General features: G+C 32.7%; 2 protein-coding genes and 1 long non-coding RNA gene across 5 annotated transcripts in view; 1 reads left to right on the top strand and 2 right to left on the bottom strand.

The window, feature by feature from the left end:
• The window catches only part of LOC149494170 (uncharacterized), a 6,946-nt gene extending 2,176 nt beyond the window's left edge, over positions 1 to 4,770 (bottom strand). The window contains exons 1-3 of the long non-coding RNA XR_016322254.1: positions 4,557 to 4,770; positions 4,341 to 4,422; positions 1,683 to 1,820 (exon numbers count right to left, since the gene is read on the bottom strand). This is a non-coding gene — a long non-coding RNA (uncharacterized LOC149494170). The remainder of the gene's footprint in view (positions 1 to 1,682; positions 1,821 to 4,340; positions 4,423 to 4,556) is intronic.
• A 14,905-nt stretch (positions 4,771 to 19,675) lies between these two features.
• On the bottom strand, positions 19,676 to 33,928 carry LOC105645303 (Outer arm dynein light chain 1 protein). 3 transcript variants are annotated; one of them, XM_012230869.4, is made up of 11 exons: positions 33,232 to 33,927; positions 32,455 to 32,712; positions 28,599 to 28,841; positions 28,286 to 28,435; positions 26,817 to 28,117; positions 25,972 to 26,045; positions 25,767 to 25,848; positions 25,562 to 25,687; positions 23,353 to 23,456; positions 20,810 to 20,967; positions 19,676 to 20,161 (listed from the first exon to the last, which is right to left on the bottom strand). In XM_012230869.4, the coding sequence occupies exons 1-11, from the start codon at positions 33,673 to 33,675 to the stop codon at positions 19,925 to 19,927; spliced, it is 3,177 nt and encodes a 1,058-aa protein (XP_012086259.1). In that variant the 5' UTR covers positions 33,676 to 33,927; the 3' UTR covers positions 19,676 to 19,924. The 3 variants fall into 3 exon arrangements, 2 of the variants coding, with proteins under 2 accessions (XP_012086259.1, XP_037494925.1); XR_002285667.3 differs by lacking the exon at positions 19,676 to 20,161 and having other exon boundaries at positions 20,903 to 20,967; positions 23,353 to 23,484; positions 33,232 to 33,928; XM_037638997.2 differs by lacking the exon at positions 19,676 to 20,161 and having other exon boundaries at positions 20,903 to 20,967; positions 23,353 to 23,446; positions 33,232 to 33,928.
• Positions 33,929 to 67,519: 33,591 nt separating this feature from the next.
• AHG2 (Polynucleotidyl transferase, ribonuclease H-like superfamily protein) lies at positions 67,520 to 71,290 on the top strand. The gene is made up of 7 exons (XM_012230871.4): positions 67,520 to 67,950; positions 68,024 to 68,154; positions 68,243 to 68,565; positions 68,719 to 68,832; positions 68,936 to 69,062; positions 69,142 to 69,415; positions 70,203 to 71,290. Exons 1-7 carry the CDS (start codon positions 67,610 to 67,612, stop codon positions 71,011 to 71,013), a joined length of 2,121 nt encoding a protein of 706 aa, XP_012086261.1. The 5' UTR covers positions 67,520 to 67,609; the 3' UTR covers positions 71,014 to 71,290.
• Positions 71,291 to 72,089: the final 799 nt, after the last annotated feature.

Here is a 72,089-nt window from a genome sequence, read left to right as displayed (position 1 = left end):
AAAAACTAGTCCTTAATCTCATCCAATAACACTTTTTCCAAAATTCGGCTTACTTTAACCATGAGAAGAACATGAACAACAAAGATACAAGGTAGAGATTTCTGCCACATACTAAATACTCATTAACATCACCCAAGAGCATGTTATTGCAACCAAAGTTCAACAAATCCATCATTTCATACAAAATCCCAAAATACATGTATGATAGCATAAATGCACAAAATCAAAAATTCAAGTAAGGTAAGTGTGTTTATGAACACTAACCTTAAAAATAAGCTTTAGCAAGCTTTAATTAAAGCTTTCTAAGCTCTAACTTTGCCTTTACTCCATGGTAGAGGTTTCCCCAACCTTTGTCTTAAGTAGAGAATCTCCAAATTTCTTGAAAATAATCACCACAAATCACTTCTCAAGCTTAATTCTCTAAGATTAATTAATTACTTAAATCAAGTTGGGTGGGTTTAATTTGGTGGATTTAACAAGTAAGAAGTGAAGAAAAACAAAGAAGAGAAGAAGAAGAGGAAGTGGCGTTAAAAAGAAAAGAAGAGGAGAAAAAGTGGTTGCTCAATAATTGAAGTTGACCTTATAAAGTGATCAAAGGGTATTTTGGTCTTTTCCTTCCCCAAATTGGATGGCTAAGATTAAGCTCATCTAATGGCTAAAAATATTCTCCAATTCAATTCCTTCACAATATTATTTATCTCCACAATTTCTCAAATTACTCCATAAAAATAATTGCTCAAATTTCCTTAATTAATAAAGCATCATAATTCACTATTCACTAATTATCTAAATTCTCCAAAAATATTCATTACTTACTTTCTACCCATAAAAATCATGCATACATACTCCAAAAATATTAAAGAAAATATAAAACATATATAGTAATTTTTCCGGACCAAAATAATACCGACTCCCGGACCGGTAGTACTATTCACAGACCGGTGGTACTATTCATAGACTGGTAAATCACTACCCATTCATAGTTAATCATACTTAATATCTTCCTCGGATCTAAATAAAATATTATCCCCCTTTCTGTAGCACCATTCATGACCCGATAAAATAATAGTATTTTAAGATTCGAAAATTTTAGGGCGTTACATTGATCTTCCTCAAGGTTACTCACTTGAGTTCTTGGGGAAGAAACCCTAGCCGTGAATCAAAAACCTAAACTTAAAACGTTGAAGTTTTTAGAGAAAATCAGAGAAAAGTGAAAAGTCTCGTTTTTAGCACAAAGTGTTGTATTTATATGGGTAGGGCAACAGAACATAGCTGCGTCACGCAGGTAGAAGCTGCGTGACGGAACCGCAAGCTGCGTGACGTAACTTACTTTTCGTACAGTTGCCGCATATCCATACAAACAGTGCAGGCCGTTGCACGGGCGTGCGCCAGAGGTGTCAGCCTAGTTAGAGTTGCATGACGCAACTAAGAGTGCCGTCACGCAGGTGATAACTGCGTGACGCAACCCTAACATGGGTTAGACTCCTTTGGGGCGGTTTGATTCATTTTTTTGGTTCAAACACTTCTGGTTGATCGTGATACCTTATCCCTCATCCTCATATCATCACTGGGTTAGGTGGGGGCATAAAATCACGCGTCAACAGTGGAACAAATCAAAAATCCTTCAAAAGTTCAAAGAAATAAAAACAAATGTAATGAAATAGATCAATTCCAAGCCCCACATAGTAAACCAATGCTCTCATTGTTTCAAATCTATCACGTGCCATGAGTCTGCAGTATGGACTCATACTCTAGATTGGAGGTAGAAGATCTTCTCTATGGAGATAGGTACTCAAGATCCACAACAAACAAACTTCAACCTACACAAATTAAAAACATCGCCCTGAGTATAAAGTTTAGTGGTACTCAATAATGTATATGCATTCACATGGCATACAAATATAGTCCATTAAAACCATACACAACATCAAAATATCATTTTCCACAACAATTCACATACTATATCTCTATGCAAATACTTATAGTCAAGCCACATTCAAGTTTTGCATCCCAAGAAACCACTTCAATCAATATATAAATAATAACTTGTCTCGAAGCAAACTCATATATAGGTCCATCCACACAGCTTGCAATTTAAGTAATCACATAACAGTGTTAATTCACGCATGTGATAGCATCATTACTCATACTATCATATACACAAAGGTACCTTGCTACTCGAGTAATCTCATAATATCTTTAATATAAAGGTTTGCACAATAGAAGAACACATCTTATTATATGAGAATCTTATCCACATCATAAGCATACATATTATATGTATATTGCAATACCTTGCATTACAGTTAATCATATAAATAATCTTGTAAGTAACTTGCATAATAAGTAATTATATATCAACAGGTTGTAGGTAAATTGTATTGCAAGTAATCATTCATTACAGTTGTGCTAACAATATCATATTCATTAGTCCAGATAATTGGTTCTTAATAGTGACTCAGAAGAAACAGAAGCAGAACAGGTAATAGAACGGTGTCTGATAATAGTCAGACTAATACTGGCTAATTAGCCTTTTAACAGTAGACTTAAAAAGTCTTTTAGATACAGAGTCAATAGAGTGCGTCCACTCATCCTGAAGACACCTACGTGTCTGGCATATGATCATAGCATAATCCAAATCAGATCTCATAGCATGATTTCCAGAAACAGATAATCATATTCTAGCAACTACTCAACTAAGACCATAGTAAGAGCCCATTAGTTCTTTACAGTTTGATTCATTTTAATTCAATTTCTAGGTAATAACCACACAATCCAAATATCATGCAATACACATAATTAACAAGCGTACTTGATTGCAACCTGCTCATTATTCATAGAAGCTAACAAGCTTCATATAAATCTAAACATTTCATTCTCATGCATATTATAAGTATTTATCTCACATGCATAAGATAAATAACTCAAGCAATTCAATTGAGATCGCATCAATCCATATATATCTTAGTCCAATATTACTCAAGATGTTAAGTGAGTAAGCGTACCTAGTGCATAGCATTAAACATTCCAAAGCAATAATACCAAATTGGTATTACCAAGTCATAAGCACACACTTAATTCATAGTAGTTCATAGGTCAAGCAAGTCAACGTCCCAATAATAAAGTCCTAGTATGCCATCTAACAACACATTATATTATGCAAGCAAGCATAACATCATACATCAAGTGCAACTCATGCAATCTATAAAATCAAGTCAAACATGGACAGCGACATGGTTCGACGATCCTAAAGTACTAGGGTTCATGCTCCCTTTTCTAGGTTTAATCACACAATTATCTCAAACTAGCATATAATCACACATTGGTTCATTCAATTGCACATTCAAACATAATTTAGGCATAAATCCCCAATTAAGCTTCATTACTCAATTATAAACCTTAATCATTCCAATTCCATTCAATACATGTATATTTATCTAATTAGTCATAATATAATAAAATATTTTAGCTCATAACATATGAAAAACCAAACAAATCTTACCTTAAGATCAAACAAATATCTTAGCATAAGCTTGGCCCATCATACAAAGTAGACTAGCTAAGTTCATTTCATCACATAGTCATGCAACGCATAACATTAGACTTCAATAGGCATTAGAACAATCAACTTCATCAAATCCTAGCCAATTAGCCAAATTCCCCAATTTGATTTCATAATCCAATACTAAACCCGGGTTAACTCAATTGCCACATTCAAACTTACATTAAAACCTTTGATCATATTAATAAGTATAATTAAGTGATAATTCCCAATTAACATCAAGTAATCATGATTCATATCTTATTTATTTTCCTTTGATATTCATATGAGATTTTAGTCTCATCTAAAGAAGATTTTAAAGAAAACCACATCAAAGATACATTAGGCATGCATTTAGAGTGCTTAGGCATCATTAGAAGGTCAAAAGTACAAAGTAGCATAGTGAGAGTCAGGGGAGTCCACGGCTAGGCCGTGTTCTCTGACAAGGCCGTGTCAGCAGGCCACGTCTCACAAGTCAAGAGACTACACAGCCTGGGCGTGTCAGGCAACGCGGCGTGTAATCTAGGTTTTTTCAGTTATGAGATTTCACTCTTTTTAAGCCTCTAAACATGCCAAACCAATTCTTCCTCTCAAGAACCAAAGATTAACACAAAAAACTACATTCAAGCATGCCAAATAAAGGTAAAAGCACTCAAAGAAACACCAATATGTTATTCATAACACCAACTTCAATTATTACAATCAAATTCATAAAATCTCCCAAAACATACTCATGATCACAAAAACACAAACATCACTCAAAGAAATCAAAGTAAGCATATACTTGTAGAGCACTAACCTCAAAATCACATAATAGCAAACCAAACTTCAGAATTATGCTTTCCCTTTGCCCTTCTCAACCTTAGAAGGTTCACCCTTCTCTATGAGCGTAAAAACCAAAAAAACAAAACATAACAATTCAACCATTAGAGATTCGAAATCTCTTAAGAATACTGACTCCAAAAATATAATCAAATTAGAAAAACAACATACAGATTGCAAAATGGAAACTTACCTTGATTAGGAATGCCTTCTGTGATCACAGTCTAATTGCACCTGAATCTTCTAACTTCAATCACTATTCTAATCTTATTAACTCTCAATTTGTCATTTGATTGCAGATTTCAATGGTGGAAATCACAGGAATGGAAGTTTTCTTTTTCTCTCTCTTGTGCGTGTGCGTGTAAAGAGGGCCGGCACTCTCTTTTCTAGAGGGTGTCGACCACTCTTTTAGTTTTAGGTTAAAATATTATTATTTTTTCTTTTTTTTATACACAAAATGGCCCATTATTAAAATAAGCCCACTTATTTAACAAAAATCCATTTAATAAAACATCCATAATCAATTAATATAATTAAAACTATATTTTAACAAATATCTCCTTTTAATGATAATAAATAATAATAATTATCAATAAATCATATTTAAAAATTAAATCCCAATAATAAATACCAAATTAATTATTTTAATGCCCAATAAATAGGGAAAAATCATATCAATTTAGGAAAAATATTCTAAAATCAATTTAACGCAATTTTCAATGTGCAATTAGAACTATATCACATTAAATTTCATAACTAGGCTTCCTAATGGACAACTTCACAATTCGCAATCCAGAAATCATTTAATGCATGAACGATCAAACAAATAACATGTAATGCATGAATCATAATCTAGACTCAATAATCATGAAAACAACTTATCCGAATTGAAATTCATACCAAAACCCCAATTTGGTATCAATTAGCAATTCAGTAAGCTATTATTTATAATTCCAGAAATCAGGGCGTTACAGTTTTCCAATTTGACAATCTTCACAAATGTTGGTATTCTCAATTATAAGTGCCAAGCCAACAACTAAATTTTTATTTTGAATTAGTTTTAACGATTTGAGATTAGCATGATCAAATCTCTTATGCCACACGCACGTTTGTTCTTTAGCACTAGACAAGTTTCAATCTTATTGTTTTCCAGTCTACTGGAAAACTTTTCCTTTTCATCTTTACTGAGAATAATTTTACTCTAGCAGGATCAATAACATCGCATCTTTTATCTTTAAACACCAAAGTATAATCTTTTTCTAGCAATTGACCAACTGAGAGCAAATTTTGATCTATTTTAGGAACATAAAGAACATCTGAAATAACTATTGTACCTGAAGAAGTTTGCATAACAACAACTCCTTTGCCTTTGACATCGAGAAGTCTCTTGTATCCGAGTTTCACCTTTGAAGAATAACTCATGTCCAAGTCTTCAAAAATCTTCAAATCTGCTGTCATGTGGTGTGTGCAGCCACTATTAATTAGCCACACCTTTTCTGCTTCAATTGATATAATTGTTCAATTTCGGTGACAGCAGAGAGATTTTCTTCATGATTCATGTCTTCGATGGCTTGTGCAGGCTGAGCTTGAGCTTGCTGGGTCTGATTTGCTTTGCAAACTTTCTTAGTATGACCAAATTGTTTACAGGTCTTACACTGAGCTCCAGGTCTATACCAACAATAGTTTTCACTATGGTTTGTTCTTTTGCCTCTCCTTCTGTAATTTCTTCTATTTTTTTGCTCCTTCGGTTGGTCTTTTGATCCTCCTTGGGCTCTAGTCTTTTGTGCAGCTACAAGAGCCCTTTCACCAGTACTTCCTTATTCTCTAAAGGCTTTCCTTTGTTCAACTTCATGTAGAGCATTTGATAGCTCAATTAATATGAGTTGAGACATGTAAAGGCTTTCCTTTGTTCAACTTCATGTAGAGCATTTGATAGCTCAATTAATATGAGTTGAGACATGTCCCAAGTGTGCTCAAGAGAGGAGATTTTTCCTTCAAATTTTTCAGGGAGAGTCACAATTACTTTCTCAACTATTCTCTTCTCTTCCAATTCTTCTCCCAATAACCTAATTTGATTTACTATCTTCATAATTCTTTCTATATAATTCTTTACCTTCTCTGTATCTTTCATCTTCAACATTTCAAATTCTTTCCTTAAATTAAAAATTTGCATCTGCCTTGTTTTATTAGACCTTTGATACTCTGTTTTTTAACTTCTCCCAAGCATCATGAGAAGTTTCACATGTCATGATCCTAGTGAAGATCAGATCTGACACAGTAACATAGATGTAAGGGAGAGCTTTTGGAGCTTTGGCAACTTCTTCTTCGCGTTGTCTAATTTGGGGAAGTGTTGGGTTTGGATAAAGAGGAGGCGATGCTTTGTTTTCTTCAACATACTGCCACAAGCTAAGACCCTTTAGATAACCTCTCATTTTTACAGCCCAAACATGGTAATTCTCACCATTAAAATCTGGAGGTGAGAGGGAAGTACTATTGGAAGCCATTGAAAGAGAAGCAAACACTGAAAAAAATGAGTAGATCTAGTTTGTTTTGTGGGTTTCTCTCTCTCTAATTTTCTCTCAAGGATTCTCATAGTCCCTCAAGAACAAGATTGCTCTGATACCACTATTGATGTAAAAAGGAAGGAAGAGGACTAATATTTATACAAAGTTTCTAAATAAGTTTGTTGACCAAACTTCCAGAAATTAAGTTTGTCTATCAAACTTTTGCATAAATTAAGCTTCTCCATACCTTTACAACAATTCTAAACTAATCAAGGATATGTAAGATTAGAAAAGTACAAAATATCTAAAGAACCAAAATGACAACACATGCATCATTTTTATTTTAGTGAACAATAACAGTAGTGGCTGTCCTTAACAAGATGCAGTAGTATGAAAAATTTCTAAAGCACAATTGTAGACGCTACTATAGAAGCCAAGTACATCAAATGTTGCAAAAGAAGCTATTTGGATTCGATAGTTCGCCTCTCAACTAAGAGTGGTTCCTTCCACTGCATCAACTATTCCTCTACATTATAACAATAATAGAGCCATTGCTCAAGCAAAGAAACCTAGATCTTACCAGAAATCCAAACACCTTGAACAATATTATCATTTGATAAGAGAAACAATACCTAAAGGAGATGTAATTTTGCAAAAGATACCCTTAATTGACAATGATACTAATCCCATGACTAAAACTATGTCATAGCATCCATTGGACCTGCATATAAAGAAGATGGGTCATAGATATTTTAAAGAATGACTTGGGGTATTGCCTAGAGCCATATATCAAAGTGTGTCTATAAATATTTCTTTTTTATGGCAACAAAATTATATATTTTTAATAACTGTGTTTTATTATATTGAACATATAAGTTCTCAAGTAGATTGCTGGAAATATATTTACAAGGTAGTATGACTATATATGACAGATTCTCTAGTACAATTATTTTTAACAGTTCATGGTCATAGGACATTTTGTTAGCGATGACCTGTTCGAAAGACTATTCTCTTTGTACGTAGCATGATCTGTATGAAATACTGATGACTATAAAATAATAGTTTCATATTATTTGATTAACGAATAAGAACGTACATGTAGATACTCATGTGACGATAGATAATGATAATATTAAGGTTTACCACTTGTTAGTAATCCATCATCTTGCTCATAATTACAATAATCTTTTGATTTGTGGTGATGCAATTATCTTACGTATGCTTAAAATTTTATCTTTGTTATGAAATAAGTGGATATCTATATGGGTTAAAAGTCTATATTCTTAATTATTATGAACTCTATCTTTTTAATTTGTGTAAGACTTTATTAGGGTTCCATTTAAGTAACTATATATATATATATATAGCTTCTCATCAATAATAAATACACACACTCCCGTATTCTCTCTCTATTCTCTTTTTACTTCTTTCCTATTTTTCTATTATTTTATAACACGTTATCTGCATGATTTGTTCTACCACTTGATCAAATTTCTCAACCAAATTTAAAGTTCGTGCGATTGCATTTGTTTACACAAGAAAAATTAGTTTATACTATTTTTTCCAGAACGGTAACATTCGGTATTAATCATATTACAAGGTATGTTTATTACACAATGATGTTTATTATACGCTAGCATATAAGAGTTGATATTTAATTGTTTCTTTATTCTACATTTTATATATATATATAATTGTGGTTATAATAACAATGCTGTATTACGATCTTGATTTTGAAATCCAACATTTATCACCATATAAAATCAAATTATTGATTAAGTATAATATGCTTCTGATGCGTTTTTGTTCTATTATAAATATATAATGCTGGATACTTTGATTTTATAACAAATATATAACATTTTAGTATATTTTCTTTTATTGCATTTATTTGAGATCTAAATTTGATATCTATCGAGTTACAATAACAATAACAAATTAATTATATGATATTCTGCTTTGATGAATTATTCTATAATTTTATTCAATTAATTTTTTTTAAGTAGTACTCTTCATTATGTCAAATCTTATCAAATTTGAATTTTGTGGCCCTTAATATTATGGACAATAATTATTCATCATTGACACTAGATTTTGAAATATGTTTGGATACTATGAATTTGGGAGATCAAGATTCTAATCAAAATAGCATAAAGGTAATAATTTTCCTCTATATTCCTCTATTGAATATTTGATAATTAATTATTCATTTGTTCTTTGGAGTGGTTTGAAAGGAAGGTACAACAATCAAAAGTGATCATCATCAATTGATGCATTTATCGTTGCAAAGATTGCAAAACTATAAGTTCTTTTATTTTGATAATGTTAAGATTATTGTTTTATTATTATAATTATTGCTATATATAGAGTATATTATCCATATACTACAAATTTTGAGAATTGATTTATTTTAAATATATTTAAGATATTATTGATATTATATTTGGAGCTATATTATTTCTTGATCTAGAATTGCCAATCATATTTATATCTCAAATATACTCCTGAAGTAGTAATATCAAGAGAAAAATTTAAGATAAATTTTGCATTTATTTCATATTCTTTTTATCATTGGGTAAAAATAAAGAGATCTTAATAAAGATCATTAAGCCAACATAACTGGATTTTGCTCCATTCTCTAAAGTGAAAGAAATAACATATATATATATATATATATATATGGATGTAGCGATGTGTTACGCAGAAGGTTCTGGAAGCCATTAGAATTCGTGGGAAAGGTCTAGCAAGGCCAAGAAAGAGCTACTAAGTTCAAGAAGCTTTTGGATCCATGAAGAAAACTCTAGCTCACAAGGTATTTAGGGTATAATCTATAATATTATAGATTATTCTATACGTGTAAGGTGGATGGTAAAATATCTCTAAATCTAGAATGATCTACTAAACCTCCACCACACATTTCTTGTAAAGAATCGTTACCACATGTTAAGGAGATGGAAATTCCTATAAATACCTCACCTCCCCTCATTTGTAAATCATCCAAGCATTTGAATAATAAGAGATCTACAACAGCTCTTACAAGCTCTCTTGTGTTCTCCTCTCAACTTAGCTTACATTTTCGCTCCAACACGACTCCAAGGCTTACTTAGCGCATCCTAAAGTCTCAAGGGTGACTAAGTACCCCGTAGATAGGCAAAGGAAAAACCTATCTCCGTGACAGGTGGTATCAGAGCAGGTTTCATCCTAGGTACCAAACCTTTTATCTCAACCTATGGCAAGTGAGGAAGCTCAAGTGGTTGTTACTGAAGAACAACAACCTGAGCAAGTTGAAGCCATTCGAGGCTGTGAGCAAGTGCATGCTCGGCCTAAGTGGGGGAAGTAAAAGGCACGAACCCCTCCCATGGATCTTGTGGAGTGGAAAATTATAGCTCTTGAGCGATCTTCGTCCACTCAAGAAGCTATTATGGGAGAACTCTCCGAACAAATTGACAATATTATTCAGGAGAATGAAGAGATCACTCGGGCCGCCAAAGGCATGATTACTGAGCTTGGCAGAGCCCTACGAGAGGAGCTTCAAGCCCTTGTTGGTAGGATGACCGAGGTACGAACATTCACCGAATCTGAAATTAGTGCCCTACGTAGTGAAGTAGATGTTATCCATTCCGAATGTTGGGTGCACCATCGTATGAGTAGTCTTGCCTCAACCAGTGTTACCACCAGTGCTTCGGTACCTAGTTTAAAGGTGCCCAAGCCTGCGACGTACAACGGTACGCGTAACGCCTCAATGGTGGAGAACTTTCTCTTTGGCCTTGACCAGTACTTTGAGGCTATGGGGGTATTGGATGATGGTGCTAAGATTGGCAATGCCCCCACGTTCTTTCGGGACGCTGCTCAACTATGGTGGCGAAGGAAGCATGTGGAGCATGAGAAAGGCATTTGTGCTATCAATTCATGGGAGCAATTCAAGGCAGAATTGCAGAAGCACTTCGTACCTCACAATGCAGAAAGTGAAGCAAAGGGTAGACTACGTCGTCTACGACAAAGCGGTAGCATCTCCGATTACATCAAGGAGTTTACTACCCTTATGTTGGAGATCGACGATCTATCCGACAAAGACGCTCTCTTCTACTTTAAGGATGGGCTAAGAGATTAGGCAAAGGTAGAGTTAGAATAGCGTGACGTGCAAACACTTGATGATGCCATTACCGTGGCTGAAACTATAACCGACTAATCCACCCAAATCAAGAATAAGAAGCCCAATCCTGGTAAGAGTGGGGGAGAGAAGCATAGTCAGAAAAAGCATCAGAGTCACAAGGAGGGCGGTTAATCCAAATCTTCTGGTGAAAAATATGACAAGTCGTCCAAGAGGTATGATTCCAAACCTCCGAAACCTTGCTTCATCTACAATGGGCCGCATTGGACAAAAGATTGCCCCAATAAGAAGGCAATAAATGCGATGCGTGCCGAATATAAAAAGCAAGAGGCAAAAGAAACCTAAGCCAACTTGGGATTCCTGCAATACTTGAGCTCCATAATAAGAACCCTTCCTCCTAGCATCCCCAAGATGAAGGGACTGCTATATGCCGATATAGCCATTGATGAAAAATCAGCTAGCGTCATGCTAGACACAGGGCCTATGCACAACTTTATTGATATCGAGGAGGCCAAGCAACTAGGCCTGGATATCATTGGAGGCAGTGGCAGAATCAAGACTGTAAATTCCAAAGTGAAGCCAATTGCCGGATTTGCAAAGGCTATAACAGTTAAAATTGGCTCATGGTGCTGTAAGCTAGACTTCATCGTCGTGCCCATGGACGATTTTGACATAGTATTGGGACTAACATTCTTCCAAAAGGTATGCACACTCCTTTTCCCTTACTCAAGTTCCCTAATTATACTGGAAGGAGAGAAGCCGTGCATTGTCTCATTGAAGTGCATAGAGAAATCACCATCTACGATCTCGACAATGCAATTTAACCGGGGCTTAAGTAAAGTCAAAAACTTTATACCATCAATAAGGGAACTAAATGAGGGTGAAGAAGTAACAAATCCTAAACAGTCTTTGCCTGAATGTGTGTAAACGGTTTTGGATGAGTACAAGGATGTCATGCCTCCCCAGTTGCCGAAAAATCTCTCTCCCAGAAGGGAGATGGATTACCAAATTGAGCTGGATCCTGGTGCCAAGCCACCAGCCATGGCTCCTTATCGCATGTCTCCTCCGGAGTTGGAAGAACTAAGAAAGCAACTCTAAGACCTCATTGATTCAAGGTACATCCAACCGTCTACAGTTCCTTATGGCGCACCAGTCCTCTTCTAAAAGAAGAAGGATGGCTCTTTACGAATGTGCATAGATTATGGGCCTTGAACAAGATCACTATCAAGAACAAATACCCGATACCCTTGATAGCTGATCTCTTTGATCAATTGGGGAACGCAAGATGGTTCTCAAAGTTGGACCTGCGGTCGGGTTACTACCAAGGACGCATAGCGGCAGGAGATGAGCCAAAGACGACTTGCGTAACTCGATATGGTGCATTTGAGTTCATGGTGATGCCTTTCGATCTAACTAATGCCCCAACAACATTCTGCACTCTCATGAACAAGTTGTTCCACCCATTCCTTGATAAGTTCGTGGTAGTATACTTGGACGATATTGTGGTATACAGCACTACCCTTGAAGAGCACGTGCAACATCTCAAACAAGTCTTCCAAGTTCTCCAGGAAAACGAACTTTATGTAAAGGTGGAAAAGTGTTGCTTTGCTCAACAAGAAGTGGAATTTCTTGGGCATCGGATCAAGAAAGACAAGCTAATGATGGATCCAACAAAGGAGAAGGCTATTCAAGAATGGCAACCTCCATCAAACGTCCCTGAGCTAAGATCCTTCTTAGGCCTGGTAAAATACTATCCCCGCTTCATAAAGGGATATTCAGCCATCGCGACACCCTTAACAAATCTACTCAAGAAGAATTGCTCATGACATTGGGCATCACAGTGCCAAGATGCCTTCGAACAATTAAAGCAGATAGTGTCCGAAGAGCCCATCATGGTGCTGCCCAATTATACAAAGCCTTTTGAGGTACACACTAATGCCTCGGATTACGCTATCGGCAGGGTACTAATGCAAGAAGGCCATCCCATTGCCTATGAAAGTGGAAAGTTGAATGATACCAAATGTCAGTATACCATCCAAGAGAAAGAAGTGACAGCCATAGTTCATTGCCTACAAACATGGCAACACTACTTGCTTGGCAATAAGTTTGCGGTCAAGACGGACAATGTAGCTACCAGCTACTTTCAAACTCAAAAGAAGTTGAGTCCCAGGCAAGCTCGATGGCAAGACTTCTTGGCAGAGTTCGATTATTGGCTTGAGTACAAGCTAGGGAAGGCTAACGTTGTTGCTGATGCGCTGAGTCGCAAGGCAAAGTTGGCCAACATTAGTGCTAGCACCCCACAAAGTGACTTCCTGGAGCATATCCAAGAAGACATACAGCACGACACCTTTGCCAAGAACTTGCTCAAACTAGCAAAAGAAGGTAAGACTCAAAGATTTTAGGAACAGGACGGAGTACTTTATTCCCATGGTAATCGAGTCTTTGTGCCGAAATGGGGGAATCTTCGTAAAGAAACTCTTAAGGAATCCCATGATTCAAAATGGGCTGGATATCCAGGTGAGACTCATACTTTAGCCTTAGTAAGAGCTCACTACTATAGGTCGAGGATGCAAGATGACGTCGAGACATATGTAAAGACTTGCCTTGTTTGTCAACAAGACAAGATAGAACAGCAACCTCCCACGGGTCTACTTGAACCACTTCCCATAGCAGAGCGACCTTGGGAGAGTGTCTTGATGGATTTCATCATCGCACTACCAAAGTTTGAGGGATATGGTAGCATCATGGTGGTTGTTGATTGATTTAGCAAGTATGCTACCTTTATTCTCGTATCAGCCGATTGTAAGGTTGATGAAGTAGCCCGTATGTTCTTCAAAAACGTAGTAAAGTTATGGGAACTTCCTCGGAATATCGTAAGTGATCGAGACCCCCGCTTCACTGGCAAGTTCTGGCAAGAGTAGTTCAAGCTGATGGGGACAGACTTGAACTTCTCAACTAGCTTCCATCCCCAAAGTGATGGGCAAATAGAGCGTATTAACACATTGTTGGAGTTATACCTTCGACATTATGTTAGTGCCCATCAGCGAGATTGGGCTAAGTTACTTGACATTGCCCAATTCTCATATAATCTCCAAAGAAGTGAATCCATGGGCAAAAGTCCATTTGACATCATTATGGGACAGTAGCCCCTCACTCCCAATGCAATCGCAGCTTCATATGCCGGCACAAATGCAGCAGCTCACAAGTTTACGAGGGAATGGCATGAAGAAGTTGACGAGACTCGTGCTTGTCTCGATAAGGCTGCTCGATGAATGAAGAAATGGGCCGACACCAAGCGGCGACCAAGAGAGTATGCCGAGGGAGACAAGGTGCTGATCAAACTCCTTCCTAACCAATTTAAATCATTGCGCAAGGTACATAAAGGGTTAGTGAGGAAGTACTAGGGACCATGCCCCATCATAAAACGAGTAGGGAAGGTTGCTTATCAAGTTGAACTGCCTCCCAAGTTGAAGATTCATAATGTCTTCCATGTTAGCATGTTAAAACCTTATCATGCGGATGATGAGGATCCAAGTAGGGGCGAGTCTACTCGAGCACCAACTGCTGTCGTTACCGAATTTGACAAAGAGGTTGATAGCATTCTTAATTCATGAGTAGTACGGCGATGCGGAGTGCCAAACTATCGCGAGTACTTGATCAAGTGGAAGAACTTGCTCGAGTCTGAAGCTAGTTGGGAGCATGAAGATATTCTTTGGCAGTTCAGCGAAAAGATAAAGGAGTATAACGCGACGAGGGTATCGCGAGATTGAGTGGGGGAGAGTATTACGCAGAAGGTTCTAGAAGCCGCTAGAATTCGTGGGAAAGGTTTAGCAAGGCCAAGAAAGAGCTACCAAGTTCAAGAAGCTTCTGGATCCATGAAGAAAACTCTAGCCCACAAGGTATTTTGATGTATAATCTATAATATTCTAGATTATTCTACACATGTGTAAGGTCGATGGTAAAATATCTCTAAATCTAGAATGATCCACTAAACCTCCATCGCACATTTCTTGTAAAGAATTGTAACCACATGTTAAGGAGGTGGAAATTCCTATAAATATCTCACCTCCCCTCATTTGTAAATCATCTAAGCATTTGAATAATAAAAGATCTACAACAAAGCTCTTACAAGCTCTCTTGTGTTCTCCTCTCTACTTAGCTTACATTTTCGCTCCAACACGACTCCAAGGCTTACTTAGTGCATCCTAAAGTCTCAAGGGTGACTAAGTGCCGCACAGATAGGCAAAGGAAAAACCTATCTCCGTGATAGATGTCTACCTAACTAGATCTGATGCATTGCCTAAAGTAAATGCAATAATATATTAGATTGGGCGTGAATAATGAGAAAGATATATCGATGAGATCATAGTTGAAATAATGATCCTAGCAATTATGATGGCCACATAATTAAGAATAAATTTTACCACCAGAAGTGATACAAATAATATGGCATATATGGATATTGGTTATGTACTTGTTGTACACCGAAATATTAAAAGGCAAATTTGGCTTTGGTAGTAGAAGAATATTTCAAGGCTCTGGAAGAGCAAGTATTACTACCTAAAAGGAATAAATTTTATGCGTAATGCAGTATTTCAAAGATATTTATAATTGAATAAATATTGTTATGGACCAAGAGCTTACAAATCCAAGTACTTTATTATTTGGCATAATTGGTTGGACCATGCTGATCAATAATAATGAGGAAAAGTAAAATTTAATCCTTATATGAATATTTCATTGAATAACCAGAAGTTTCTTCAACTGTAATGAATTTTTCATGTTTAATTTGTTCTAAAAGCAAATTAATTATTGAGCAATCATCAAGAGTTCAAATTGAGCTGTTTGTATTTTATGGAATAAATAATGGGAAATTATTGATCAATTTATTTGCATATATTATGGATACATCCAAAAGATAGCTACATGATTATTATTAATTTGCAACCTGAAGTTTGAAAAGATCATTATCAATATGCAACTAGAAGTTTGCATGACTATTTGCACAAATAATTTGATTAAGAATACAGTTTCCACATTATGCTATTAAAACAATTTATTTTGAAAATGATGGTGAATTTACACATCGATTTTTAACGATTATGGCATGTGTTAATTGAATAGGGCAACCTATTATTGGTTTTATTTATGCTCAAAAATGATTTAGTAGAATCATTTATAAATCAATGCAAGACAATTATTATGAGAACAAAGCTCATTATTTTTGTAAAGTAGCATGCTATTATATACAGTAGCATTTACTTGCACCAAGCCAATAAGTTATTATAAGTTCTCCCCTTTACAATCGGTTTTAGATCAGGAACCAAATATTACCCATCCATGAATTTTTGAATGTGCGGCATATGTTCTAATTTCTCTACCACAACGCACTAAGAAGGGTCCTCAAATCGAGGTTGAAAATATATGTCGGTTATGATCTATAATTAAATATTTAGAACTTTCAAATAAGAGAGTTATATATGCCAAATTTGGTAATTGTTATGGATCCCAATATTAGGGAGAGAAAATAAACAGTTAGAAGAATAATTGATTGAAAAAGAATTATCGTTATTATATCTTGATCCTCATACAAGTCAGTGTGAATTTAAAATTTTATAAGATAATTCATTTATAATATATTGCAAATTAGTTGCCAGATATATATACTAATCCAAAATGACATAATTAAATCTCACATACTAGCTGCAAAATGCTTCTATTAGAATTAAAGTCCTTGAAAGACAAACTGCCTATGTTAATGAATCTACGGCATGCCTGAAGCATGATAGATTGGTTCCAAAGATGAAAGAAAATGAGCAAATATTTAAGATGGTTGAGTTCTAGAAAAGTAAAATTTAGAAGAGATCCTAGACATGACTAATAAGTTTCCTGAGAAACTCAGGTACCTGAAATGAATGAAAATTATGAGATCTCTATAAATTATATCATGTCATGACAAGATGGAACCAATATAAAAATGTAGACAATATTTTTATGATATAAAGTTAAATTTTTTGAAAGATTATGAGGATTTTGAGAAAATAGACATAGAATTGATTGGCCAAAATAGAATGACGCATGTGACATTTTTAAATTTACTTGAAAAGTAAAGTTTAAAATTTTAATATGGACATCAAGAGATGTCAAGCCAGTAGAATACATATACATATTTGTGCGAAATTAAAATGGAGTCATGAGTTATAAAGCAAATTTATTGCACAAGTTTTTCGCAAAGAACTGGCATTGATTATAAGGATAAATACTCTCATGTGGTGGGTGCAATTATATTTTCATATTTAATTAGTCTGGCAATTTATGAAAATTCTAAATGCATCTAATGAATTAATGGCTATCTATTTATGTGGCTAACTTGATGTAGATATCTATATGAAAATCCCTGAAAGATTCTAGTTGCTTGAAGCATAAGTTAAATTCTCGAGAAATTTATTCAACTAATGTTATGGAGCTCCATATAGATTATTGGATAATGATAGCCATGAAATACTGAAAAAATGCTTGAAGCAAAATCGAGATCCTGACAAATGCATTCAAGATTTCTATATAATTTAAAGAAATCTCAATACGTATAATAGAATTGCCTTAATGATGTTTATGACTAAGAAAATATTATATTATTTTATGATTATATTCTTTTGTAATATTTTATTATTAAAAGCATACTTTTGATATTTATTTTATATATTATCATGAGTAAGGTGATCTCTTGATTAATGAATTTTTATTGAAAGGATATTTTAATAATATTGTTATATGTTCATGAATTTTTATAGAGATATTTGAATATGAATTTGTCATTATTTGGTTTATAAACATTATTGGAATTTCTGAAGAGTTTCCAAAGATTATAAATTTCTTAAGGGAAGAGTTTGAGATGAAAGACATTGGAAATATTAAGTTTTGTCTCGGCCTGAAGATTGAGCAATTCATAAATGAAATTTACTTATGAATCCACATATATGACTAAGTTATTCAAATGAATTTATGTGAATAATAGTAGGATCACTTGATGAGAAGATGACCATTTTTCATTTTGAGAAAATGATGAGGAACTCTTGGTCCTGAAGTACCATATCTTAGTGCAATAAAGGTGCTAATGTATCTTACTATTCATACTTGACTTGATTTTTATAAATTTTATTAGCAAGATATAGTTCTTCCTAGATATGAAGAAATTAAATGGAGTTAAATATATAATTTGATATCTCCATGGCACGATATATATGAGTTATATTATAACTAACATGTCAAAATCAGTTTTGATCAGTTATGAAAATGCAAGTTACTTATGTAATCAACATTATATTAGATCATAATCAGGTCGTTCATTTATATGTGGAGGTACAATTATTTTATAAAATTCAAGAAACAAAGTGTTGCTAATACTTCTTTTAGCCATGGAAATTTTAGCAATTCATGAAGAAAGACGAAAAGTACATGCATTCTATTCGTCCAGAAAGAAATTCCTACAATATTACATAGAGAATTGTGATATTGAAGTTCAATCATTCAAGTGATAATATTATTAATTTGCTCATCAAACACTTTCTACTACAAGCTTTCTACCATAAATTTTGAAGAATTGCTGCATAAAAATTGTAATGCATAAACTCAAATATTTCAAGATCTAACTTCATGAGGAGAAGTAAATACGCACTGTACTTTTTTCCCTTTAATCAAGATTTATCTTCATGAGGGGAGTAAATACGCACTGTATTTTTTTTTCCCTTTAATCAAGGTTTTTTCCCACTAGGTTTTCCTGGTAAAGATTTTTAATGAGGCAATATTTCAACGCGTATTTAAGAAAAGAATAATGTATTCTTTTTCCTTCACTAAGATTTTGTTTCCACAAGATTTTTTCTCTTAGTAAGATTATAAGGAGGCATATCCTTTGAAGAATGGACATCCAAGGGGGAGCATTATGAAATTAATGGATGTTCTATATGGACTAAAAGTCTGTATTCTTAATTATTACGAACTATATCTTCCTGATTTATGTAGAACTTTATTAGGGTTCCACTTATATAACCATATATATATATGAGGCTTCCCATCAATAATAAATACACATACTCTCGTATTCTCTCTCTATTTTTCTATTATTTTACAACAATCTTTTGATTTGTAGTGATACAATTTTTTTTGATCTGTGGTGATACAATTATCTCACGCATGAGGTGGTTAGGATTTTATATCGCTTTCATACATCTGCTACGCATATGGGCGTGTGTTAATCTTAGTTGATTATAAATAGGACATGTGTGTTTAACCAAGATAGGATTCTTATCTTGAATATACGAGGATGAGATTCTATGCTACTGTCTGATTCTATGCTACTATCTAGTTATGCTTATGAAAAATATCCTAGTCAGGACAGTAAATGCAGTTCTTTAAAAAAGAGATCAAGTCAAAGTATCAAAAGCTGTGACATCATACTGTGTTCCTAGCTAAATCAGGATTTTGCAATGAAGGGATTTATCACATATTGTTGTGATTGGCAGTTTAAAAAAAATATCCCACTACATTTCTGAATGACAATTTTCAATTTGAATTGATCCCTGTCTTTTGTCCAGAAGAATTATTTTTTTGATTTAACTTTGGCATAGAAGGTGACTGCAGTTTTGGTAAAACCAACAAAATTACCAAATCCCATACCCATTGCACTTTCCAGACGATATCTGACAACACAAACCAATCTTAATTTTCTTTTCATATTATATAATGTACAATTTATACAAGAGAAAAAAAACTCAATTACATAAAGAATCACAAGAAAGAGCTATTGAATTGCCACACTAAAGATACATAAAAACAATAACAAATTTAAACCAAAAATAAAAAATAAATAAGAACAAATAATGGAAAGCCTACCCCAAAAGAATGAAGTGAATATCGATATTGAAACAACTAATATACAAATGAGAACACTTAAGACACGTGTGTTACGACCAATGGAGTCATCACGAGCCCTGAATGAATTGCCTTCAACAATGCCACAAAATTTAATAAACTCTCTTCAGAGAACCACTTGAGTTTCCATGTCAAAGAGCCTGAGGCGGCATCATCCTTGCTACTTTTTGTTACTTCCTCGTAAGCCTTGGAAGAGAGGGATAACTTAGTCGAGGCACGCTCAAGGACTAAGGTTACCAAGTGGCTCTCAATCACCTGAAAATGGAATCTAACCTTAGAATGAATAATATAAATCCTCCTAGATTCTAATTAAAGGATTATGGAGGATTATGCTATAGTTGAGTTCAGTGATTAGTGACAAGAAAAAATGATATGTACAATAGACCTATTCATTTCAATTTTGACCAAATAGGTACAATTGCAACTGCTTATTGAAATCATGGCGAATATTCTATTTCTGGCATTTTCAGGTTCTGAGTTTTTTTGTCATTAGGTCTTCAAAAATATAATACTTAAAAAAAAAAAAAAAATTTAATGCAGTTACCAAAACCATGTTAGCCAGAAAACAGTTTCTCAAGTAACCCTGTATGTGTGTTTGTGTTTTTAAGACAATTAGACCAAAAAAAAAAAAAAAAAAAAAAAAAAGAGGGCCATTTCAGAGTATGGACCTGACAACTAAGTTAGCTTGTCACAGGAGAATTAAGGAGGCATTGCCCCCAGATTGAGAGAATGAGCAATTTTAATCTGTCACTATCATTTTTGAGCAAAGCAAGAAAATGGAAAGATAATGAGGATACAGAGAAAGTACATCACTAAGCCCAAGCTAGAGAGGCTGTACTAATTCTAGTAATTTCAATGCATAATTGCATGAATAAAAAGAAAAAAGATTAAATGGGAAGTTACCATCTCATTTATGTCACTGATGGAACAACATGAATCTAGGGAGAAATACGAGGAGGAAGATGCTTCCAATGAAGTTGAGCTGAACTGCTTAAGTTCTTCAATACACAGAAACACATGTGCTCCACTTACAAACAGCGACCTTGGAACCCATGATTCCTCTTTTCAATACAAAAGAAATTCCAGTCATGCCAAATGTAAAAAGCCCAAAGTTGGGTGGGGAAAAATAAAAGAAAGAAAAGAAAAAGAAATAACTACACACATCTAATCAAATATAAACATGAAGGGATGCCTCAACTACTTGACACTAGCAGAACCATTCTTTTATTGTCCAATCTTCAGCTAGTGGCTATGACCAAAAAAAATAAAAAAAGTAAAAAATACAAAACAATTCCACATTTGTATTTAATCCCAAACCTTTCAATTTAGCCTAATGTATCCTAATCTAGCCAATTAATAGTGATTACACCTACTAGTCAAAAGAGCCCAGCACATCCTCTTGTGCCTCGCCCCTAACTTTACTAAAGGCTCTCAGTGTTTTCCCAAAATACTCCCTCTGCAATCCTCCCCCAACTCTCAGCCACCATCTCACTGCACATTCTGTTACCAAGAGAGCTCATGTAGTAGGATAATATAATTCAATTAGCAATTGCTGCTTGCTTCTCCAAAGGAAGGTTTGTAAACATTATCATCCTGCAATTGCCTTAATATACACCAAACATTAACTTTTCTTCTTCAATTTGTACTCTTGCATGTCACTTAGCCTGCCCTTCAACTCTAGCATTATCCAAATGAGTGAGTACCACAATGTTGGTAGATCTTGAATAAATAGAGGCTTCTATGAGTGCATAGTGTGAAATAAACATAATTGTCTGTGTTGGCAGGTTCTATTGCAATACAAGAAAAGGCCAGCATATAGTGATCATTAACAACAAAAGGTCATTACTCGACGCACTTTATTCTTCATCCAAATCATTCCTGAGAATTCCAGTCTCCAAATACTGATTCAGTTTCTAATATTTTCTTGGGAAGAAAGAAAGATGAAAGATTATGGGTTTTGTGAGAGGTTAAGGGAGGAGGTAGATGGGTGTTTTCGAACATTTTTGCTTTCCCATTCACTAGTGGCTACAATTGTAACTAATTAGCCAAAATAGTGTATAGTAATCTAGTTTAGAAGCTATGGGACCTCGCATATTAATTTTGGGTTCTCTTTCTTTTGCTTTTTTTCTCCTGGGTACTAGGCCATAATAAATATTACTCTCAGTGTTTCACATTTTTTTGTTTCTATATCCAGTGTTTTTCCATCATTGACAGGGTTAGATTCACCAGCCTATTTCTTACTTTCAGGGATTTCTTTTAAAATTAGATACTAAGCTCAGTCTGATTTATTCAAAATGCAAATTTGCTCTAAATTTGCATTTTGATAAATTTCAGACCATATATGATTAATTTTATATGATTATTTTCAAATTGTGCATGGGCGCATCGCTATATCCAATATTTCTCTACATCCGACATTTTGATGAACTTGGGATATTTACCTTATGAATACTCTAGGGTGGACTAACTCTTTGTTTTGGAGGATTGAAGATACATTGATAGAAAATAAAGGAAAATGTATCAAGTTCAAGTCAATGTTTAAGACAAAATACATATGATTTACTTGACGTATCTAGTCAATTATTAGTACATTTTTCTCTCATTTTCCATCCTCCCATTTTTCACTCTTCCAAACAACGTCTAAAAGTACTCAGCCTTCCCCTTGTGAAAGGAGGACACTATTTCAATAATTTGAACCTGTGGCCAAGTTATAATGAAAAAACCTGTAGAATAGCATATGCTACAAATAGTCTAAAAGTCTTGAAACATATTTTGAACATCTAATAGAAGTATAGAAAATAGTTTATCCTTTTACTTTGAAAATCCTTAAATCTTAAGCCATTTTATCTGTAGCACAAAACATTCATACTATGCTTGAAACAAACTAGAACCAATGTACACATTTAACCACTCGTTCAGAAATTGTAATTGTGAAAATATAAATGAGAAAAAAAAAAAAAAAAGGAAAACGACAGTGCACATATGAAGTTATCATATTTACAACCAAATACTTGGAACTCATATGATGCATGTTTCACTGAGGCAACCATTGGACTACTACACGCTGAGCATGCCTAATACCAAAATAATAATTCCCTGGTCATTAAGTTCTAGAGTTTCCTCCTAATTTTTTTCCCTATGAAAAATTGTTAAATTTGTGGATTTGACAGCTAGCAGATGTCACTACTAGGATATTCAACATGTTGGTATGAATCAAAAGAGCATCAATTAGCTGTGAAATCATGAATTTCTGAAAGTAATGATAAGGTCGAGAAATCTATCTTTACTCTTCAATTCCCAAATATTGATCTGCTTCGAGGTATTTTAACTACTGAATTACATAAATTTTACATTATTTGCTATAGATAAGCACAAGTCCATGACAAAGTACGCCATTTACTTAATTTACAGATAATTGAATCAGCACAAAAAATTGAGAATTATACCTTTATTTTTGTACCAAAAGAGCACCATAGCATATTGGAATATGCTCATGTTTGAACCTCCACATATTTGTTTCTCAAATAACTCAACCTGAACCTGCTCCAAACTGCCATATAAATTCCCAAAACCCCAGTCTATCATATAAGATTAACAGAGAAAAATAAGTACAGATAGATTAAATTCAAAGCAAAATAAACTAGAGTTGGATATTGATATGTGTAGCGACCTTAAAGTTGATATCTATATTTGAAGCGCATAAGATAAAAGGGTTAGTTTATATAAATAGTGTCTACTTCTTTGTTCTTCTTTTGGTGTCTCAACGGAAAATTTCTTTACTGAAGTGCTTAAACAATAAATTTTTTAGAATCACGTGCTTCCGCATGCTTTGCTTGCCTGAAATCTAAATGGGACAGTGTGGGCCCACCTTTAGCCAATTAACTGAGGTGGCAAGATGGTTGCTGAAGAAATCACGGCACAGTGATCCACATGCAATATATGAGTGAAATAAAATTTCTGCCCTTTAACTTTTAGAACTCGTCAATCAGAGATAGTTAGGCTAAGTTAGGGTTCTTGATTAATTCTAATTTTAAAAATCCGTAATTTTCTTCTCTAATCTGCATTCCAATAGTGAACCTAAGGTATTCTTTGATATGACCATCAACAGTTGGCCAGCGGACCAACAGAATCGAGAAAGAGCTTCCATGTTCTCTAGCAATAGCGAGAGAGGAGATGGATTTGGCTTTAGTTTCTCTCTAATTTTCACAGTTTATATGTGCATCATCCTCACTCAGGTTTAGCCCTTAACTTCATCCTCATATAACTACCTCCTCTCTTAACTCCGATCTTGACCGATTGTTACAATTTCAACTAGCCTCATAACTCAAACTTTCCAATCATTTAAGCCCCCGTAATAGTAGCGGATGGAGCACAAAAGAGATGGGTATGAGATTTGGGGTCCTGATCATTGAAGCTCATGGGCCTCAATTTGGGGAATCATCGAATCAATCGTGGCACGCAGTTGCCAAATTGAAGATCATCAACAATTACTGAACACCAGCTATGGGTAAGGATAAGAGTAAGGGTGAGGATAAGAGATTGATTTAGTAAGGGTGCCCATTTTCACCCTTTTCTTTTCATATCTTATTTCATTAATAGTGACTTTTTTCACCAACATATATTTGGTCAAATGCATTAAGTGGCACCAGAACTTTACAAGAAAAATCTAACGGCATCCCCAATTTTTTTTGAATCATGGAACATTTCAACTTACGAAATTGCACCAATTAAGCATTTTAACTTGCAAAACCATTCTATTAAATGCTCCAATTAGTAACATTACATTAATATATTGCACCCATTGTTCCAATTAGTAACACTTATTGGATAGTTGAAAATTTTGAACCCATTGTTCCAAAAGTTGTACTCACCATATATCATATCAATATATTGCACATAAAAGATAAAAACCCTAAAACATAATTGTTAATAGTGTGGAAAGGTATGCATAGTTACCATAATTTGCAACTATAAGAGCACAATAGGTTCTCATAAAAGTTTAGGTTGCTACTAGGTTAAAGTTGTAAAGTTAAAGGTATAATTATGCCGCATAGATTTAGTGTTATGATCTCATGACCGACTAATGTAATGTATGTAGGACACTTTGTCGGGTCGGAATTGCTAAGACAAATGATTTTTTTATCTAGATACCTCATGATTCTATTATGCTTTTGAGATCCAGCTTTTATTTTGATTAATGCGTTCTGGATTACCCAGCTGCTACTTTCTTGGTTCCCTTTCTTTTCCTAATATTTTTTTGCCAGCTTTTATTGTACCTCTTGTATCTCTTCTCTTCATTCTAATATTCTTTTCTGGGCTGGTAAAGGAAAAGTATAACGAAGATTTAATTTAGCAAAAGAGGAACATGCATTTAAGCATGAACCAGGCATGAGAGAAGGAATTTTCTCACTCATCTAATCCATGTCAATATAAACTCGCGATAGGTGGGCCTTAAATGTCCTAACCAGCATTTAGGTGAAAAAAAGTCAGCAACAAAAAAAAAAAAAAAAAAAAAAAAAAAAAAAAAAAGGAAAGAAAAGGAAACTCCAGCACCATGATAGAATTTTTATTTTTATTTTTTTGTTTCAGATATCAAAATAGCAAAAATGAAAAACTTCAAACACCACTGGTATAATTAACCCTAAGATAAATTACCTTCTTAATGCATATCTGTCATTGATTGCATATGGACCAAAAACTTGTAGTGCGTAAAGTAATTGCCTTGATTTCTCAATGCTCCTTGTTAGAAACAAATAAGTTGCCCCTTTCTCAATGTACACCCTAACCAGCAACAAAAGAGGAAACAGTTTTAGGAAACCGACCAGTATAATAATTGCTCACAGTACCAGAAATCACTAACCTCACAACCTGAAGTCCTAAACCAACCAAAACCTCTTTAACATCTTCAACCCTGTGCCAACCAAGCAGACTCAAAATATTCCCTGCAACGCATCATGAAAGTGAATTTCCAAACTTACGAGGTTAGACAACCAGAGATAAAGTAAATTTCCACATAACCGAGTACAAAAAACAATGAATGAGAAGTAGGTCTCCTCATTACTAACCTGAGCCATCAAATGCTACACCAATGAGTAATACATACAACTTGTTTGCACTGCTCAACAATAAAGCAACTTCTCTGCAAGCAATAAGAAGAGGCATTTGGAAAAATAAAAAAAGAATGCAGACAGCAGAGAACTACTAGATATGAAAATTAAACATTGTAAACAATTTTATCTGAACCAATGGAAAAAAAAAAAAAGCATATTGCAGAAATGGGCCAATTCAATGAGCAGTAAATGAAACTGATGCCATGTAAAACAATATAGATTAGATACAAACAGGCACCTCACGCCTGCAACTTTGGACAAATTTACGACCTCTCATCCAACTGCCTGCTATTCATTCAAACTCATAATTGAACTTTAATTCTTTATGTGAAAGAATATAATAAGCTAAAGTAGGGGAATACGAAATGGAGGAATGCACTTTAACACTCATAGGCTTACATTACATGGACTACTATAAATTTAAACCATGAACTACCATTTTACAATAAAACAATAGAAATACAACTCATCAAGAACTTGCCTAACTTAAAAAATTTTGGAGCAATAACATGCAAATCATGAGCACAAATGAAAACAAAATGCACTTGCCAAATGCAAAGAATATTTGGCAATTTTGGCAACGTCCAAAGAGTATCTCATCAGCTTCAGGAAAATATAGAGCAGAGTATGAAAAATCAATACCTATTCTAGTCAAGAAAATTCGAGAAAATGGAGAGATATTTCATGTGATACAGACTAACCCAAATATAGACCCATTCTAGAACTTAGAAGAGTGACTTTATGTTTAACTTTAAAAATAAAGAAATCACATGCATTTTCACATGATACAAGATGTTTACCTTTCTCTGTACAAGGAATCTGGCTCAAGTACACAATCACAATGCAGATAGTGTATACAGGTCTCATTAATTCTGGAATCTGCAACATTCGCATTAAAGTACTTCTCAATAAAATCATCAGAGAACCTACCAACATTTGCAATTGCAGGAGTTCTATTTGCACTTTTCTGCAACTGTTTCTTGTCAACAATTCGTTTCCCTTGCTTATCTTCTTCACCAGCTTCACAAGTATCCATATCAACAGTTGGTCTTTCTGATGTCCCTTTCTTGTTCACCCCATTTCCTGCTAGTGAAATAACTCTTCTCTTTGGTTTTCTTTTGCTTTTTGTCTTCTCTAGCCCATCTGCCTCTTTGTTTCCTTCTTTTTCTTGCAGTGGACAAAATCCTTCATTTTTTACTTTAACAATGGGTTGTCCATCATGTGAATCAAACAAAAACCTTTCATTTTCAACCACATGAAGAATTCCGTATTCCTGATCATAATTCTTTTCAATAAAAAGATCAGAAGATGAATGCGCTCCACCTTTGAAACTTGAGTATTCTTCACTCTGTGATTGATATTCATTTGCTAAATGCCCATATTCATATAAATCATCATCACTACAGCTGGTATTACTGTCAGATGAAGCTACCGAATAGGTCTCTGCAGACAGCTGTAAAATTTCTTCCACAAAATTATGGCGACGACGCAAAATGTCCACACGGTAATGGGGAGGAGACCCTGGGTAAGCAGAGGAAAAATGAGACTCTGTTGTATCATCTATGGTAGTCAACGGTGATAAGTTCCCATTTTCAACAATCTTGTTGTCTTTTTGAACGATTAACCCTTCATGCAAATAGAATTTATCATAATTGTGTCTTGGCCCTCCTATTCCCGATGCAGACATTCCCACAAAAGAAGCATTAGATTCAAAGACATTTTCACTAGTTTCATCTCCCGAAGCATGATGAGAATTCGAGACATATCTTGAACTTTCACCATGATGTTTATGGCTTGTCTTGCTTTGCAGATGATTTTCCTTTGTATGATGGAATGTAACCCTGCTATATGTACCCCCATCCAAACAATTCTCAGATTCAAGATCCATCCACTGTTTAAATTCCCGCAACCAAAGAATAGAATCTTCTCTCTTCATGAGCTCAACTCTGTTGATCAAATCAACTATTTCAGCTTCATCATCAGATATGATATTCTCATCTTTGCTTTGAATATCATTATCACATGATGGTGACTCCTGGTCAGAAGAAAAATATGTGCTCTCTTCTTCAATTTCGATTGCAGCAAGACGAGACATTTTTCTCTGTAAGGAATATCACAATTCTCTAGATCAATAACAACAAAGGAATATCACAACTAAAAAGAAATTGACTAGCGCAAAGATATATGAAGTACTTAGGTCAAGCTATGCTAATAAAAGTTCAACACCAAGATTAACTTTCTTAACATAAACTCCAGTAATTGCACTTACCCTTTTCCCGATGATACTCCCCTCTCCGCCAGCATCATCTTTTGCAGGAGAATAAAATCCAAAGCTGGCAGGTCGCTTTTGCCTGCTGGCAATTATAATTTGCATCTTCCAAAGCTCTCTTGTGCTGATTTCTTTGTCATCCAACTTCAACTAATTAGCCATGAAACACATTGAGCTATCAGTTTAGTAACAATCGAATTTGAGAATCGAGTAATGTGCTGGATCATTTAGATATCATATTCAAATTGATGAGAAATAACAACCAATTGAATGGACTTCAAAAGATGAACTATTAATAGGGGTCATTACTTACAGTATGTGGATGTGTAAAATAGCTGAATACTTGTGCTCGATACCATCTGGCACAACACAATGGATTTCCTTCCAACCATAAGTTCTGAAGAAATGGTAGGCTTCCAAGGAACTCCAGCTCTGAAATATTGGAAATAATATTGTAGGAAACATCAAGCCCCTCAAGTGACTTCAAATTCTCAAGCCCATGTAATGTAGCTAGAGCATTGTTCCTCAAAACAAGTTTAACAATATGACTGGAGACCTGCATAGTCCAACAACATCGGCGTATGGGTCCAAAGCTAACTCCTAAAATGAAAAATAATAGCGGAATGAAAAATTTCAGATTCAAACTACAAAACATGTCACTTAACAATTAATTTATTCAAGTAATTGCCTAGCAAGTGAAGCTTCAAGCAAATTTCATAACAGGATCCTTCTGGAAAAATGATAAATTTAGGTTCCCAAGTTGCAGCATTGAATATAGGAGATTAGGAGCTACCTATAAACAATAGCAAAGCTATCAAAGCTTAAGCACGTTTCATGCATCATGAAAAGAAATCCATAATCAACTCCATTTAATGTATTTCAATAGTCTTAAGTCTTTACATCTTTTTAGAAGTGTGAGCACAAGTTAACAACAAAATGTCCATCATCATTCGATAGAGAGAAAGGGACAAAAAAGGAACTTTCCAAGTGATAAATATTGAAATAATTTTGTGGCCATTTTATTTGTCAACAGAAGATAGAAATTCAATATATAGATTTCTATATCCAATTCCCTTAATGATTTTTCTTTTTTGTGTAAAATGAATAATTGACATAACTACACCATACCAAACAAAGCTCTAACATCAACCTTTAAGAATGGAAACACTTGCAAATAAAAGGTGCATATAGGTGTCAAACACTGATCTGGTGAAAATTTTAATGCCCTGAAGTCCTGGAGTGTGTAGCTCCAACAAACATCTAATTCAATTTAGCATACCTAGAATTAGAATATGGTACTCTAGAAGGCCAAATACCTAAATTCACCGGGAACTCTGTTACTTTAATTTTGTGGCACCTTAATCTTTGAAGGAGATCTATCATACCCCTATACTTATGAATTTTGGTAATAATGCACATCTTTCCACACTAACGGTACAGTTTTTAGGGTTTTCACTTTTATTTGCAAAATATTGATTTGACGTGTGGTCAACACATTTTCAACCATCTAATAGATATTTGATAGTTTTAATTTTACAAATTGAAATGCTTAATAAAATGATTTTGCAAGTTGAAGTTCTTAAAAGATATAAATTTTATAAGTTGAAATGTTTTATGCATCAAAGTAAAAATTGAAGGTGCCATAAGGTTAAATAACAAAGCTTAGGGATGAATTTATGTATTCAGCCTACTCTAGAATTTCACATGAAACATAACAACTTCATCCTCCTATATGAGAACCAAATTCAATAGTCCACTATGTAAACTTGTTTAATAAGCCAAGTTGCTCTTATAGGAATATGTGACACCTCTCATGTGCATCACTCTCATGTATAGCTTCAAAATTCACTTAATTCAATTTTTCTAGCATCTCTAGAAAATGATACTCTAGAATCACATATGAATCGCAAGAACTCTGTCCACCTACATAAGGACCAACCACTTTGACAAAACCCTTCTTATATTGAGATCCAATGGTCCATTATGAGAATTCATACAACAAGCCAATTTGCTCTTATAGCAACATATGACACCTCTCATGTGCATAGACTCCCTCCAAAAGATGTATACACTCCCAAGGGAGGACCAACAATTTCAACTAAACATGTCACACTTAGATTCAATGGTCCATTATGAACACTTGTTTAACAAGCCAAGCTGGTCTTATAGAAATATATGACCCCTCTCATGTGCATACACTCTCATGTGTTGCTTCAACACTTAATTCAATTTTTCTAGCATTCCTAGAATATGGTACTTTAAAATTGCACATGAAATATAAAAATTCCGTCCCCCTATGCGAGGACCAACCACTTCAACCAAACTATAGTCATACTAAGACCAATGGTCCATTAAGAGAATTCATATAACAAGCCAAGTTGCTACCAATGGTCCATTAAGAGAATTCATATAACAAGCCAAGTTGCTCTTATAGCAATATATGACAGCTCTCATGTGCATACACCCCCTCCAAAAGATACCCTGTACCATTAACCAATGCTGCAATGCTTACATCTGGGTATTTTCCAAGTCATCAAAGAGTAATCTGGACCAGCACTATCCACTAGTCATTAACTATCACGCCACTACTTGCCATCTAATCACACTCATAGCACGTCACCAATAGTCCTAATCAAATTATCGGGTTATAGCACCACTTATTAGCATGCAAAGTGAAGCTCTAATATAAATCCTTGAGAGTTATTTGACATCTAAAGCAAGAAGGTTGAAATATGTGTCTGAATCACCTTCAACCTAGAAACTCACGTTATTAGGTTGTGAAACTCCTACATTTCTATTCTGATTATTACTTGCATAATTCCCCATAAGATATAATTTTTCACTTGTACCCTAAGAACTGACGCGGATAGAAGAAATTCAATTCAAAGGCTCAAGAAGTTCAGGAGTAGTTTGGGTCTATAGCTATCCATGCTTGTACTGCTTTCTAATCAAGTTGTCAGCCGATAAAAATACAGCAGATTATGCTGTTAGCTTCGAGTTGTGTGATGCAATTCTAACCTTAGAAAGTGTCATTATTCCTTAATAGAAGTGAGTCGTAGATCCTATCAGTGTGATGCTAATAGTTTATGTTTGTTTGCTTAATTTTCCTTTATTTTTCTAAAGAAATCCAGATTTGTCATATTGATCTTCAAACCCTAATCCTTTATTTCTAAAAATTCCAGCACTAATCTCCGAAAAATTCAAACTGTCCTGGATCAAAAATCTATTACACTTTATTTGCAACAATTCAAAATTTTTTGTCATATTATGTGCAGCTACCTTATATAGTATCAATTATCTTATTTTATTTCTTTTGCACCTTGAAACTCGGGTGTGTGCTTGCACTGGTGCCTTGCACCTAGGTACCTTAATGTGCTTTTAGCACTTTAATAACTATGTTTGGTAGGTAATCTATCATACCTGTAACACCACTAAATCAAAGAAAGTTGCTGAATCTTTATAGCAATAGCTTTCAATTTGGCTAGGCTCTAATTGCAGCTTGACTCAATTTGTTCAATCTCAAGGTAGGCACTAATCACCTAGGTCCTCCAACTACTTGTTAATCCTAGACCAGTGAACAACAGATTAATTTGACATCAGAGCAAATAGTCAACTGGCCCTCAAACTTTCAGAATTTTCATCAAGAATGGTCCCTGAACTTTAAAGAGAGAGAGAAAAAAAAAACCATGTCCTTTGATGAGGACAAAGAGATTGATCGACCCTTCTTGCTAAGGGTCCATCATTGGCCTAGCTGCCTAAGTCAAGTAATGAAATTCAAGATACCTAATGTAGAGCATAACAACCACCAGCCTGCTTGTGCTTTATGCTGATCAGCCTTTTGATTTTCCCTTTTTTGATAAGTATGGTGATCAGTCTTAGGAAGCAGCAAGTACTATTTTTCTTTGAGCCAGAAAATCTGAAATAAATACTCTTAGAGGATCTGAGTGGCTAAACTCTCAAGATAGATATTAGGATGCAAATCCCATTACAAAGCATTTAACTAAAACATGCAGTAAATAGGACAACCAACACAGCTGCAACCTTCTAAAAAGAAAAAAGAAAAATCTAGCAACTAGCAAACTTGAATTTTATTTAGTAACCTAGAGTGCCAAGGCACCAAATCATACAGGTAGATCTACTAGTCACAGCATAAATTCACAGATTCCTACCTCACTAAAGGGTGCAATTGATCTCAAATGATTGAACCCAAGATCCAGGTGCTTCAGTTTCGTACATTTCTGTAAATTATCCACCTTAGCAAACTTATTTCTGCTCAAATCAAGTGTTTCAACAGCAGGAAGAAGTTGCAAAGATTCATCCATCAAAACCAAGTGATTAAACGCGCATGATACAAATGACAAATGGTTCCATTGTGGAGATTCCTTTATCTCTGCAATCCGACTTGCAAATACATGGCGTAAAGCATCCTACATTTTTTCAAAAGAAGGAAAAAGAAAAAATGTCAAAAACAAATATACAGACAAAAATCTTGATAAAACGAAGTAGTCATAATAAAATAAAACAATTTAAGATAATGCAACTAAGAATGCAATGACCACCATAGAGAAAATATCTAATCAGTAACAATTGAAGCATGAAGTTTGGTTGCTCCAGCAACTAAGTAAAATAACAAAATCTTAATCCCAAGTATAATTCAAGCAATAGATTCCGATTTTTGTGTTTGCTATAACTGAACCCCACTTCCTTTACATCCCAATCAAACACCAAGAAGCCTCCCAAAAAAATCAAGCTCAAAAACAATAAATCAAACCTATATTCATTCCCTCGTTTTTTAATATTTCAATTTATCAAGCCAAATAATTCGATTCCTAAACATCTTATATTCCAACAAAAAAACACAAAGTTTTGCAGTCCAAAACAATCGAACATTGCAATAAAAACATATATAAGGAAAGAATTTAAAATATAAAAAATAAAAAACTCACAGTAGAATTGTGGCAAATGATCTTCTCCAAGGTATGTCTCAATTCAAGCAAACCTCTAGCAGCCGAAGTAGACAAATCACAACCTCTAAGCTCCAAAACCCTCAATCTCCCAAAAGGCAACAAAGAAAGAGGCGTAGGATCACGAGCAGGCGGAGGCAAAACAGAAACCACCTTAAGCGACGTAAGCAACCTAAGAATACGATGGAGCTGCTCAAGTGCGCGGTGGTCTCCAAGGTCAGAGACGTAAGCGCGAAGATAGTCAATTGGCGCACCAGATAGAAGATTCTCGAGTTCATGCAACGCCTCAAGCCTAGATTGAACATAGTGGAGTCCAGCAGGATTAAGCTTAAGAACTAGGGTTCCATCAAGTAAAGGACCGGCGTGGCCTTCGACGAACTTAACCAGCTTCTCCAGATACCGATCTCCCGTCACAAAAATCGCCATTACAAAGCGAAACAGATCTTTCTAAACTGTAAAACGAATTGTAATATATCCTTATAACATAAAAAGGAGTAGTAATTTAGGGGTTTAGAGAGAGAAGGGAGGCTTGGGAGGGATTGAAGAGAAGAAAGAAACTGCCATGGCGATAGGGAGAGAGATAGAGGACCGTTTTTTTAGATGGATGTGTGAGTCATTGTTGGGTTCGGGGCCTAATGATTGGGTTAGACTTTGGCATTTGCTTAATTTTTGTTTTTTGTTTTTTATTTTATTTTTGTTATTGAAGATTTATACTAGGCAAGGAAACGCACTGTAGAGAGACACCTGCACTACATGCATACGCAAATACTGGGACCCATTAACAAAACACGTTTTCTTCTTCTTTCGGCTCCCACGCGTTGCTTGAGACGAATTGGGGTGGGATGGTCGTGAAGAAGCAACGGACTAGCATCTAAGTAAACTGCCTTCGTAATTTTTGGATCCTTATAATTACTTCCTCCTATTCCATGATTAGAGACGTTTATAAAACCACTCAAATCGTTTTAAACTGATTAAAATCAATTTAAAACCCTGGTTTTAAAAGTCAATCATTTAACTCAATTTATAAACTTTAAAAATCAAAATTTTAGTTCGGTTTCATAAAAATTATAGGATCAAAGTCGCATAAACCAAACATATCCAATGTGATATAAGATTAATTCGCTACTATAGATACTTGCCATACGAATTAATCTTCATCTGATCTATTGCTTATAATGAAATCAAAGGCGTAGTAAATGGGGTAGCTATTCCGCTTCGTGGGTAGTAAAGAGAGAAGATATCTCTTTCTTTAGTGTGTGTGTATATATATATATATATATATATATTTTTTTTTTTTTTTTCTTTTGAAAAATCCTAAGATAGTGACAGACAGAGTTTAGGTTGACAGAAATTATTTTAAACCAAATTCTCGTTGACTATGTAAGTTCATCATAATAACCAATCTGCGTGCAGTTCTTATTTTTGTTTTCCAAAATAAAAGCATTTGTGTTTAGAATTTTCTCAATGTGTATGTAATTTATACAGTTGATGTTAGATACTTGGAACTGAGCTCATTTTTTTCAAAAGTGACAGCAGTTTATGACATTCCATTACAAAATTTAGAACTTATGGTAAATGAAATAAATACGAATTAAAATCCAAAAACATTCTATTTGTGGGCAAACAACTAGAGAAATATGCTCGTTTTGTAAAACTGACATACATTAATATCAATAACCAAAAAGTGAAAAAGGCTCAAACGGTGGAGTTGTCCTCAATCGTGTGCTGAATTGTCCTTGCTGCTAGGGATGGAAGCGGAACGGATATTTGAGAATACCCGATTTAAAATGAATATGGATAGTAAAATTACTAACGGTAGATTACTTTATGGGTATACCCTACCTATTTATCCATAATAGTAGCATATTTATTATATAAATGTTGATTTAGATATTTGAACCTTTGACCTTTTAAAAAAAGAAAATGATATTTACCACTAAACCATTTTAATATAGTTTTTAATAGAATGGATATGAGCTTATACATACATATTAGTTAGCTTGAATTCGTGAATATTTATTAATTATAATTTCTTATTTTATTTTTTTAAGATAGTATTTTTTTAAATTGCTCAAAGAATATATTTTGCTTTTAATACTAAGTAATACAATTTATCAATATATTATAATAGATCAATTTTCTATTTTAATATTTTAATATATATATATATATAGGTATAGGTATAGTGATTAAATCCATTTAAAAATTAAATAATATTTTAACTTTATATATCGATTACATAAAGTTGTTGTTAGTTTCATGAATTTTTATTCATATGTGGTTGTTACTTGGAAGAACTTAAACTATCGATTACGTAAAGTTGTTGTTAGTTTCATGAATTTTTATTCATATGTGGTTGTTACTTGGAAGAACTTAAACTTCATTTTTCATTTTTCATTTTTTCATTTTTACTTAAAATTCTACGATTTTTAATAATTTTACTTAAGATTTTACAAGTTTTACTTAAGATTCTGACGTTAATGATTATTGGTTTTAGTTTAAAAAAAAAATATTAGTGGTTTGAATCTTTAATTTAAATGATATTTAAACAGGTTCAGATTCAGGTTATTAAAATTTTGAAATGGATATGGATAGTAAAATAATTAACGGATTCGGATGGGATAATTAAATAAATATTTAAATGGATTTTTAACGGATATGGTTAGTATAATTTTAAACAGATACAAATATGGATAGTTTAAAATTCGCGGATATCCACTGCGCTTCTATCCCTAATTGTTGCTTCTTTTACTAGTTCTACATTCACTTCAACATTAAGCAAAATGCCAGTTTTAATTAATTTGTCCTTAGACATATGTTATATGCTGTAATTATTTCCACCATTGCACTTCAGAATGTCCACTATGCATGTCTGCAAAGTTAAAAAAACTTTATTCATTTCAATAGTAGGAAAATCATTGTAAGCTTCTACCTCAGCATCTATTAATTGATCTATAGAATTGGGGGCAGCCTTTTGCTTGATAGAATCTATTACTCTGAAAAAAACCTAAATCTAGGACATTTAGATCTGAACTGCTTGGTGTTAACATACTAAAGAAATGTCCAACTGTAGTTCTTGTGCTGCATGTATGAACTCAGCATCACCAATACCTATGTCGAGCTTTGCTTGTCTTATTGAATAAAAATACTACCTACAGAATCAGCTGGACATTTTTTTAATGGAAGAAAGCAATTTCTCAATAAGAATGGAACGAACAACATCTTTTATTATTGACATGATTGGTTTTGTTTCTAAAGTACCCGCTGCATGATTTTTGCTCTTTCTTCTAGCAAGTTCATTGTATCAGAAAGGCCAAGCCTATGTTTGAATTTGAATCAAACCTAGGGCGAGTTGATGCAGCAAGGAACATGATTTTTGGAATAAATTTCTTGCTTTTACATTGCAGTTGTGGCTCCTTTTCATTTGAAGCTAGGTAAAATTTCTGAGTTTTATTGCACATATAAAACCACTTTTCATCTATATGGATTATGTTGTGCATGCTTCTATCTAGTGTTAATTGTACCTGGATCGAGCGCATATTTGGACAAAATTGAACTCTATTTCTTTTGTTCTCTTCCTTCAACAGTGGCTTGATTGCATTTGAATGTTTTTTATCTCTCATTTTTAATCATTTTGTGCACATGTGATAGGGATGAACTTAACTCATGTGCTAAGGCACGAATTGTGGTCCTCCACCTTAAAAGGATTTCAAAAATTCTATAAAGAGTTATTTCCACATGTTTATGTCCCTTATTCCATGAGCGTTTCATTTTGGTTATCTCTGTCCTTTGCATTTTTCCAAATCCTATATACTGACCTCTTATACTTGAAAAAAGTGGCGCAACTTTTCTATAAGTTCCCGTAGTTAACGAACCTTTTTGCATCTCATTTAATAACAGTGTCTTAACTGAATTCTTCAAATCTTCAGAGATATTTTTCATTTGTTTGCCCTTCTTGCATTTTCAGATGGATGATTTTTGACTGTCTCTTAAATGACAACCTCTTCTTCTATTGGAGTAAAGTTTAAATTGAATGGAAGTTCATTGCATATGGGAACAACTTCTAAGTTATTGGGAGAGTCTTGAAGAGAATCATTGAGGTCTAATTGATTCAATGGATTCATGCTGGAAGAAAATATTGTGGATCACAATTTCTAGATGTATTCCAGTCCAAATTTATATGCTTATATTTTTACGAAGTTGAGGAGACTCTAAAATTCAAATGAAAAAATTGGCTACTAAATTTTGATCAATTTTTGCGTGCAAAAAATTTCAATGAAGAGCCAAAAATTAAGTTTAAATTTTGAATTTTCATTTCTAGTGTGATAAGTTAATATCTCATTAATTAAGCAACAAATACAACTAATCCCTCCAAAATTTAAGGGAGACAACACATTTATAGTTGTATTAACCCAAGAAACGTGAATGAAGGATATTTGTATTTTAGAGTAGTTAATGTGATTTTAGGGGTAATATAGGGAGAAAAAGGGAAAAAATTAGTTTAACTAATTTCTTAATATTGGTGAAAAATCAGTTGTTCCTATGTATAAATAACGGAGGAAGTAATTTTTTAAGTGAATGCATAATTTCTTCCCTCAACTTTTACGTTTTAACCATTTGTCACTCTAAACTTAATAAAAGACCTATTGTGCCCTGTCAATTGTCAATTTTATAATAATTAAACACTTGAATAGTCAAAAATAGATCGAGTTCGAGCGTGAAATACACGCACCAACTAAAAAACAATTTAATGTCTTTTACACATATTGCAAAATTCTCTTCTTAAATACTAAAACTATTTAAATCATTATCAACAATTTTTTTTTTTGAAGAACCATTATTAATACTAAAATCTAGAGTAAATAAATATATTGAAAATTTCATGTTAAATTAAAATTAGAATACAAATATTCTACCAAAAGAAATTATAAAAAAAGAGCAACCTGCAAAATAAAGAACAAATAGAAAAATGCAAAAAAAATGCAAAAATTGTAGAAAATTAGAGCAAAATGCAAAAGAATGAAGAAAAAAACAAAAAGCAACCTGCAAAAAAAATGAATAAATAGAAAAATGGAAAAAAAAATGCAGAAAACTGAAAGAGCAACCTATAAAACATAGAATGCACGAAGAGGAATGAGAGAATCAAATACAAAATGTTGAAAAATAAAAAAATATGAAAACTGGAAAAGTGTAAAGAAAACTAAAAAAATGAAATGCGGAACAATAAAAAAATTATATGTAAAACTAAAAAGAGTGTAAAAGATGCTATAAAAATGACATGCAAAACTATGGAAAAAAAGTAGAAAATGCAGAACAACACCAATTCAAGATTTGATTCATCAAATATTTACCAAAATAGAAAAGTTAAAACTCTTATAAATCCAAATGAAAATCAATAGATAGTAATACAAAATAACAAAAATCCAAAAAAAAAAAAAAAAGAACAAATACACACAATCCTTCACCATTAATGCTATGATAGAATTTACAATAAATTTGGACAAAAAATAGAGATAGAGAAAAAATGAGTAATTGAATGAATACGTAACAAGAATAAAAATAAATGCCTTTATTCATCCTCAAATTACAAGAGAGGGTTGTCAAGGATTGAAGAGAGATACAGTGAGAGGATTTCAATGAGAGAATAGAACAAACGATGATAGATTATTTGGAGAAGAAAAGAATGTAACACCCAAAATCCAATTTCGTAAAATAAGATCTTAAAAGCCACATTAGGTTTAATACTAAAGTGTTAAACTAGCATGCTTAATGTTTAACAATTTAAAAGCGTTTCTTTTTGTTTTACAAAAAATGACTTAGAAAATTTTTTGGAGAAATCCTACAGTAAAACTGCAAGAGTTTCTCCTATATATTCATGATCACCAGAACATAGAAAAACATTTTAAATGCTTCTATAATCCATCCATACCTCAACTACATTTCAAATTTATTTTTCCAACTCAACTCCACATACTCAACCCATCATCCAACACATCTCATAAAATCTCAATACAAATAATAAATCAGTTATTTTTAATTGAAAGCATTTAAGATATATTAAATGCTGTAAAATATTCTGACTTTGAAAATAAAACTATTATTCCAAATATTTAGTTCATAACATTCTGATTTAAATAAAAATATTCTAGTGCCTTAATTATATTTACATGCCCCCTAGATTTTTCCTAAAAACTGAAATAAAAGATAAACTATTTGAAAACTGACTGTCATAGAATAAGGGGTCTCTGAATAATCTGATGCTTGCTGTAGATGGTTTACCCCAAATCAGCAACCTGCGCATGACAAGTCAATGCGCTAAGCATAAAGCTTAGTGATGCTTATTTTCCATTTATAGCAGAGAAATACATATAAGCAATCATAATATCACATATTATCATACACAACATCTTATCATAATTAAACAGCATAATCATGATATAACATATTTCAGACGTATAATATAAATATTCATAATCAGCATGCTTAATTGAATTTAATAATCATGCATCACTAACTTAAACATACTTAATCATGATATCACATAAATTAGCATATGTTCGTAAAAACAACATAATTATTTATTTAATTAATTTATGAAAACTATGTTTTTAATTAGACCTTTAGCATACTTAGAAGAATCAAATACCAGACAGAGAATTTCATAATAAACACATGGCTCAAAAATCCATATAACATCATACGTCCCATCGATCGGAATCAAATGGTCATATCTAAAAAATGAGGTTCGTTAGCCCCTATTAAATTGGAGTTCATTAGCTCCTATAAAATGGGGTTCCTTAGACCCTATAAGACACTGCGTGTCACGATAGACAGTACTGTATTCCTATGACATGTCATACCTCTATATAATTATTGGCTCAACCAAGTAGACCAAGGCCGATAAAATATTTATTGTAATTAATTCATGTCATAATTCATACATATCGGTGTTCATAAATAAAACACCTGGTTTTATAATTACACCAAAATATTTTATTACAGTCTAAAAAATATTATCTGTCATAAATTCTATTTATTTACAAAAATCATACTTTTTCATATTAAATGTTGTATCATAAATTCATTTTCATAAATAACTCATAAATCACATAATCATACTTAATTAATCATAATTCTTATATGATTGCATAAATCCATAACATATATTCATAAAGAATATTTTATCTCATAAAATATTACCATGGCACGTAAATTCATGTCATCAAATTAAATTCATAATCATAGCATACTTTCACATAGTCATTCATAATTCACTAATAGGCACAATTTCCAAGACTATGACACAATTCCCAATGCACTAATTTTAACATAGCATATCACCACCTAATTAATCCATAATTTACTTATTTTTAATATACTCATAATTGGGAGTTAAGTGGATTAATTAATTAATTGATTGATCTAAGAGTCCTTAACCTACTAAATTATACTAATTAACTACCTACTTAATTTAGTAGTTATAAAATCCTATTATTTTTATAATTCCTATTATTTACCAATTAAGTACCTAATTAATCTAGATATCACCAATTAATTATCTATCCACTTAATTAAATTACTACTAACCAATCAATTTATTACTACTACTTAATTATCACTAATCCTAATTAATCATCATCTTAATTAAGGATAAATTATAATTTAGTCCTTAAGGTCCTTGTCAATTATAAATGGTTCCCACTTAGAATAGATAGACTAATGATATATTAAATTATTCGTAGTTCACTATTAATCCTTTTTAAGGGTCTAATTTATAATTATAATGCTTAATCAAGTCCCAAAAGTCCCAAATTGTTCTTTAGTCCATAATAAATGCATATTGCATTTGGGTCCTTACAAAATATCATATTGGTCATTGAAATTGTCTTTTTGTCCAAATCCTCCTTAAGCATAGGAAAATTCCTCCTTAGTCCTTGGAACATATCCAAATAAGTCCATGAACCATGAAAGTGTCATTTGGTACCAAAATAAATTCTGTCTCCATTTAATTTTTACATATCAAGTCTACTAATTTATTAAAATAATTTTTTAATTATCATTAACTCATGCACATTAAGGATAAGCACTTAAATACACAAACATAAATCAAAATTATCAATTAGCGGCCATAGAGAATTCGACCAAACAATGATTTTTAAGAAAATAAGTTCAAAAGTTGCATAACGTATATGGATAACAAACTTACTCACAACTTAAGAGTATAATGTCAAAACCACAAGATCAAATAAAAATCTCAAGAAAAATTCAATATTAAATTCGAACAAATAGGGTTCTTGCACCAAAAATTTACAAAAAAATCATTTAAAGCATAAAGGAGGCTACTTGATCATAAACACAACATTTAAAACAAGAAAATCAAAGCTTGAAGCATAATAATAGAAAATCAAGTAAAAATCACCTAAAATATCTAAAAATAGGAAATGAGCACAAACCTCAAACAAAGCCTTCAAATCCAAAATATCAAGCTTGGATAACTTCCTTACCTTTAGATTTCGGGTCTTTCTCTACAAAAATGAGATTTTCCCAAAATCACACTAAATCCCATGAACAAAAAAAAAAAAAAAAAAAAAAAAATAGAAGGATAAATAAGATGTATAACAGATGAACAATGCATTTCTAGCCATGATTTTGAAAAATATTTAAGATTTAAAGAAGAGAAAGAGTTAGTAGCGTAAAAGGGAAAAATCTTCCTCTTAAAGTTTGATCTTTGAAAACAAATCACATATCCATGCTTAGGGCCTTTAGATCTTTAACATAGTTGATTTTCATGAGATAAAATAGACTTTTAAGGGTGAAATTTGGTGTTGAAGATTCGGCCAAAGAGTGGATAGAAGACAAACTGAAAAAAAAAAAAAAAGAAAAGAAAAGAAAAGAAAAGGAAAGAATGAGTGTGTGTTTGCGTGGCGTGGGGTTTGGGGAGTGATGTGAGATGAGATTGTTTTCTTTTGTTTTTTGGTTAATTGAATGTCTTAGTTTAAGACCATCGGATAATAGATGCATTCAAGGTTATTAACCATATGATTTGGTGTTTTAACTATTGAATAATGAATCTTTTTAAAATAATATCTTTTGGTCTTTGCATGATAATTTAAGCATAATTCTTTTGTCTTAAACCATTGGATAAGAAATACATAGGTGCACACACCAATTTTGTCTTTATTATAGAATGATGTAGATTTAATTTGGTCTTTTTCAATAAAATGGCTAGAATTTTACACCACACATGCATGATATAGTTTCTAATTATATAGCATAAATTGCACTCTGTTACCAAAACATAGTCTCTGCACATAGTAAATTACTAAAATGCCCTTATGGCACTGTAATTCATCAAAATCATAATTAAATCATATAATGCATGATTAGACTCAAAAATGATTTAATGCATGCTGATGACATGTCATGAAAATGTGGATGTGACAAAGAAGGTTAAAAAGACAAAAAAAGGACATGCAATATTTGATTTTTTACTAGGTTATTGGCACAATTTTCTCTCTCCACATGCCCAAGAGAAATTGACTTCAAACTCTGATTTTAAGTGCTCAATTATTATAAAATTGGCAACTTAAAAGGGTTAAATAGGTCCTTTGTTAAGTTTAGGGTGACGAATGGTTAAAGCGAATGCATAAATTTTTTTAATAAAAATTCTATTTTGTTTTGCTTAGTGTTATAAATCGTAATAGAATTTTTCATGTTCGCATGGCCGAAAAACAAAAAAACAAGACAAATGCCATGGTCCAGCCCAAGCCTGAGCAACCTAACAATCGCAGCTTAGCATCCACCTAAGCAATGAGACAAGTCCTATTCCATAGTCAATATGAATTGCGCTAGAAAGTCAAATACTAGTTAAGTATTGAATACTAGCACTCTTAAACAAACATATAAGGAGTCCTCTAAACTTGTATACAAAGAACATTGTGTCCTCTATTATTCTCTTCCTAACTTAAACATCAGTATTTGCAAGTGTCCCTCTTCCAACAACGCTCCAGCCTGTTGTTTTACTTCCAATCGTGGTTTCAATCATCTGTTCACAAGCATGCCCTCGAATTTTATACCTCACCAAATATCAATTTATGTCATTTATGGAAAACAAAATAGATATCTTAGCTTTCCCTTGTCTATAACTTCCTAGGAATCCTGTATTACTTATTTGTTACTCTCAACAAATAAAATCATATTTGAAAATCGAAATATTTTAGACCAACAAAAGATGACACCCAAAATTTAATTTCATAAAATAAGACCCTAAGAGCCATATTAGATTCAACACTGAAATATTAAGCCAGCATGCTTAAGACTTAACAATTTCAAATGTTTCTTGTAGTTTTACAAAAAATTACTTAAAAAAATTTTTCAGAGAAATGCTACAGAAAAACTGCAAGAGTTTTTCCCTATATATTCAGTATCCCCAAATACAGAAAAACATTTTAAACACTTCTATAATCCATCCATAACCTCAACTTTTCAGAATATTTTCCCATTTCAACTCAACCATTCTCAACCAAACATCCATCACATTTTCCAAATACCAACACATATTATAAATCAGTTCCATTTAATCTAAAAGCATTTAAAATATTCATTTACATGTCATAAAATATTCTAATTTTGAAAATAAATCACTGATTTAAAATACTTAGTTCATAATATTTCAACTCAAATACAAAACATTGTTGTGCCTTAATTATATCTACATACCCCTAGATTTTTCTAAAGACTAAAATAAAAGAGAGACTATTTGAAAATTGACTATGAAGGAATAAGGGGTCTCTGAATATTCTGATGCTCGTTGTGGATTTTCTGCCACAAATCAACAACCTGTGCGTGACAAGTCAACGCACTACGTATAAAGCTTTGTGATGCTTATTTTACATTTATAACAAAGAAATGCACATAAAGAATCATAAATTTCATGCAATATAATAACTCAACATTTATCATAGCCAAGGCAATATTTAGCATTTATAGCATAATTCGGTCATGTAACACCCTCTGCCCAGTCCCGAGAGACCCGACGGCGGATGTCACATTCGGTGCCGGAGGCACCGTCTTAACTTAACATATAAATCAGAAAATCCTAGTATGAATTAGAAGTGATTTAATATCACAAGTTTAACAAGTAGTTATTATTATTATTTTTTTTTAAATGATTTGGGAGAAACCTACAGAAAAACTGTAAGAGTTTTCCCCTAAACATAGACATTGACAAACAAGTGAATGCAAAACACTCCCAATTTCAAAACTCCAAACCCCATCAAACGCCAAAAACAACACAATAACACTCTTCTAAGGTCTAACTACAACATTTTCGTATGCATCAATTAGATAAGTTCCAATAAATAAGTTCCAAGTTTATCTTCCAATAAATACACCCAATTAATTTCCAATAATATACTTAAAGTATAAATTACATAATAGAGTCTCCAAAAATGTACTACTTATACATGCCATAATACTTAATTACATAACACACTAATCAACTACCAAAATATCTCTTCAGCTCTGATGCTACTCTTTTGGTCTTCAATCAGCAAATATAGACTCCAACCTACGCGTGATAAAATCAACGCGCTGAGTATAAAACTCAGTGGTGCTCATAAAACACAACAAACCAATGTTGCGATGGCAACACACTTAAAATATCAATTTTCATCAAAAGATTTACAATCATAAAATCATTAACGCTTTAATATACATTTACATTTATAACAAAATGATCAAATAAACTATTAATATTTTATTCGTTCAAATCATAAATTCATTATTTGAAATTGTAGTACACCAATACATATACTGGTTATTTAGAAAACCATGTAACGTAATATCCTGCTTTGACAATTCATTTAATAACATATAATCATTTATTTCCAAGCTACCTGAAAAATATGTTTACAAGGGCTCACATACACTTAGGAGAAAAAGAAGCAGATAGGTTTTCAGAACAGCTTCAGAATGGCCTTAGGTCGCCAACAGATTCAAAACATATAGAGCGCGTCCGCCCTAACAGAACAGAAGGCACCCACGTGCTTAGCATATGATCATAGCTTCTTATCAAAATGGCATCAAATGCCGAGCATGTTCATCATACAGAATAAAATCAAATCACGCATCAAATTCACACCAAGTATATTAGAGCCCAAAATCCATTTTTTTTATTCTTATTTTTATTCCGACTTTCCATTGCTCATAAAATTTATTTTCTGTAGTATTCATAAAATTACAATGAAAACTGAATTTAAACTGAATTCATTCATGAAACATCTCATACTTAAACCAAAGTACTTAACATTGGAAATTTCCAGCATAAAAGCAATCTTGACCTTTGCTGAGTTTTTAATACATAACTTGAGTTATATATCTCCAATTTTATGAAATTAGATTCATTAGAACGATAAGACACAATTATACAATTGTTATGAAGGAACCATAACCCAGAAACATCTGAAAGATAGGCAAAATAAGCTAGGAACACAGACTAATAGTCCAGACCGGATTCAGCAGAACCAAGTCCAATGTTTATTGAATTTCTCCGTAACCAGACACTCAAATTAAACCAATCCAACACCAGGGCAATCTCAAGACACAGGGTAACAACTCTCATGAAGAGCTCAACACCTAATCTTGCCATTATGGTGGTCAAAATAGTCACTCAATCTATTGCTGCATGTGGTACGTTACAACAGAGTCAGTTTAGATGTTTTAGTCATAAGGTGAGCTATATATATCAAAATTGGACACAAGAGGATGGGTTGGAAAGCTAAGAAGTATACCTACAACTTTCATGAAGGACTCAAATACAGAGGGAAAATAAAACGAATAGAAAAACAGTCCTTAAACACACCCATTAACATTTTCCCTTGGTAAAATTCTGCCACTTTTGGAAGAAGAAGAGAAAAATAAGTTCTTCATAAATTCAACATATAGATAGGCTTAGAAAACACTCAAGAACACATTTATACAACCAAATTCTAGCAATCAAATCATTTCATACAAAATCCCAAATTTTCACAAAGTAGTACAAACTTCACAAATCCAAAAATTGAAGTAAGTTAGTGTGTTTATGAACACAAACCTTTAAAACAACTTAAATCAAAGCTCCTTAAACCTTGGTCTTGCCTTTATCTTTGTTAGAAGGCTCTCCACCCTCTACATGTAATAAACTCAAAATCAAAACAAAGAAAACAAAGAAAAGAAGAAATTGGAGCATGATTAAGTATGTATATGCTAAAAGAAAACTCTAAATCCAAAAATAATGAAGTTTACTTCACCTAATGAATTCTCCAAATTCCTTGAAATTAATCCCTAAAAACCCCTTCTCAAGCTTTAATCTCTAGATTTTCTTACTTTATTCAAGGTAAATGGAGTGAATTTGGTGAATTATTCAAGTAGAAAATGGAGAAAACAAAGAGAAGAGAAAGAGAGGCTAAAGGTGAAATGGAGGAGAAGAAGATGGAGTTCACGTTAGATGGAGAAGAAGAGGAAGAAAAATAGTGCTCAAATAATGGAGTTGACTAAAGGGTAGTTTGGTCTTTTTCACCAAAATTGGATGGCTAGGATTGAATGTAAATCTAATCTAATGGCTACAAATATTCTCCAAATTAAATTCCTTCAAAATAGTATATAACACAACAAAATTCTCAAATTTACTCCATAAAAATAATTCTTCTAATTTCCTTAATTAATATAACACCATTTCAAATTTAATCCATACAACTATTGCCTCTAATTTCCTTAATTAATATCACATCTTAAGTTACTACTCACTAATTCTCTAAAATTCTCCAAAAATATTCATTACTTACTTTCTACCCATAAAAATCATGCATGCATGCTCCAAAAATGTGACATAAAATATTAACCATATATAAAAATTTTTCTGGACCAAAATAATACCGACTCCCGGACCGACAGTACTATTCACAGACAGATAAACTACTATTTCAACACAGGAAAAATAGGGCATTACAGGTCAAATAATAAAATATTCAAATACAACACATAATATAAATTCCAATAATCAAGTATCATCAATAATAGCAAAAATCATGTCAAGTCATAACATTATATAATTCAATATATTTTCATAGAAACAATATCTTTAATTATTTAATTAATTTACAAAAACCATATTTTTAATCAGGTCTTTATCATACTTAGAAGAATCAAATAGTAGACATAGAATTCAATAATAAACATACGGCTCAAAATCTCATATAACATTATACAATCCGTCGGTCGGAATCAAATGGCCATATCCAAAAAATGTGGTGCATTATCCTCTATAAAATTGGAGTTCATTAGCTCCTATAAAGTGGAGTTTGTTAGTCCTTATAAGACACTGCGTTTCACATATAGATATACTATTTTCCTATAGCATGTCATACCTCTATACAACTACTGACTCAACCAAGTAGACCAAGACCGATAATATATTTATTATAATTAATTCATTTCATAATTCATACATATCAGTGTTCATAAATAAAACACTCGGTCTCATAATTACACTGAAATATTTGTTACAGTCTAAAAAATATTCTATTCTATAAATTTTATCTATTTATTCTTAAAAATCATACTTTTCCATACTAAATATTTTCATCATAATTTCATATCCATAAATCATATATTAAAAACATAATCATACTTAATTTCTTATGATTCATACATGCATAATTCCTTATTCTGTCATGACACAAAAATTCATATCATCCAATTAAATTCAATATCATAACATATTTTCATATGAGCATTGCTAAATGGCACAACATGTGCCCGGCTCAACAAGAATCTTTGATTGTGTATTTACATAGTTGCCCTACATTGCATTTGGCGGGTATGTGAGGAGGCAAATGTATGAATGAATATGGTTTTATTTGTAATGATTCTTTCTATAGGAAAAGGTGAGTACCTTTATAACTACAATGATTGAAGTCTTGCATGTTGTACACTTGGCAAGTGCGGAATGTAAAAAGAGAGTAAAAAAGGTGATTCCCTTTGCAACTACAATGATTAAAGTCTTGCATTTAATACACTTGGCAAGTGTAGAATGCAAAAAGAGGGTAAATGGAGATGGATGACCCTAAAAGAGTGAAATGGTTATGCACTCTAAAAAGAGCTTTGGTTGGCATACCCAAAAAATAGGGGGAAAATGATATTATGGGCTGTGTTGGCAAAAAAATAGGAGAAGAGGAAAAAAAAAGGACAACATGGAGAGGGGTCAAACCTGATTCTTAACACCAGACAGCGTACTCACATACTATCCAAACCACTAGTCATCATCCAATTATGTTGTGTCTCAAAATAATAATATCTAATATGCTACCCTTCATAAAAGAGAGATGGGATGGAGTTGATTTTTTTAAAAAATTAATATGAATGTGATGTCATGTCTAGAGATGTATATATAATCTTATAATAATGAGAATGAGAAAAAAATATTGGGATTGACAAAAAAAATATGGTTAATTTTAGTCATGACAAAATGTTGGCTAATGAATAAATTAAAAATCGCTATAGAGTAAGATTGCTTATATTGATTTTATAAATTAAAATTAATATTTCCAGTAAATTAAAAATCTTAATATTTTACAATGTTGAACTAATATTTTTAGCTTTCTAATATTAATTAGTAAACATCATCTTATTTCTTAAGCAGTAAGTTATTTTTTTATTGAATTAACCAACTCAATGTAAAGGAATATTGTACTACATTTTACCTTCTAATTGGTAATTAATACAACATTCTACATGATAACAATGATTTTATTTGTATTCCAATTGTATATATCATCGATCATAATATATCAATGACCTTTTCTACAAGGAATATTAATTGGGTGAGGATGATTAAGATTAATTTTTTTATAAACTGCCGCGAAATGATAATACAATACATGTCCCATAACACTGCCAAAGAGATTACTATATTACTATTTCGAGACACAAAAGAACAGGATGAGGACAATAGATTCAAATGGTCCGTGAGCATGCTGCCCGGTACAAGGACACGCATTCAATCCCTCTCCATGCCATTTTTTGCCACTCCATTTTTTGCCAATTTTCCCCTTTTTTTTCTAATGTTATGAACTTATAAGCATGTCTCTTACACGTCTACTCGTTGGTGCGAGACACGTCTAGTATTATCATTCGCGACAGTTTATAAGAAAATTAACCTTAATCATCCTTACCTAATTAATATTCCTTGTAGAAAAGGTCATTGATGTATTATGATCGAAGATATAGACAATTGAAATACAAATAAAGTCATTATTATCACGTAGAATGTTGTATTAATATCAATTAGAAGGCAAAATGTAGTACACTATTCTTTTTCATTGAGTTGATTAATTCAATAAAAAAATAACTTACTCCTTAAGAAATAATATGGCTTTTACTAATTAATATTAGAAAGCTAAAAATATTAGTTCGGCATCATAAAATATTAAGATTCTTAATTTACTACAAAATATTAATTTTAATTTATAAAATCAATATAAGCAAGCTTACTTTATAGGGATTTTTAATTTATTCATTAGCCAACATTTTGTTATTACTAAAATTAACCATATTTTTTTAATCCCAATGTTTTTTTTCCCATTCTCACTATCATATATATATCTTTGGTCATGACATCACATTGATATTAATTTTAAAAAAAATCAACTCCATCCCACCTGTCTCCATGAAAAGTAGCATATTAGATATTATTATTTCAAGGTACAATATGATTGGATGAGGATCAAAGATTCGAATGGTATGTAAACGCGTTATCCGAGGAGGGGACATGAGTTTGATCCCTCTCCAGGCCATCTTTTCTTTTTTTTTTCCTTGGCTCCTATTTTTTGTCACCACCCATAACATCATTTTTCCCTATTCCAACGAAGATGGAAAAAAAAAAAAAAAGCTACTTGCTTAATAATTCAATAAAGATAATTCATAAAACGATTTTTATTATTTAATTTTTCCTATTTATAAAGTATTTAAATTTTCTCGATCGATTTTTGTTAATAATTATTAGTATTTATTGATTAAAAAAATATAAAATTAATTAAAAGAAAAAAGTAAAGAAAAGGACAAGAAATAAAAAGAAAAGAAGGAATTAAAGAAAAATAAAATAAAATAAAATAAAGCGAAGAAGAAAAAGAATAATAACAAAAAAAAAAGGGGGAAATGGGAAACAAAACTCTCTCTCTCTCTTTCTCTTCCGTTCCTCTCTCCTCGATCACCGACACCCCTCCCTTTTCTCCTTTCGTTTTTGGCCAAATGGCCATGAGTTTCGGCTAGTAGATGCTCTAAATTAGCCTACTTGACGAGAGGAACACAAAGGTAGCCTCCATCAATGGAGTTATTGCGTCGTTTGAGAGAGATCGACACCGCAACGTACTGTCACTATGGCAGTCGATTCTATGGCAAGTTCAGGGGTTTTCGGTAAGCTTTAATGGCAGAGGTGAGTTTGAAACCTCTCCCTTCTTACCATAGAATGATTTTCTTTCGTTGGATCATAGAATCCTTTGAATTTGAATTAGCTGCGATCTAGGTTTTTAAAGTATGAAATTTGGGGATTTTTCCTTGATTCGATTGAATTATAACAAATTAGTAGGATCTAATATTAAAATTCACAGATTGAGGTTGAGATAGTTTTGTCTGAATGAGCTCATAGGACACTGATGACCCTTCAGATTGAGTCTATTTAAGCTGTTGTGACTAAATTGAATATTGTCAAACTTATTGAATTGATGTTTTTCTATAATTATGATGCTCGGTAACAATTTTCATACAAAGGTAGTTACATGATTTTTGAGCAAAGAATTTCTATCACTATTAATGATATACTTTCTTAGTAAACTCTTTATTGAGTTAAAAGAAAGATTAATTTTCAAGAAAGATTAAATGAAAATGATTTTCATATAAAGCTTTATTTACAGTTATGATTAACCTTAGAAAAATGTGAATTTACACTTGATTTTGTATATATGCGCCACTAAGCAAATTCTGTACTATCGTAGGGAAAGGAAATGAGAAAGCAGGAGACTGAATCGTGCTAATTGCAGGATTCCTTTTAGATCATTGTACATATAAGAGCTACTATTGTAGCTATTGTATATAGTTCCTTTTTGAAATTTTTTATGATGTATAGAATATTAACAGAATAGTCATATGTATATGAGCATACATATGTAATTACATATACTCCTAATAATAGTATAAAGTATAAGCCTTATGTCTATATGCTTTTTATTTATTAATTAAAGTATCTTATTCTTATTAGTATGTATATAAATATATATGAAAATAAAATCGATTCAGTATGTAACAGTGTTTCAATTAAGCTTATGGGTTATGGAACCATCTGCGATGAACGAACTTACATAATTGTAAAACAAAAATTTTATGATATTATGAGTACTTTCTCCTATATATATAAATGTTTATTTTAAAAATGGAAAGAGTTTTTAATCCTGCGTCTAAGTAATGTTCTTGAAAATAAATTAGCTAATGAAGATGTGTTTTGAAATTATTTTATTTAAGTCCCTTGTAGTATGTTTATTGAGTTCTTATGCAAAGTAAGTGTTTAATATGTAAGAATAAGGAAATCAATCAGAATCAGAAAAATAAGGAAAGGATCAAATGCAATTATTGTAAATATTCTATATGTTATGTATATAAACTCTGTAATTCACATATTTAAAGGTATGAAAAAAAGAATTCTTTTTAACCCTAAAAGCTATCATGGTATCGAGCCAGTGTTTCGGTCATTAGACCCAGTTTCTGTCTAAGCTCATCACCCACCATTAAACTTACCTGAAATGTCAGACGAAGTTAGCTCGTCTACAACAAAATCAATGGAGCAATCTATTCCAGTGAGCCAATTACTCGAACTGTTTCAGCAAATCAACAACACCAAACCTACCACAGAAAATACAACAAGTCAAACAGTGAGTATCTCAGAAAAACTAAACAACCAAAATTATATCAAATGGTCCAGACTGATGTATTTGGCAATCAGTGGAGAGGTAGGCTCAGACACATCACAGCCCCTCCACCACTAACCACCGATCCAGAATATCCCAAATGGGCATATTCAGATTCCAATGTAATCATATGGATCATAAAGAATATAGAATCCGACTTGGTGAACCAGTATCTTGATTACCCAAATGCAAGAGATCTGTGGAAGGAAATAGAGGCAATGTATAGTAGTGGTCAGGATGGTCTACAGATCTTCGATCTGATTGTGAAAGCTAATAGCTTGAAGTAAGGTTCAGATCCAATCGAGAATTTTTACAGCAAGCTCTTGACTATTTGGAAGGAAATTGATAGAAGAATGCCAAATCCTATGAAATGCTCTGAGGATATCACGATCTACAATGGGCTAATGCAAAGGAACATATTATATCAATTCCTTATAGGGATAAATGATGGGTATGACAAGGACAGGAGAGGTCTCCTGAATCGAGATCCTCTACCAACGGTGGAAGAAGCGTATGCGATGATCAGAAGAGAAATAGCCCAGAGAGAGATCATGAAAGGGGAGCCATCATCGGGGTCAAACCCCTCAGGAATAGGGAGCGGCCTTGCCACAAGAAGCCGGTTAGACACGGCCAAGACAGGGGCCAAATCTTCACTTCGGCGGGAGGATGATAAGAGTGGTCTGAAATGCTCGCACTGTGGAGGTTCAAGGCACAACCGAGAGGGGTGTTTCAAACTAATGGGGTACCCTGAGTGGTGGCCATATAGCAAGAAGAGGACTAAGGGAGTTATCGCCACCGCAGTGGGCGATCTTGGGACCACCGGCACTAGGGGAGACAGCCAGCCTCTCGGATTTGGTGGAATGGCAAGCAGAGCATCACAGAAAAGAGGAGGCAGAGACGCGATTGAGACACAAAAAGGGAACCCTAGGGTTCTTAATGTGGAGACACCTGGTAAATTTAAGAAAGGGACTCTGAATTTTTGAAATTTTACAAACTAACCCTGCAGACTTTGTTTCTTTGGACACTGACCACAGAACCCATAATGATGTTGCAATTGGAGCTAGAAGCATGGAAAATTTACAGATTTACCATGAGTTTTTTGAGAACATTCATTCTGTACCCCTGGCCACAAAAAATTACAAAGAGGTACCAAGCATGGGCCTAATTGCTAAAAATAAACCCTCAAAGGAGACAGAATGGATATTTGACTGTGGAGCTATTGACACTATGTCACCAGATGCTTCAAATTTCCATACTCCTACTGAACCCCGAAAAAAACAAATTTAAACAGTTGATGGTGGTCTTGTACCGGTTGAGGGAGCAGGCAATATTGATTTTTCACCAACACTTACAACCGTCTATATGTTCCTGCCCTGTCACATAAACTATTGTCAGTTAGTCAAGTAACCAAAGAGCTAAATTGTGTGGTTCTGATATATCCTGCTTTTTGCATTTTACAGGATATTCGGACGGGGAGGATCATTGGGCGTGGTATTGAAAGACATAGACTTTACTATGTTGATGAAGTGAACCAACAAGGTACCACAGTGCTTGCTCATTGGATAGTGGATAGACAGGCTTGGTTGTGGCATCGACAATTGGGTCAACCTTCCTTAGGGTACCTCAAACACTTATTTTCTCAGTTTTTTTCTCATAAAAATCAGTTGTCTTGTGATACCTGTATCTTGGCAAAGAGTCATAGACAAGTTTTCTATCCTAATAACACTAGAACTGATATCCCTTTTTCATTAATACATTCTGATGTGTGGGGTCCAACCCTTGTTACTTGCAAAAATGGTTTTTCGTATTTCCTTCTATTCATTGATGATTGCACAAGAATTACTTGGGTTTTCTTTCTGAAACATAAGTTTGAAGTTTTTAATAAGTTTGTTGTTTTTTACAACTTAATTCACACCCACCCAATTTCAGAAAGAAATAAAAATCCTTCGTTCTGACAATGTGGAGGGGGGGGGAATATGTAAACTAAAAAATGCAAACCTTTTTCCAGAACAATGGACTTATACACCAAACCTCTTACCCACACACACCACAGCAAAACGGAGTGGACGAAAGAAAAAATCGGATACTCCTGGAAATCACCCGAGCCCTCATGATTGAATCCAAAGTACCGAAGTATTATTGGCCTGAAGCTGTTGCTATGGCAACTTATCTTATGAACTGTTTACCTACCAAAATTCTCCACATAAAAACACCCATATCCACTTTGGCTCAATACACCAACATACCTCCTGTCCTAACTCTACCTGCAAGAGTTTTTGGTAGTACAGTCTAAGTTCATCTCCCAAAAGTTAGTCGCACCAAGATTGACCCATGTGCTGTTAAGTGTGTTTTTGTTGGCTATGGGATTCATACAAAAGGATATCGGTGTTTTGATCCTCAATCTGGTCACATGTATACCACAATGGACTGTGACTTTCTTGAAACTGATTACTATTTTCACAACCAACCTAGTGATCAGGGGGAGAGTTCTAGAAATGATCCACTAAGTTGGTTACATAGTCCAATACTGCTTGAAACTATCCGAACAGAGCAAGTAGGCGAGATCACCAGATCTGCTTCTGATAATATGGAATAGTCTATTACATCAGATCATGTTGAATCCTCTCCAACCGATATTCCTGAGGTTAGTGACTTTACTCCTGAGGCTCCTTTAGATATACCTGCTGGTGAAATGACTAATTTGACAGGCCAAGAGGTACCAAGAACTGAGAATTATGTTCTTCCACCAAGAAGTAATCGGGGAGTGCCACCAAAGAGGTATGAACCTGATTATGAGCCTCAAAATTCAAGACATCCAATGACAAACTTAGTCAGGGGGAGCTTATCTGAATTTGCAAAGGCCTTTGAAATGTTAATATATTCGGAGGATATTCCAAGAACTGTTGAAGAAGCCCAGAACAGCCAACAGTGGAGACAAGTAATGCAAGTTGAAATGGATGCACTGGAGAAAAATGGTACTTGGGAGAAATGCAGGTTACCAGAAGGAAAAAGGCTTGTTGGTTGCAAATGGGTCTTTACAATAAAGGATCGTGCAGATGGAACCATTGAAAGGTATAAGGCTAAACTTGTTGCCAAAGGGCACACACAGACTTATGGCATAGATTACTCAGAGACATTCTCTCATGTGGCCAAGATAGATACGATACGTGTGCTGTTCTCATTAGCTGCAAATCTTGATTGACCACTACATCAGTTCGGTGTGAAAAATGCCTTCTTACATGGTGACCTAGAAGAAGAAGTCTATATGGAAGCTCCTCTAGGTTTTACAAAGGGGTTCGAAGCTGGGAAAGGATGTAGACTGAAAAAGGCATTATATGGGCTCAAACAGTCTCCAAGAGCCTGGTTTGGGAGATTTACTATGGCCATGAAAAGATATGGATATTGTCAAAATAATTCTGACCATACACTCTTTATAAAGAAGAAAGGAGAACTGTTAACTTGCCTCATTATATATGTGGATGATATGATTATCACAGGAGATGACACAGAGGAAATAGCATCATTGAGAGAGAGGCTGTTCGAAGAATTTGAAATGAAAGATCTTGGGAGACTAAAATATTTTCTAGGCATCGAAATCTTGAGGTCAAAAGGGGGAATTTTCAACTCACAAAGAAAATATATACTTGAACTTCTCACAGAGGCAGGATTAGTGGATTGCAAGCCGGTTGAAACCCCAATGATAGTCAATCATGAGCTCAAGATCACTGAAGGAGATGAGTTAGCTGATCGTGGCCAATATCAAAGGCTAGTTGGGAAGCTAATTTATCTCTCACATACTAGACCTGACATTGCTTATGTAGTTGGGGTGGTTAGTCAATTCATGCACAAGCCACAGGTTGACCACATGGAAGCAGCACTCAGGATTGTCAAATATCTCAAAGGAACACCGAGACAAGGAGTGTTATTCCAGAAGCATGGTCACTTAGAAATACAAGCCTACACTAATGCTGATTGGGCTTGAAATCGGATTGACAGGAGATCGACATCAAGGTACTTCACTCTTGTTGGTGGTAACTTGGTCACCTGGAGAAGTAAAAAGCAGAAGGTGGTAGCTCTCTCTAGTGTTGAGGCAGAGTTTCGAGGGATTGCACGAGGTTTAGCTGAAGTTCTCTGGTTGAAGAAGTTATTGACAGAGTTAGGTTTCCCTCCAGAAAGGCCCTGCAAACTGCTGTGTGATAATAGAGCAGCTATAAGCATTTTTGAAAATCCAGTACAACATGATAGGACCAAACATGTGGAAGTTGACAGACACTTTATCAAGGAGAAACTTGAAGATGGAAGCATTTGTTTGCCATTTGTTCGGTCTGAGGAGCAGTTGGCAGATATACTAAACAAAGCAGTTCCAGGAAAGATCTTCAATCAAGCATTAGTCAAGTTGGGTATCGGACACCCTAGACTCAACTTGAGGTGGAGTGTAAGAATAAGGAAATCAATCAGAATCAGAAAAATAAGGAAATTGGATCAAGCAAATAAGGAAAGGATCGGGTCGAGCAAATAAGGAAAGGATCAGAATCAAGCAAATAAGGAAAGGATCAAATGCAATTATTGTAAATATTCTATATGTTGTGTATATGAATTCTGTAATTCACAGATTGAAAGGTATGAAAAAAAGAATTCTTTTTAACCCTAAAAGCTATCATAATAAACATATTACGGGCGACATGTCACATGTTATAGTAGAGTAATGTGTGATTGATAAATAAGATTGATATCAATCAAAACACATTATTTCGATAATTTATTAGATATTTTTTTAGGAAAATAATTTTTTATTTTTGATCTTTGTACAATCAATTATATGATGTTATGTATTTTTTGTGGTAGTTTTCTCAATTTGTTGTGTAGTCTTTATAATAATAATAATAATAATAATAATAATAATAATAATAATAATAATAATAATAATAATAATCATAATTATTATTATTATTATTATTATTTTGTCAGTTGTTTTATTTGCTAGGATATGAGATTAGAGAAATCATTTACTATTAGTTATATAGCAAAGTTATTACATAATTGATTTAAAATGAAAAAAAAATTAAATTCAACAGATATATTTAATATAATAAAGAGAATTTATAAGATAACATCTAATAAATTTAAAATAAATTAGATATCTTACCATTTATATTTAAAATGATATTGATCATTTTAATTTGAAATATAATAATTATATTTCAAAATTAAAATTCATTTATAATAATTATTGTTCTGAAAACTAAACAGGACCAGCCAGTTCGACCGGAAACTGGACTGTAGTTCAGTTCGAGTTGCACTAGAAAATCGGGTGTCTGAAAAATTAGTATGAATCGATAAAAATCGGCTAAAAACCGATGAACCGAATAGGTTAAAATTGGTTGGATTTGATTTCTGGGTTTTTCCATAAAATGTGAGTTTTTTTTTTTTAATTTGGGCCTCTTGACAATTGGCCCACTGATTTTTAAATTTTTGGTCTCTTTATTTCTAAACCCAAAGTACTATTATGTTAATTAAAAAAATTAAATTGTCTAACTTTAACCACATATGAAAAATAATAATATATTTTATGGTAATTAATTAATTTTTAGTATTAAATTTATTCATATATTGTTATTTTTATTTAAAATTATTTATTAATTTTTTATTCTTTTTGTAAACGCCAAATTTGAAACTGTTTTTTTCATTTGAAATCAAAAATTTTTTAAAACTATATTTTCAATTTTATTTAATAAATATATTTAAAAATATTATATATAAAAATCCGGTTGAATTGTATCGAACCGGGTCAAACTTTCCAGTTTAGTGAACCCCTACTTTCACCAGTTCACTGACTGATCCGGTTCTTAGAACACTGATAATAATTATCTATATCTATATTTAAATTTTGAATTTTGAATTTTTTCTTTATAAGATCACTTAAGATATTTTTTTTAAATTAAAAGTTTAAATTATTGCTTATTTAAAAAAATTTATCTACATTTATATTTGAAATTTGAATATTTTTAGTTTTAAATTGGAAGTTTAATTTTATTTTTGCGTATTTATTTATAACACTTTTTTATTTTTTATTTATATATTATCATCATTATTATTGTTTTTTTTTTGTTCTTTTGCTCATAGCTTATTATTGTTGCATTTATTCTATTTTAGTTTATACTTATATCTTTTATAATTTTTTATTTGTTTCTTTTCATTTCTCTAAAGTTGTAGGATTTATTTTTATATGTACGATAAAAAAAGCAAATTCTAATACAATTTACAATAATAAAATAGTAAAACAACTAGCGTAACGTGCGGGATTCCGTCTAGTTAAATGGACTAATGATATATTAATTTATCCATAGTCCACAATTAATTATTCTTAATGGGTCAATTTATAATTATAGTTCTTAATTAGTGCCAAATATCTCTTTAGTCCATAATTAATGCACAAATTCACATTTAAATCATTGGCTTAGGTCCTTATAGTCTTCTTTTTGTCTAAATACTCCACAAGTTTAGGGAATTTACCTTTTAGATATTTGAATATATTCCAAATAGTCCTCATCACATGTTAAAGTTGCACAATAGTTCTTTCATGGTTTGATCAATCATAGTTAGTGCATTAAATATACATTAAATTAAATCAAATCAAATTTTCATTAATCATCATTAAATATCATATAAGCAAGATTAAATATTTAATTTAACAAACTAAACACAGAATCATAAAAACATAGCCATAGAAGTTCTTCAAGCATGAAAATTTGCCTAAATCATCACCAAATCACACCAAATTGCATATATAACATTCTTAGCACTTATATTCAAGAAATATAATATCAAAACATAATTTTTACGGATTATTTAGAATACATGAAGAAATCATCAAACAAAGCATTTAAGGCACAAAAGTGAAAGCTTACACAAAGATTATGACATTTAATGGAAGAAACACATAAGTTCACATACAAATCTTAAGAAATCATATATAAACTAGGCATAATCACCGTTTCAGAACCGCCAATTTCGGTTTCAAAACTGTCGATTTCGGTTATAAAAAAGGTGAAATCAGAACCGAACTACTTTAGTCAATTTTTAGATGGTTTTGGAATCGACGGTTTCAGTTTCTTTCCAGTTTTAAACCGACATTAAATAATATATTTTAAAATTTTTAAAATATTTTTTTTAAGATTTATAGCTTGAATAAATAATAATAACAATATTACTATTGGAAAAAACTAAATCAATTTAATAAAATTTTTAAATATTACTTTAAAAAACTAAATCAATTTAAATAGCACTTATATTCAAGAAATATAATATCAAAACATAATTTTTACGCATTATTTAGAATACATGAAGAAATCATCAAACAAAGCATTTAAGGCACAAAAGTGAAAGCTTACACAAAGATTATCACATTTAATGGAAGAAACACATATGTTCACGTACAAATCTTAAGAAATCATATATAAACTAAGCATAATCACGATTTCAGAACCGCCAATTTCGGTTTCAAAACTGTCGATTTCAGTTATAAAAAAGGTGAAACCGGAACCGAACTGCTTTTAGTCAAATTTTAGATGGTTTTGGAATCGACGGTTTCAGTTTCTTTCCAGTTTTGAACTGAAATTAAATATATATTTTAAAATTTTTAAAATATTTTTTTAAGATTTATAGTTTGAATAAATAATAATAACAATATTACTATTGGAAAAAACTAAATCAATTTAATAAAATTTTTAAATATTACTTTAAAAAACTATATAAAATAAAAAAAATAAGTTGAGATTTTTTAAAAAAATATATTTTTCACAGTTTTAAATCGGAACTTTCGGTTTTAAACTAAACCATCTGGTTTCGGTTTTAAAAAATGAAGAACCAGGACCTAACCTTAAGTTCACGGTTCTGATTACATATTTAGAATTAGAATCATTGACTTTGGTTTAGTATCGGTTTTAGCCGACTCGATTTCGATTTGAAATCGAACTGTGGTCATCCCTAATATAAACATCCTAAATATATCTAAAATGAGAATAAAGCACTAACCTTGAGAGTTACTAACTCTTCACCACCTCCTTTCCTTTTGATTTAGAAGATTCACCTCCTAAATTAAAGAAAAAGAAAACTTTTCTTCACATCTTTCATGAACATAATTTTTAATGCACGAACATAATATATGTGACATAAAATGTATGTATCTAGTCTTAGTTTAAAAAGAAAAAGAAAGGAAATAAAGAGAAAAGAAGTAGCAACATTAAAAAAAAGTGATTTTTACATTAAAGATTGAAAATTTCTTAAAATAAAATTTATTAGCTTGTAGATCTTGAAGAGGGAAACAACATACTAAAATTTGGTGAGATGATGATGACTTTAGGAAGGGAATTTAGGCCTTAGAGTATTTAGCCAAGGGTTGGTATTGTGTGAGAGAAAGAATAGAGAAAAATAAAAAAAGAAAGAGAAGAGAGAAAATGAAAATAATGAAGGAGAGGAAAGTTAGCATGAAGAGTGAGAGGGATTATGAGATGAGAATCTTTTCCTTCACATGTTTGGAGCATGTGAGCATGTGGTGTAATCACATGCTTTGTGGTGCACCATAAGCTCTTTTTTCCTATTGGTTGATGAGATTGCATTAAGATAGGATAGGGTGATGTGAAGATTCTTGATGATGTGTCAAACTCCCATTTAGTTAGGGTGGTAATGTGGAGATTTCATTTAGATAAGGTGTACATGCGGCATTGTAGAAAAAACGAAAGATAAGATAAGTTGGCTTTTGTCTTGCAGTGACATGGGAAGTAGTTTATATTTAGTTTATTTCTTTTTTATTATAGAATGTTTGCAAATTACTCTCTTTTAAATTTAAAAGCTAGTATCACATATACACATGCATTGCACAATAATTGATTGACATATTAATATTACACTGTATTTTTCTCATGACACTAAAAATTACTAAAATGCCCATATGACACTGTAATTTATCAAAATCATTATAAATCATCTGGAATCATAATTAGATCATACAAATACATAATTAGACTCTAAAAATAATTTAATGCATACTAATGACATGTTATGAAAATATGGGTTTGACACAAAACCTCCACAAAAAAGAAATCAAAATAGAAATAATCCTATTTCAAATGGGCAGGGGCGGACGCAAGCTAAGGCCAAGGGGGCCGTGCCCCCCCCCCCCCCCCACAAAAAAAAAAAATTTTAATGTAAAAATGTATGAAAAAAAATATTTTAGTTTTGCCAACCATAATTGAGTAAAATTATTTTTTGGTCCCCTAACTATTTGGGTTGGGTTCGCTACTACTAATTGGGTTATAGAAGATCACCAATTAGAATCTAGAAACAACCTGCCATTAAAGTTTAATATAGGAATAGATGGTTAAAGCTATACAAAGTCTATAACTAAGTTAGAAAAAGCTAAATAGGAAACAAATCTTTTTGGATAAAGAAACACTGAAATCTTCAACTAAAGACAATGACCAAACTGAAGGAAATAAGACTGTCGACAATAAAACTACTGATCAAAATGTTAAAGCACAATCTAAAAAGCACCCTCATGAGCTTAATCACGAGTTCCTTAAGATATTACAATGACAAATTCAAGGAAAAAAAAAAAGAAGAACACCAATTAGGAGGTAAGACTCCCATATCTAATAAAATCTTAATGGAAAAACTTCCTTCCAAATTCAAGATACCAACTTTCAAACAAATTTGAAGAACTCAAAAGCCACTTAACTACATCTGTGCATGGAACTCCAATCACAAGTCCACAATAATTCTTTCCACTTTCATTTTGGAACAAATAATGGATGCATTAATTATAACGCCCCAAATCCTGGGTCACTAGAAATGGCATTCTCAGGTCATGAAAAGTGATTCCGGAGAGTGATAAATAATCTTATCCAATAAGCAAGTTGATTTAGACAGTAAAAGCCCGTGATTCTAACTAGGGAAAGGTATATATGGAATGATTAAAATGGTTATATGATGTAAGCTAATGACATTATTGTAAATAATGGAATATAGATGTGGCATAATGTAAATAGCTTAAAGTGGATTTCTAGAGTTAACTGAATAAGACTTATAAATTATGTGGTCTAAGTGTAACTAAGGGGAAGTTTTAAGTGATGTAATTATGACCTTGGATTAAAAGCCCTCTTCTAATCCTTGCCCTCCAATCATTTGGAGAATGAGATGAAATTCTAAGGGTTTATACCCATTCTCATTTCCTACAATAACAAACCCTTATTTTCTCTCATTTTCTCCATTTACAATATTTGGTCTCTCTCTACAAAGAACCCTCAATTAATCAAAGGACATGGATCCTATAGGAGTTCACAAGAATTAAAAGAGGATTTTGGAGCTTGGAGATTAGAAGAAACATGGTGGTTATGGTGGTTATAAAGGGAGATGAATTTTGGAGAAAATTAGAGGTTAGTGTCCTATACGTGTGTGTGTGTGTGTGTGTGTGTGTGTGTGTGTGTCAATCAATATGATTTCAAAGTTTTATAATAATTATAATTTTATTTCAAATTGGAGAAAACTTAAATTTGATTTGTTAATAAGTTTAAATGATGGATTGATAGTCAATGGTATGATATTTGTTAAAAGAAAAATCATTGATTGAAGTTAGTACTCAATCTTCTTCTTTTCTTTGAATTTGCAATTTGCTCTTTGTTTTGCTTGATTGAAATGTTTAATTTGATGTTTAATATGCGCTTATTGAGTTAAATGAATGAGCTTTGATATTGGAATGCAATAGTAATAAATTGAATGAAAGAAATATAAATATGGGTTTGAACATCAATTACTTGATGCTTTAGTTAGGGTTTTGTTAATGGGATCATTGATGATGTTTTGATTCAAATTCTTAATGTTTTTTTTTTTTTGAATATTTTAGCTTCTTTATGATAAAATATGATAATAGTAAGAATTAAATGCCAATACATGATTTTGTGATGGGTTGAAGTTAAGACACGATATTCTAATATAGGTATATCAACAAGATCAAACTCGTTAATGTAATGCTCGATAAACAATTCAAAAGTTTGACCATCTTCCAACAAACCACACTTATACAATATATCACCATCATCTTCAATCTTGGTAAATGCCTTATAATCTTCTCTAATGAATCATCTCTTATAAATAGCATGCATATTACTGTAACCTAAATCCCTAGCCCTTTGCTCTAAATCTAGAAGATAGAGCCTATATGGGTCCACCCTTTCATCAACAGTAACATTTCCCCTAATATATGTAGTAAAAGGGTCGACAACCATAGTCCCACCATGGAATCATCTAAGAGTAATTGTTTTCTCAACCATTTGAAATCACAAGGTACATTCCACTATTTGATACTATATTACAACAATGCAAAGCCACAGAAGAAAACAAAAAATCAATATTAAAAACAAACCTTATCAGCAATACAAAATTTATATATACACATGATAAGCGTAGACAAATGCCAAAAAAGGAATCTCAGAAAGTTAAACATGTGAGAAATCCTAAAGAAAAAAAACACAACCTTTGCTCAATATTTCACAAAATAACCATAAATGTAATGCATTTCTAGAGCAGAAAAAGCAAGGGCAAAATATAGGAATAAAGTGCCTCCAATTTCTTCGATTCTATGAAGAAGCCACTGAATGCACACAATGCACTATTCCCTACATGCACGATTCACCGGAAACAACAACTCCTTCAATAACTCTTGCTCCATACTCTCCTTGCCACTTGTGTCAAGACGATTTTTGAAAGTGCTTCTTTAAATTGATTGGAGTTCTTTAATGCTATTTTGAATTTGGTTTTGTTTGGTTCAAGAAACAAGAAATTTGGGCGGTGGGAACTTGTACAATTTTGACCCATTTTTCATTTGGAGTGAAATTAAGTCAATTAGCCTACGTCGCAAAAACTGGCATAACAACCAAGTCATATTTTGCTCAATAAGCATCATCTTTAACACGTCATCACAATTGATTTACATGCACTTCTTGTCAATTACTTAGGTACACAATTATTACTAAAAATTACAACTTCAGGGGCACAATAGGTCCCCATAAATTAAAGGGTGTCACATGGCAAATTGTATAAAGTTAAAGGGCAAATTTATACTTCTGGCCAAGAAGTATCAAGTTTAATGGTTTTATAAAGTGAATTATTGGTAATTTTCACCTTTGACTTCTTTATACTACCTTCTAAATTTAGACATGTATGTAATATATTTTACTAATATATTTAAATTGCTTCCTAATTATTATGTCTTTATCTCTTTCTCATTTAATTTCATTTACTTTACAATAACAATTAATATTGTTTGAAAAAAGATTAATGAATATGGATGTGTTAAACTGAATAGCTAATGATATATAATATATATATTAACATAATTAAAAGAAGGGAAAATTATTATTTCGTCCCTGAGGTTTTACATAATTAATTAAGTAGTCCTCGACATTTATACATATAATTTATAACGTTCCTGAGGTTTACCACCGTCATATTAATTGGTCCTTCTATCAAAAAAATACACTTTTTCCGTTAATTTTAAGAAGAAAAGACGAAATTATCATTTGAAAAAATAATTATTTCATCCCTGAGGTTTGCCATAATTATTAAGTAGTCCCCTACATTTATACAAATATTTATAACGTCCCTGAGGTTTACTTCCGTCATATTAATTGGTCTTTCCATAAAAAAATACATTTTTTCCGTTAATTTTGAGTGGAAAAGACGAAATTATCCTTTATAAGTTTTCATTGACATTATTATTAATCTCTTTCCTCTAAAATACCTGAAACTCACATTTTCACCATCTTCCTCAACCCAACGCGGTCTTCATTGCCACCACTGTGTCAATGAAAACTATCATCTCCATAACCAGATCACCACCAAAACTAAAACCCAACATTCAAACTCAATCAAGCCATCATCATCCTTCATCCATTTATCTCTCTCTCATTGATTAGAGGATTTAGGTTAGTTTGGTCATTCTATTAAAAATTAACTACAAAAAGTGTGTTTTTTGGATGGAAGGACCAAGTAATATGACGAAAATAACCTCAGGGATGTTATAAATATTTGTATAAATGGCAGGGACTACTTGAATAATTATGGCAAACCTCAGCGACGAAATAATTATTTTCCCTTTTAGTTTTGTTGGTGATCTGGTTATGGAGATGATACTTGGCAGAGACACGGTGGTGGCAATGAAGACCGCGTTGGGTTGAGGAAGATGGTGAAAATTTGAGTTTCAGGTATTTTAAAGGAAAGGGATTGACAATAATGTCAATGAAAACTTATAAAGGATAATTTCGTCATTTCCGCTCAAAATTAAAGGAAAAAGTGTATTTTTTTTATGGAATGACCAATTAATATGACGGAAGTAAACCTCAGGGACGTTATAAATATTTGTATAAATGTCGGGGACTACTTAATAATTATGACAAACCTCAGGGACGAAATAATTATTTTTTCAAAGGATAATTTCGTCTTTTCCTCTCAAAATTAATGGAAAAAATGTATTTTTTTGACGGAAGGACCAATTAATATGATGGTGGCAAACCTCAAAGACGTTATAAATATATGTATAAATGTCGAGAACTACTTAAATAATTATGTAAAACCTCAGGGACGAAATAATAATTTTCCCTTAAAAGAATTAAAATCAAGAAAATCAGAACTATAGTTGTTATATCTAATGTGTTAATCAATAATTAAAAACTTTTTTTTAGTGATATATTAATTTGATCTTTTTATTTATGCGTAAAATTACTATAAATATTAATATTATCCATTAATATTCTAATATTTTTATAAATTTTAATTATAAAATAATTGGATGAATAAAAATATTCTTAGTAAAAGTATTATTTGAAGTCAATTAGAAATCTTATCATTGAAAAGAAAATACAAATATTTATCTATAACGTGCCTACTCAATTAAGAATTATAAGGATTAATATTTTATTATAACAATAAAAGATTATTATGAACTTAATTAATAATTCTAATATTTAAATTAAAAAAGGGACAAATATTTTAGCTCTAACGTATGTATTATTTGGATTTATTATTATAACAATAACTAATATTTCAACTTCATTCTAACTCTAACTCAATTAAGAATTCTAACTACTACTATTTTATTATGATAATAAAAATATAATATTTGACCTCAATTAGAAATTTATATGGAAAAAAGTTATGTAAAGTTATATAAAAATATTAAATCACATATATGTATAATAAGAATACTAGGTAACAGAGTATTTACAACGGCTAAAACACCGTGCAATGTATATTTGAAAAAAACTAGTTTTATTAACTTAAAATTAAGTATTTTTTTATTTTACTGGTTGTCTTTATTATTAGAAAATTTAACTTTTTATTGTTGTTGCTCATGATTATCATTACGACGATGATTATATTAAGAAATTTAATTAATATTTTCAATGAAATATTTTTAGTTTGTGAAAATTATTTTATAATTAAAATTTTAAGTATATTTAATTTTTTTTGGTAATTACTCTTAAATGGTTGTATTTTATTTAAAAATATTATTATTATTGATCATTTATTTACTCATGGATTTATGTTAAACATGCTAACCTCATCCGTATATAACCATTGGATTCATGCATTTAATGAGTTGAGTTAAGTAAAAAAGATCATTGACCTACATGTAACGGGCCAAATTAAATCAATAAATCCAAACGGCCCATGTATAGCCTCAGTGGCAATAGTGCTTTTCCTGCTAGGGATCACAATGAGTCGGGTAATTGCTTAAAATATAACATCCGAACCCGAATCCGATTATAAATTAGGTATTCGAACCCTTTCAAAATTTTATCTTTAATATCTGAATCAGTTCCGAAGCATTTTAGCATTAAAAATATTTTTATTTTTTAACAATAAAAAGTAAGTAAAATTATAAGAGTATTATTTTGACTTAATAAAAAATATAATATAAATATTAAATATGACTATAGCATTATTTATAATTAAAAAGATGGTTATATATAATTTTTTTTAAAAAATAATTATTTTAAATATTTATTAAATAGATAGCGAGTACTGAGAGTCCTTAAATTGTAATCCAGTCGAATCCGTTGCGGGCAGTAAACCTGAATCCGTTCCAATTTCCAAACCCGTTTATCCACTCCCGAAACCAGCTAAAATCAGATGGCGTAAAATTGCAATCCTTGTTCCTAGTTACGCCGCTTAATTTAGATTTCCCATCTTACAAAACGACTGCGTTTAAGGACAGCGTGAGAACCTGTTGTAATCGCAATTCGCTAAACTATCGTCTTCCTTCTCTAAACCCCGAAGCAAAGTTGCAAACCCCGCGTCATGCTCACAAGATGAGTAAGCAATGGCCCTTAAGAGCCCTCTCACGTGCTCTCTCACGTGTATACTCCTCCTCTTCATCGTCTTCTTCATTTCCTCTGAAACATGTAACCAAGTCGAACTTCGAGTCCGCACTGGCCAAACTCAAAAGCCATGTCGGAGCCGCGGATTTCATAGCCATCGATCTGGAAATGACCGGAATCACCAGTGCTCCATGGCGCGAGTCCTTAGAATACGACCGATTCGACGTTCGGTACCTCAAGGCTAAAGATTCCGCTGAGAAATTCGCCATTGTTCAGTTCGGCGTCTGTCCTTTCCGATGGGACTCTCACCGCCACTCGTTTATTGCTCACCCGTCGGTTTCTCTCTCCCACGCTGTCTCTCTGTTTGTCAATGTTGATTGCTTAATTGACTGTCTTTTTTAACAGGCACAATTTCTTCATATTTCCTCGCCAAGAGCTAGCAACTGATGGCCCATCTTATGAGTTCCTCTGCCAGACCACGTCTATGGATTTCTTAGCTAAATATCAATTCGATTTCAATGCTTGCATATATGAAGGTACTTCTCTGTCTTTAAACTTGATAATTGGATATGGCAAACGAAAAATGTTTTCTTTTGGGGAATTCACGCTCTTGGTTAATCTCAGGAGTGTCTTATTTATCCAGAGGACAGGAAGAGGAAGCACTAAGACGCTTGTATTCGCGATATGAGAGTGATGGAATGTTAGATAACCTGAATGACGTTAGAGACTTGCCATTGGCCAGTGTGACTAATATTCTTTTCAGTGAACGAATGACGAAAAGATTGAGAGAATGGCGTGATGGGTTATTGAGGGAAGGAAATGGAGGATTTCAGTTCCAAGGCAGCTTCAATAACTCCAGGCAACAGCTCCAAACCATTTTCTACAAGATGCGTCCGGCTCTTTGTCTGAGTGGTTTCACGTCCCATCAACTCAAGTTGATTCAGATGGTAATATGCTGCTTCATTTTGCTTTGTTTCAGTCAAGAAAATGTTGTCACATGTGGAGTTTAAAAATAATCCTTTGATATCATGCTTATGGGCTTTTCCTATATTCAGTGAAATATTTGAACATGGCTAATTGATGAAAATGAAAATATGCAGGTCGTTAAGAAGCATTTTAAAGATCTTGCTTATGTTCATGTCAACGTTGAAAGTTCTTGTTTGCAGCAGCTAGTTGTATGTACTGAATCTGAAGATGACAAGGACTTGCTTATGGTAAAGTAGATATTGCATTTATATCGCTTACTTTTTCTGCATTTCAAAATTCAGCAGCTACATTTGAATCTTGGATTAACACTTCAAAGACAATATTTTGCAGAAACAAGTGAAGGATGAATGTCGTGAAAAGGCAGAGATGAAGATCAAAGATGCAGTTGGGTTCCGTCATGTTATTGACCTTCTTTCTTCTGCACAGAAGTTGATTGTTGGTCACAATTGCTTCTTGGGTATGCCTTCAATCTTCTAGTTCACAAGGACATTATGTTCATCCAGTAAATTATTCATATGCTTTGTTTCTCTGCACAGATATTGCACACATATACAGTAAATTCTTTGGTCCTCTTCCTCTGACTGCTGAAGAATTTGTTGCCTCTGTTAACAAGCACTTCCCACACATTGTTGATACCAAAATACTCTTAAATGCTAATGATGTGCTCCTCCGAAGGATGAAGAAATCAAGGACGTCGCTTTCATCAGCCTTTCGTTTACTCTGTCCAGAAATCGCTCTGGGTTCTAATGATAGTTCTGATATAGCTTTTGATCGACAAGTGAATGTGGAGGTTCAAGTGGATGACACGAGGTTTGCTTCCTGCATTTCTTTGTCTTAACTTGGTTGTGCTTGATTCATATGTATACTGTTTCATAATTAAAAGATGGGGGCTGTGAATGCATCCTAAATTCATAATTTAGACATCTCACTTTAGTACATAGGCAGCTGCATGACACTTATTTGTCTTGTTGGAATATTTGACCTCCTATAATATGATCTTTTGTGAGGTGCATATACTTTGTGTGTATTTGTTACAGTCCCAAATTTGGATCTAGTTATGGGTCTTTGAATTAGGGAATCAGGTTTGAGATGGGGTAGAAACAAACTTAGAGAGAATTTGCAATCTTTTAGAGCTCGTTAAGAGAGAACTCTACAATCTCTGAGTTTTAGGAACTCAAAACCTTTTGTTGAAATTCTGGTACATTTTTTTCCTGATATCACAAACTTTTAAATAACTAAAATCAAAGCAAAGCTAAAACTACCCGCTACCCACTGCAATAACTACCCACTAATATCTACTCATTACAATAAATAACTTGCTTAAACACTCACTAATACCCACTAACAATGAAACTGATAATAACATGATAAAAACTGAATAACTAAGTAAAACTGCCTTAAATACAAAACTACCTTAAGTACAGTAGCTCAATAGCAGTATTCCATACCTTTCAAGCCAAAATACACGATAACAAAATTTGAAAGTTACTTTGTTAGGCATGATGTCATATATGGAAAAAAGAATGAATTGATTGCTATTTATCTTTGACCTCCAAACTGAGAAGCCATCTTAGAAGTCTTGAATATTTATTTTCAGATTTTCCAAGTTGAGTTCTGGAGTCAAGCATGAAGCCGGATATGATGCTTTTATGACAGGGTGTGTCTTTGCTCAGGCATGCAGCCATCTAGGTATTGATTTTGATCTCCAGTTGTCCTCTGATAATCTGGCCCATAATGAAAAACTCCAAAAGCACGTCAACCTCCTATACCTCAGTTGGTTTAATGGGGACATTATTAATTTAAGAACTGGGAACAGGATTGCTGAATCTTTGGTAACTAATAACATCAAAAAGAGGCACACCAAGATTTTGTTTGAGAACATTGTTTTAATCTGGCGATTTCCATCTACACTCAAGGCAAGTGAGATAAGAGAATGCATCTGTAAAGTCTTTGGTCAAAACTCTGTTACTTCCATATATAAAGTGGATGAAACTGCAGTTTTAGTTCAGTTCAGCAAGTCAGAGTTGGTCTCTGATTTTCTAGTTTTGAAAGAAGAATTAGACAGAAGTAATGATGTTATCTCTGTTTTCCATCCCTTATCAAAACTACTAGAAGGTGGAAATACATGTGCCGCTGAATATGAAACCTATAAAGAGATCTGCAGTTCACCTTTTTCCAAGGTTCTCTTTGCAGATCAGGCAGCGGCAGTTGGTATCGGATCGCAGACCAAGTTGGTTGAATCCAAAGTGGTGGCACAATCCCAAGAGCAAGAAACTGCTGTAAAAAAAAGCAAGGCAGTCAAGCAACGTGTAATAGATGATCTGTTGAGTGGTCAGTCATCATGTACCGAGGTTATTGATTCTTTTTACATCGGACAGGTCAAACAGATAGGAGCTACTAATTTGTGATTGTGGCTGATGCATTATTTTTAAGCTCCCACTTTCAACAAAGTCATAGGATATAAACTTGTTATTTTATGAAATTTTTGTATGCGAAATGTTAGTTTGTGGTGGAAGCAATAAAATAAACTTACACCAAGTCATAGGATATAAATTTTTTATTTTATGAAATTTTTGTATGCTAAACAATATTAGTTTGTGGTGGAAGTAAGAAAAATTTATTTGTATGCTAAACAATAATAGTTTGTGGTGGAAGTAAGAAAAATTTACTCGTTGATGTGTATTATATTGACTTGTCTGTAGCTAAATATCATAATCATAATTAAGGATTGCAATGGGTAGGGCACTTTGGTACTATTTAAAGTATCCAAACTCATTCCAATATAGGATTATTTGAAATAAGTTGGACCAATGTAACTATCTTTATGAAAAAGAAAAAATTAGATACAATGTAGTTTTGGTGCAGTAAAAGGTTACTTTTTACTGTGAAGGTTTACTTTTTATTGTTGCTATTATTATTATTATTATTCTCAATAATTACTAAGTTATTACAAGGGTTATAATTAGTGACAACTGGGAGTGCTAGCTATTATTTATTATTTGTGTTTAATAGTTAAAAAATATTTTTAATAAATATGCATTAATATATAGCTTTTAATTTATTTGATTTTGCAAGTTATTAGTCATCAATTTTTTAATAAATTATTTGCATCAATCCACTTTGTTACCGAACAAGTTTTTGAAAACCAACAGACAAATTCAGAATTTTTATAAAATTAGATTACATATTTGAGTGTAAATGTAAAATTACAATACAACAGCTTTCAGTTCGTGTGACTTTGCAATGTTTTGTTAATTTGAAATGGAGTGAGATTATGTTAGATTTACAAAATTTTTCCAATTAGATGGGTCGATCGTCTATATATTAACGAAAGAAAATGAATCTTTTTGGTTGGTTGATGTGCAGGAGATGAGAAGAAATTGATGAAATCTGATCGAGCAAGAAAGACTAACTGTTCAATCACAAATTACACAACAAAACCCTCTAATCAAGTAAGAAATAATACTTTCTTATCATATGCCTC

The sequence above is a fragment of the Jatropha curcas genome, chromosome 8, assembly GCF_041381405.1.
Source record: "Jatropha curcas cultivar XTBG-Jc1 chromosome 8, XTBG_Jcur_1.0, whole genome shotgun sequence".
Classification (NCBI taxonomy): Eukaryota; Viridiplantae; Streptophyta; class Magnoliopsida; order Malpighiales; family Euphorbiaceae; genus Jatropha; species Jatropha curcas.
This window is presented reverse-complemented; position numbering and strand designations above follow the sequence as displayed.

Bases quoted from the DNA above. Each gene is read 5' to 3' on its own strand.
- LOC105645303 (XM_012230869.4), bottom strand. From the start codon at position 33,675: ATGGCGATTTTTGTGACGGGAGATCGGTATCTGGAGAAGCTGGTTAAG. The intron at 28,842-32,454 runs GTAGGAATCTGT...TGGACTATGCAG, and splicing joins CAATTGCACCCTTTAGTGAG to GTCTCCAGTCATATTGTTAA. The intron at 28,118-28,285 runs GTAAGTGCAATT...TATTCCTTACAG, and splicing joins GGAGTATCATCGGGAAAAGG to AGAAAAATGTCTCGTCTTGC.
- AHG2 (XM_012230871.4), top strand. From the start codon at position 67,610: ATGAGTAAGCAATGGCCCTTAAGAGCCCTCTCACGTGCTCTCTCACGT. The intron at 67,951-68,023 runs GTCGGTTTCTCT...CTTTTTTAACAG, and splicing joins CACTCGTTTATTGCTCACCC to GCACAATTTCTTCATATTTC. The intron at 68,566-68,718 runs GTAATATGCTGC...GAAAATATGCAG, and splicing joins AACTCAAGTTGATTCAGATG to GTCGTTAAGAAGCATTTTAA.